The 72,089-nt window shown below is 44.9% G+C and overlaps 1 protein-coding gene across 1 annotated transcript; it reads left to right on the forward strand.

The window, feature by feature from the left end:
* Positions 1-22,326: 22,326 nt before the first annotated feature.
* On the forward strand, positions 22,327-57,961 carry LOC132394858 (E3 ubiquitin-protein ligase TRIM39-like). The gene is made up of 11 exons (XM_059971265.1): positions 22,327-22,786; positions 22,865-22,960; positions 25,142-25,375; positions 27,050-27,072; positions 27,161-27,279; positions 36,104-36,632; positions 49,087-49,564; positions 49,704-49,799; positions 50,979-51,001; positions 51,098-51,216; positions 57,363-57,961. Exons 1-11 carry the CDS (start codon positions 22,376-22,378, stop codon positions 57,893-57,895), a joined length of 2,661 nt encoding a protein of 886 aa, XP_059827248.1. The 5' UTR covers positions 22,327-22,375; the 3' UTR covers positions 57,896-57,961.
* The last annotated feature ends 14,128 nt before the right edge of the window (positions 57,962-72,089 follow it).

The raw sequence follows: 72,089 nt of genomic DNA on the forward strand, positions 1-72,089 counted from the left end.
GGCAGATGATCGAGCAAAATTTCAGTCAATGGGATGAGTTGCAGTGTAATAATGGGGCCAAAATCATAAAGAGTGAATACAGGACTGAAGGTGGTACTGTATATTTAAATGCACTCACTATACAGAATAAAGTAGACAATCTTGTCGTGCAGTTAGGGACTGGCTGGTATTGATGGCATTACAGTATGCAAAGGGGAGGAGTGGGTTATTAAGTAATGCAATTTCATAACGACTTGTTCTAGCCTGTGTCAGATGTTGGGGCTGGTGGGAGGTCAGCAAGTAACCTGCTGCTAGAGAGTGATATTGGAAGCAGCCGTAACTAGGGGGTAATAGCCGGGAGCATCTGCGAGGTGTGGGTGGGGAGTAATCCCTGCTTTACAGGGTCTAACTTGGTGGAATAGTAGGCAGCAGGTCTACGCCTATCCCCATGAATCTGAATTAGTACTACAGTGGCGCAGCCTTCTAAAACATTCACAAAAAGCTGAAACGGGCGGTCAGAAAGCGGGCGACCAAGAGCAGGAGCCCTTGAGAGCGATTTCCTCAATTCCTCAAAGGCCTCTTTCTGTTGCCCAGTCTGTTCTCGGGGCCCTATCCACTGCCGACAAAAGTTTACCAGACCAAGGAAAGCACGCATGGCTTTCGGCGTAATGGGCAGGGGTTCGCAAGAATCGGGGTTACCCTTTCAGGAGTGAGCTGCCTTTTGGTTGCACTGAAAAGAGGTCCCAGAAATGTCACTTGCCGTTGGGCTCTCTGTACCTTTTGGGGAGGGAGTACGCAAATCCCATGGGTGCAAGGCATTCACAGGTGTATTGGTGTCCTGCTCATTTGCTGTTTCTGACGGGCTTGCCAGTAGGAGGTTGTCTACATACTGAATTACGGCGGAGCCCCCGGAAAATTGTAAATCTCTGAGCTACCGATGCAAAATCAGCGAGAAAACGGTAGGAGAGTGCACGAACCCTTTGGTTAACCTAGTCCAAATGTACTGCTGACCTTGAAAGGTAAATGCAAGAAGGTATTGCGACCCAGGGGATGGCAAAACATGCATGCTGCAGATCTACTGTGGTAAATATTCGGGAGTCCGCTGGAATGCTGCTTAAAATCGTAGCGGAATTAGGGACTACCGAATATATCGGCTGCACAATTTCATTAATCCGACAGAGGCCCTGTACTAACCGCCTTCCCGGTTTTGGAACCGGCAAGATCGGAGTATTGCAAAGGGACTGGCACGGGACTAGAATGCGCTGCTTACAGAAGGATTCTGTGAGATGGGTGATGCCGTCAGCCGCCTCCCACCAGAAAATTCCGACTACGACGTGGTTTCCTGGTCCCTGGCTTGGTTATTGCCCTTCCTCTGCCTCAACTGACCGCTCGTGCGGGTGGCCACTGGGCTTGGTGGGGGTGAGTTGGGATTACCCTGGGGCGACCGTTTAGGTGGAGCATACGGGAGTGGCGATGCCGTGGGCTGGGGTCGCCAGGCTTCCTCCTCCTCAGTCTCATTATTATCAAACAGCATGGGCAGTCCAGACAGGTCAACAAGTACCTCAGTTTTCCCTTTTCCGGCTTCACCTTTACATTGTCGCCTATCCTTAACCCGCCTAACTTTCGTTTCCCTATTCTGTTTTCCCTTATTCGTATCATAATCCTCACACAGTCCTTTTAGTGTCTCCCACCATTTCAAATTTCCTTGATTATCACATACACTTCGACGTGCATTATGCTCCCAACCATTTTGCTTAGATTTATTATTTAATTCTTCGGCCGCTTTTCTCCAATTGGACAATAAAACCTTCAATTTTTGTCCGGCACTACGTTTCCAAATTGCTTCTTCTGCCTTTAGACATTTACCTAAGTCCCAGGTCCCACCCAAAGACTAAATTACACTACCCAATTTCTTATTTCGGCACTTCGGTCATCATTTTCTCTTTCAGGGTCATCTCTACGTAGTTTAAATAATGGCGTGTTACTCCCGGACTTCTCTAATGTTTGCCCCATGCTTCCTAACCGAGTGAGTCAGCCGCCTCCTTTTCTCACATCCACTTCAAGATCCTGACCTTCGCGGGGCCCTCTTAACATCTGACCCATGTCAGGTGGAGGATCCTGACCCTCTTAACAACCGGTCTGATGCTGACACTTCAGAGTGCGACTTTACCACTATATAACCTACAACCCCTATTCCCCGTTAATCTTGTGCCGTGTCTCTCTGCATCCACTTCAAGGTCCTGACCTTGTCCCCTCTTAACAACCGTCTAAGGCAGGACGCTGAGACAGGCAAATTATCAAATTACAACATCCGGATAGACTGCAGGAGAGAGCCTCTTCCCCTGTGTTTGTCCAAACTTCCGTTCTGTCCCGTGTTAGTCAATTTACCGCGCTACACACCCAGACCCCCACGTTACTGCCACTAACCCACTGCCCAATTCGCGGCGAAATACCCAAAGAAAATTAATGTAATAGATCACTGTTAATGATCCGCTGCCCAATTCTTCAGCACGCACAGACTTTAATTCTCACAATACCTCACAAACTTAACTACTCACAATATCTCGTCGGGTCCTCTGTTACCCCGAATCTGCTGACCTGTAGTACTCGGGCGATCCTTAACTCAGGTTTCGGAAGGAGTCCGTCAGAGCGTTACCTGCCAGCCGAAGGGATCGTCAAGGTGGACAGTTAATGAGAGAGATCAATAAAACTATAAAACAAGCGATACTTTGTCAAACTTCACTGTTTATTCATAGCATGCTATTGCGAAATTACAGACTGATCAAGGAGATAGTCTGAGCATTTCATCCCGACTTAGAATTCAGCACAATATATAACATCGACCATTGCAGGAAATATTATAATTACAGTTTTAGAATAGTTTGGATCACATACTAAGATACAGTTAGCTGTAAAATCATTATTGGTCAGTTATAATTATTTCTGCCAAGACTAGCATGGATACAACCTCAGTTCCTCATGTTGACACATCCCCCTACTCTCGAACGTTCTACACCCCCCCCCCACGCCATCCTTCCCCTATTTAGTTATGTTGTACCTCAAAATTCTTGGGCCACCAGACAATTCCTTACTTAGACCTATGTCTAATACTCTTCGGGAACAATGTCTGGTACGTCAATTGTTGCTGGGTAAGGTACACTTTTGGCTGTCCAACAACTAACATAAGGTACATATAAGGTAATTGATCATTAGCTGACCATTGTCTTTTAATCTCTTTTAATCTATACCTCTATTTCCTCATCCCTTCACTCCATTAGTACGCCACTTTAGGCATTACTGAATCGTGGATCATCGTTGAAAGCTGAACATCCAAGGATACAGATTGCATCAAAAGGACTGGCAGGTAGGCAAAGCGGGTGCGGTGGCTCTGTTGGTAAAAAATGACATCAAATCTCAGAAAGAGGTGATATTGGATTGGAAGATGTGGAATCATTGAGGGTAGAGTTAAGAAACTGCAAGTGTAAAAAGAAAATATAGGGGTTACATAGTGTCATAATGTCCATTGAAACAACCAGAATCAGGTTTAATATCAATGGTGCACGTTCTGAAATTTGTTGTAGTGTGGCAGCAATAATGAAAAACAATAAATTACTTGAATATATGTGTATGTTTCTGTGCGTGCCATTTTATATATATTAAACATTAAGTTTAAAATTATGCAGTATTAAATGTTATAACAATAAAAATTTAGTTAGGTAGTGATCATGGGTTAATTACCCATTCAGACATATGAAAGCGTAGGAAGAAGCAGTCCCTGAAACTTTGAGTGTGTGTCTTCAATCTCCTGAACTTCCTCCCTGATGGTAGCAATGAGAAGAGGGTGGGTCCTGAGTGATGGAGGACCTACATGATGGATGCTATGTATCGGAGCCATCGCTCCTTGAAGACATCCTGGATGCTGGGTGGCCATGTTTGGGGTGGAGCTCGCGAGTTTACAACTTTCTGTAGCTTATTCCGAAGTTGTGCAGTAGCTCCTTTCACCAGGCGGTGGATGCAGCCAGTTAGAATACTCCCCATGGTACATCTGTAGAAATTTGTGAGTGTCTTTGGTGACATACCAAATCTCCTCAAGCTCCTTATGAAATATAGTCAACACATTGATGTGTTGGGCCCAGGATTGATCCTCAGAGATGTTGACACCCAGGAACTTAAAATTGCTCACTCTCTCCACTTCTGATCCCTCTATAAGGACTGGTGAGTGTCCCCTCATCTTACCATTTCCTGGTTCGGGAGGGTTTAAACTAATTTGCAAGGGGGATGGGACCCGGAGAGATAGAGTAGTGAAAGAAGTGCATGGAGTAAAGCCAGATCTAACATATAGAGAGGCTTTTGAGGGAAGAGAAGCAGAATAAAGGGGGTAAAGGTAGTAAGGTAGAAGGGCTAAAGTGTGTGTACTTCAATGCAAGAAGCATTAGGAACAAAGGTGATGAACTGAGAGCTTGGATACATACATGGAATAATGATGTAGTGGCCATTACGAAGACTTGGCTGGCACCAGGGCAGGAATGGATTCTCAATATTCCTGGATTTCAGTGCTTTAAAAGGGATGGGGGGGGGGAAGGGGAAGGGGTAGCATTACTGGCTAGAGATACTATTACAGCTTCAGAAAGGGTGGGTAATATAGCAGGATCCTCTTTTGAGTCAGTATGGGTAGAAGTCAGGAACAGGAAGGGAGCAGTTACTCTATTCGGGGTATTCTATAGGACCCCTGGTAGCAGCAGAGATACCGAGGAGCAGATTGGGAGGCAGATTTTGGAAAGGTGCAAAAATAACAGGGTTGTTATCATGGGTGGCTTTCACTTCCCTAATATTGATTGGCACCTGATTAGTTCCAAGGGTTTAGATGGGGCAGAGTTTGTTAAGTGTGTCCAGGTCGTACTCCTGTCACAGTATGTTGACGGGCCGACTAGGGGGAATGCCATACTAGATCTAGTATTATGTAACGATCCGGGTCAGGTCACAGATCTCTCAGTGGGTGAGCATCTGGGGGACAGTGATCACCGCTCCCTTGCCTTTATCATGGAAAAGGATAGAATCAGAGAGGACAGGAAAATTTTTAATTGGGGAAGGGCAAATTATGAAGCTATAAGGCTATAACTTGCGGGTGTGAATTGGGATGATGTTTTTGCAGGGGAATGTACTATGGACATGTGGTCGATGTTTAAGGATCTCTTGCAGGATGCTAGGGATAAATTTGTCTCGCTGAGGAAGATAAAGAATGGTAGGGCGAAGGAACCATGGGTGACAAGTGAGGTGGAAAATTGAATCAGGTGGAAGAAGGCAGCATACATGAGGGTTAGGAAGCAAGGGTCAGATGGGTCTATTGAGGAATATAGGGTAGCAGGAAAGGGGCTTAAGAAGAGGCTGAAAGAGCAAGAATGGGGCATGAGAAGGCCTTGGCGAGTAGGGTAAGAGAAAACCCCAAGGCATTCTTCAATCACGTGAACAACAAAACGAAGACAGGAGTGAAGGTAGGACCTATGAGGGATAAAGGTGGGAAGATGTGCCTGGAGGCTGTGGAAGTGAGCAAGGTCCTCAATAAATACTTCTCTTCGGTATTCACCAATGAGATGGAACTTGATGACGGTGAGGACAATATAAGTGAGGTTGATGTCCTGGGGCATGTTGATATTAAAGAAGAGGAGGTGTTGGAGTTGTTAAAATACATTAGGACGGATAACTCCCCGGGGCCTGACGGAATATTCCCCAGGCTGCGCCATGAGGCAAGGGAAGAGATTGCTGAGCCTTTGGCTAGGATCTTTCTGTCCTAGTTGTCCACGGGAATGATACCGAAGGATTGGAGGGAAGTGAACGCTGGCCCCTGGTTCAAAAAAGGTAGTAGGGATAGTCCGGGTAAATATAGACCAGTGAGCCTCACGTCTGTGGTGGGAAAACTGTTGGAAAAGATTCTTAGAGATAGGATCTATGGGCATTTAGAGAATCATGATCTGATCAGGGACAGTTAGCATGGCTTTGTGAAAGGTAGATCGTGTCTAACGAGCCTGATAGATTTCTTTGAGGAGGTGACCAGGCATGTAGATGAGGGTAGTGCAGTGGATGTGATCTACATGGATTTTTGTAAGGCATTTGACAAGGTTCCACACGGTAGGCTTATTCAGAAAGTCAGAATGCATGGGATCCAGGAAAGTTTGGCCAGGTGGTTTCAGAATTGGCTTGCCTGCAGAAGGCAGAGTGTCGTGGTGGAGGGAGTACATTCAGATTGGAGGGTTGTGACTAGTAGTGTCCCACAGGATCTGTTCTGGGACCTCTACTTTTCGTGGTTTTTATTAACGACCTGGATGTGGGGGTAGAAGCGTGGGTTGGCGAGCTTGCAGATGACACAAAGTTTGGTGTTGTAAATAGTGAGGGTTGTCGAAGATTGCACAGAGACATTGATAGGATGAAGAAGTGGGCTGAGGAGTGGCAGATGGAGTTCAACCCGGAGAAGAGTGAGGTGGTACACTTTGGAAGGACAAACTCCAAGGCTGAGTACAAATTAAATGGCAAGATACTTGGTAGTGTGGAGGAGCAGAGGGATCTGGGTGTATATGTCTACAGGTCCCTGAAAGTTGCCTCACAGGTAGATAGGGTAGTTAAGAAAGCTCATGGGGTGTTGGCTTTCATAAGTCGAGGGGTAGAGTTTAAGAGACGCGATGTAATGATGCAGCTCTATAAAACTCTAGTTAGGCCACACTTGGAGTACTGTGACTAGTTCTGGTCGTCTCACTATAGGAAGGATGTGGAAGCATTGGAAAGGGTATAGAGATTTACCAGGATGCTGCCTGGTTTATCAGTATGGATTATGATCAGAGATTAAGGTAGCTAGTGCTTTATTCTTTGGACAGAAAGAGGATGAGAGGAGACATGAATGAGGTGTACAAGATATTAAGAGGACCATAAAGAGTGGTTAGCCAGCGCCTCTTCCCCAGGGCACCAATGCTCAGTACAAGAGGATATGGCTTAAAGGCAAGGGGAGGGAAGTTCAAGGGGGATATTAGAGGAAAGTCTTTTACCCAGAGGGTGGTTGGTGCGTGGAATGCACTGCCTGAGTCAGTGATGGATGTAGATACACTAGTGAAGTTTAACGGTCTACCAGACAGGTATATGGAGGAATTTAAGGTGGGGGGTTATATGGGAGGCAGGGTTTGAAGGTCGGCACAACAGTGTGGGCCGAAGGGCCTGTAATGTGCTGCACTATTCTATGTTCTATATTCTATATGTCCAGAATCAGTTCTTTGGTCTCACTAACACTGAGTGCAAAGTTGTTGCTGTGACACTAATCGATTGGCTGATATAACCTCACTCCTGTATGCCTTCTTGTAATTTCTGAAATTCTGCCAGCATTAGTTGTGTTGTTATGAAATTTTCAGATGGAATTTGAGCTGTTCCTAGCCACACAGTCACGGGCAGAGAGAAGCAGAGCAGAGGACTAAGCACACATCCTTGATGCGTGCCAGTGTTGATTATCTCAGGGAATCACAGGCAGTAAGTTTGTGAACCTGCATGCTTTTTCAATTCTGACAATAAAGGTATTTGTCAGTGATTACAGGTTCTGTCTCTGCCTCTCTGTTTATTATTACAGAGATCTTTATAACATGGTGTAGGGGCAAGTGCAGCACTTCTCCCACTTGCAGGGATCAGTTACGGGTAGGGGATCATTGGAGAGTGGCAAGTGGACAGAGGAGTTGGATAAAGGGTATCCCGTTCTCTTAATCTGTCTCCTTCTATAGCCTCGCTGCTTCCTCAAAGCTACCTGCCTCACCACCTATCTTCGTATCACCTGAAAACCTTTCAACAAAGCCATCAAGTAGCAAAGTAAAATTTATTATCAGAGCACATGCATGTTACCACAGAAACTCCGAGATTCTTTTTCCTGCAGGTATATGTAGTAAATCTACAGAAAAGTAACTAAACATAATCAATAAACAACAACTGTGCAAATGTTAATATAAATACATAAATAGCAATAAATAACAATAGCATGAAATAACAAGATGAAGAGTCCTTAAAGTGAGATCATTGGTAGTGGGAACACCAGAAATAGAATGAGTGTAGTTATCCTCATTTTTCAAAAGCTTGTTCTTGAATCTGCTGTTGTGTGTCTCTAGTTCTGTAATCCAGGTCTTTGACATATAATGTAAAAAGAATTGGTCCCAACACAGACCCCTGTAGAACACCACTCTTCACTGCCAGCCAACCAGCAAAGGTTTCCTTTATTAACACTCTTTGTCTTCTGCCAAGTAGCCACTGCTTCATCTATGTTAGTATTTTTTTCTGTAATACTCTGTAAGGCTCTTAACTAGATAAGCAGCCTCATGTGTGGCACCTGACAAATTCCTTTTGACAATACAAGTGCACAATATCAACCGATTCTCCTTTCTCTATCCTGCTTGTTATTTTTTCAAAGAATTCCCACAGATTTGTCAGGCAATATTTTCCCTCGAGATAACCATGCTGACTCGAGCCTATTTTATCATGTGCTTCAAAGTACCTTAGGACCTCATCATTAATAGTCAACTACAACATCTTCCCAACCACTGAGGTCAGACTAACTGACCTATAGTTTCCTTTCTTCTGCTTCTCTCCCTTCTTGAATAGTGGAGTGACATTTGACAATTTCCAGTCTTCCAGAACCATTCCAGAAACTAATGATTCTTAAAAGATCATTACTAATGTCTCCACAATCTCTTCAACCACCTCTTTCAGAACACTGGGATGGAGACCATCTCTCCAAGTTACTTATCTACCTTCAGATCTTTCAGTTTCCCAAAAACCTTCTCCCTCATAATGGCAACATCACACACTATGACCCCTGACACTCTGGAGTTTCCACCACTACTCTCGTGTCTTTCACAGTGCAGTCTAATGCAAAATACGTATTCAGTTCATCTGCCATTTCCTTGTCTCCCATTACTCCCTCTCCAGCATCGTTTTCAAGTGGTCTTGACTCTTTTACACTGCATATTTATTCCATCTTTTTGGTATTTATATTGGCTTTGACTTCTCTTGTTAGCTTTGGTTGTGTCATCTTGCCTTTAAAATACTTCTTCCTCTTTGGGATTTACAGTATATATCCTGTGTTTTCCAGATTGCTTTCAGAAATTCCAGCCATTGCTACTCTGCCATCATCCCTGCCAGTGTTCTTTTCCAATTAATTTTGGCCAACTCCTCTCCATCTGTAAATTCCTCATTAATACTGACACATCTGACTTGGCAGCAAGCTTCTGCCAGCAGCCTATGCGTCAGTAGGGGTGATGGGCTTTTCCATCAATGTTGATGTTCCAAGGAGGTTTTCAATGAAGGATCTTAAAACTACTGCCGTGGATGTGGGATGTAGGAAAAAAATTGTCAATAATGTGACAATCTCCAAATAGAGTGATTTATTTATACAGATACAGATACAGATATCAGCTTAAGCAAAGCTGATCGAGGGGTTAATACTGGAAAATCCCCAGCCTCTGTTTCAAATGGCAGCAAGAATTTTACTTGTTAACAAAGTAGACATTCCCTGATGAAATAAAGTTGATACTTTATTATGCTCACTTGTGCATCTCATTAATGCAAATATCAAATCAGCCAATCGTGTATCAGCAACTCAATAGAGTTATTGAGTCATAGAAAAACTACAGCACTGAAACAGAACTTTTGGCCCATCCAGACAATACGGAACTATTTAAACTGCACCAGGACTATAGACTGCCCGTCCATACCCTTACCATCCATGTACCAATCCAAATATATCTTAAATTTTGAAATTAAGCTTGCATGCACCACTTGTGCTGGCAGCTCATTCCACACTCTAATGACCCTCTAAGTGCAAAGGTTTTTCCTCATGTTCCCCTTAAACTTTTCATCCTTAACCCATGACCTCTGGTTGAGGTCCCACCCAACCTCAGTGGATAGGCCTGATAATATTTACCCTATCTGTACCGCTCATAATTTTCTATACCTCCATCAAATCTCTGAATCTTCTACATCCAAAAAGATAGTCCTAATCTATACAATCTTTCCTTATAGCTTAGGTTCTCCAGTTCCAGCAACATTCTTGAAGATGGTCTCTGTACTCTTTCAACCTTTTTTACAATTTTCCTGTAGGTAGGTGACCAAAACTGCACAAAGTACTCCAAATTAGGCCTCATCAATGCTTTATAAGACTTCAACATAACATCCTATTTCCTGTACTCAGGATTTTGATTCATGAGGCCAGAAGTTTCATTTGTGACCCTATCAACTGTGACCAATTATGGATCTGTATTCCCACATCTCTTTGCTCTACCACACTCCTCAGTGCCCTACCATTCACTGTGTAAAGACTATCCTGTTTGGTCCTACCAAAATGCAACACCTCGCCCTTGTCTACATGAAATTCCATCTGCCATTTTCAGCCCATAACTCCAGCTGGTAACTTCCTCAAAATAAAACTCTGTAAGATTGGTTGGACTTGACCCACCACACATAAAGCTATGTTGACTATTCTTAATCAGTCCATGTCTACCCAAATACTTATATGTATCTGGTCCCTCAGAATACCTTCCAATAATTTTCCCTCTACTAATGTCAGGGTCATCAGCCTATAATTTCCTGGTTTATTCTCAGAGCCTTTCTTCATGAATGGGACAGCATTAGCTGATCTCCAATTCTCCGGTACCTTTCCTGTTGCTAAGGATTATATAAACATAACTTCTCGGACTCCAGTTATTTCCACACTTTCCCCCACAGGGTCGATGGAACTTTTGGTCATGCCCTGGAGATCTGTCCACCCTGATTTGTCCCAGGACAACAAACACAACCTTCTCTGTAATTTGTATAGGAACCACTTTGTTACACTTCTATAGACTCTGTGTCTGGCTCCAGAGTAAATATAGACGCAAAACAAATTCAAATCTCCCCTGTCTCTTTAGGCTCCCCACATGGACAAATGCAAATAGAAACTTGATCTTCTTTTTGCTCATAGCATATCTGTAGAATATCTTGGGATTCTCCTTCACCTTGTCTGCTTGGGCATACTCGTGCCTTCTTTTAACCCCCCTGATTTCTTTCTTAAGTGTTTCCTTGCATGTCTTACACTCCATAAGCCCTCCTCTTTGTTTCTACTTTGCTTTACATCTCTTTTTGAAAACTTAGTTAGGACCTCAATACTCTTGAAAACCAAAGTTCCCGACATCTATTATCTTTTTCTTTCAGTCTGACAGACACATAGAAGCTTCACATCTCAGAATTTACTTTGAAGCTGATGGCATTGTGGTCACTGAATACAAAGTGGTCCCCAACGTAAAATTCTGTCACCTGCCCAGTCTCACTCTCTAATAGCTGATCAGGTATCACACACCCTCCCGTTGGAACTTATACATACTGATTAAGGAAACTTTCCTGAACACACTTGACAAACTCTACCCCATCTACTCCTTTTACATTATGGGAGTCCTAGTCAATTTGTGGAAACTTAAAATCATCTGCTGTAACAACCTTATGTTTCTTGCAACAGTCTGCAAACTCAACTGTCTGCAAATTTGTTCATCTAAATCCCTCAGACTGTTGGGTGGTTTGTAATATAGCCACGTTAATGTGGTCATAACTTCTTTATTTCTCATTTCCACCCATGACCCCTCACTGGACAAGTTTTTCAGTCTATACTGACTGAGTACTGCTGTGACGTTTCCCTGACTAATAATGCCACCCCTGCTCCTTACAGTCCTGCCACTCCTGAAACCAGGTTCACTAATAATTCCAGGAGTTGTCCTGAGCTCATCTGCCTTTCCTACGATACTTCTTGCAATGAAGTATTTGCAGCTCAGGACACTAGTCACACCATGCTCATCGTTTTGGTTCCTGACATTGTCTGAGGTCTTATTAACATCTGTCTCCAAAACCTCTTCATGAACTGTTCTGGCACACTGGTTCCCATCCTCCAACAACTCTAGTTTAAAATGCAAGCAGACATGGTCAAAGTATGCAGTTGTTCAGATCAAAGATCAGAATGGGGAAGGAATGTGATCCAAGTACCTTTAAATGTGGAATGATTGCTGCTGTCAGATGGGATGGAGTGTCTCAGAAAACGCTGATCTTCTCAAATTTTCGTGCACAACAATCTCTAAAGTTTACAGAGATTGGTGTGAAAAACAAATAAAAATATACAGCGAGCGAGGTTCCGTGAGTGAAACACCTTGTTAATGAGAGAGGGAGAGGAGACTTGCAGACTCGTTCAAGCTGACAGTAACCCAGATAACCACGTTACAACAGCAGTGTGCAGAAGAGCATCTCTGAATGGATAACACGTCACAGTTTGAAGTGGACGGGCTACAGCAGCAGACGACCATGAACTTACACTCTGCGGCCACTTTATTAGTTACAGGAGGGACCCAGTGATACTGTTCTCCAGATGATCAGAAGATAAAGAGAATCGGTTTCCAGAGGATGCAGAAGTGGTATGTTTAAGGGATGGAAATCCAGGGCTTGGGATCTAACCAGGGTCTGAGGGACAGAACACCAACGATCTGATCACCTGGCTCTCCTTCTGCTCCCTGAGCATAGGCAGAGGTCGGAGAGTGCAGTGCCAGCAGTGAAGACCAAGAAGGAATGGAAAATCGAGGTGCAGGAGCCCTTACAGGACTGCTTTGATTTTTTGGAATCAGAACCAGGTTTATTAACACTGGCATGTGACGTGAAATTTGTTCACTTATCAGGAGCAGTTCAATGCAATACATAATCCAGCAGAGAGAGAAGAAAAAAAAGAAATAGTAATAATAAATAAAAATAAAAGATAATAATAAATAAACAATTAAATCGATTGGAGCAGCAGAGGATGAGAGGTGACCTGATAGGGGTGTATAAGATGATGAGAGGTATTGATCGTGTTGATAGCCAGAGGCTTTTTCCCAGAGCTGAGTGTATAATTTTAAGATACTTGGAAGCAACTACCGAGGTCAAAGGTAAGTTTTTCACACAGAGAGTCTTGGATGCGTGGAAGGCACTGTCAGTGAAAGTGACAGAGGCGGATACAATAGGGTATTTTAAGAGACTCTTAGATAGGTACATAGAGCTTAGAAAATAGAGGGCTATGCAGTAGGGAAATTCAAGGCAGTTTCTAGAGTAGATTATATGGATGTCACAACATTGTGGGCCAAATGGCCTGTAAAGTGCTGTAGATTTCTATGTTCTATTATCCAATCACTTAATCAATTAATAGAATACTAACCTCAATATTTCATTATTATTAAGGAATTGATTTAAATCAATGACAGCACACAGAATGTAGCAACTAAAGTCGTTCATTTCGATCTTCTCAAGGACAGTCGGTGGGCAGTAAATGCTGGTCCTGCTGCCGATGCCCACATTCCGTAAACAATAAATTCTTGCCCATTTTTTTTCAGTTTGGCAATAAATTTACCCTACAATTAACCCCTTAAACTGGTGTGGACAAATTCACTCACCTCATTTATTTATTTGCCTTTTGTTTGCCTCTCTCTGACTGGATGCCTGTGAGTAGTGATGTTCCCCAGGGATCAGAACTGAGTCCACTGTTGTTTGTATGGAAAACTGATCTTCAAACTTGGAGATAACTACAAGATTGGGCCGTAGTAGGGAGCAAGGAAGACTATCAAAGCTTAAAGTAAAATCTGGACAAAATGGGGAAAAAAAGCTGAAAATGGCAGATGAAATGGAATCCAAACAAGAGCTGTTTCACTTTTTGCAGGGTAGGATTTACATGGTTAATGTCAGTGAATTGAGGAGAGCCGTAGAACAGAGGAATCTGGGAATACAGATCCAGGATACCTTGAAAGTGGTGTCACAGGTAGAAAGGTTGGAAAGAGATTTTTTGGCACATTTCCCGTTTTTAAATCAAAGCACCTTTTGAGCTGGGATGTTATGGTAAAGTTGTATAAGATGTCAGAGAGGTCTAATTTGGCATATTCTGTGCAGTTCTGGTCACCTACCTACAGGAAAGATATCAGTAAGATTGAAGGAGTATTTAGAGAAAATGTATAAGAATATTGCCAGGACTTGAGGACCTGTGTTATAGTGTAAGGTTGAACAGATGAGGAGTTGTTTCCCAAGAGCTTCGGTGTGTGAGAACCGATTTGAGCAGTACAAGACATATAGGGTAAGTACATGCAGACTTTTCCATAATGCTTGGGTGCGATTCCAACTAGGATGAAATATTGAAGGGGAATCTGGAGGGGAATGTATACACTGAGAGAGTGGTATGAGTGCAGAACAAGCCAGAGGAAGTGTTTTGATGTCAATATTTAAGTTTGGATAAGTACATGCATGGAAAGCATATGGTGGGCTGTTATCCAGGTGTAGGCAGATCAATGGGATTAGGCAGAATAACAATTCAACATGGTCTAGATGTTCCAGCGGATGTTTCTGTGTTGTGGTGCTCCACGACTGGATACCTATTTGCAAAGTTTGTCGTCTTTTGTACATTGATTATTTGTTTGCGTATATTTTCCCGAAATTCTATTGTATTTACTTTGCTGTAAGCACTGACAGGAAAATTAATTTCAAAGCTGTACATTGAAATTTTATATATAAAATATTTTTTTATATTTTATTTACAAATGGGAATCTATATGGATACGGGAAAAGAAAGAATCTCCTATATTAAAACATTTGATTGATTTATGGAATAAAGTAAATGTGGATGATGAAAGAAAGAAATCTTTATTAAGCAAGGAGACCCTTGATTCAAAATAGACTTATTCCTTTTACAATGGATAATCAACTTTTATATAATAGGTACCAAAACGGGATTAGATGTATAGGAGACTGTTATGAAGGAGGTACACTGATGAACAATTAAAGAATAAATATAAAATATCAAATGATACTTTTTGTTATTTTCAATTAAGGGATTATTTAAGAGATAAACTGGGTCAAACAATGTTATTGCCGGAACTTAATGAAACTGAAACTTTAATTCAAAAAGAAAAAAATTCAAAAATTACTACTTTTATGTATAACCTGATTCAAAACCAGACATTTGAACAAGGAATCCATAAGTCAAGATAAAAATGGGAAACGGATTTCAATATTAGTATTGATGAAACAAGCTGGTCAAGACTATGTCTTGACAGTATGGCAAATACAATAAATGTTCGACTCATTATTACAATATAATTTTTTACATCAATTATATATTACACCGCAAAACAAAATAGATTAAACACAAATTTATCTGATCAATGTTTTCGATGTAATCAAGAAATCGGTACTTTCTGACATTCTACTTGGTCTTGTTCCAAAATTCAACCTTTTGGATAAATTTAAGAGCTTTGTTGGAACAAATTATTAGAACACAACTTCCACACAACCCAATATTATTTTTATTAGGCGATATTGAAGGGATAAAACCGAAACTTAAATTGAATAAATATCAGAAAGAATTTATAAAAATTGCATCGTTATTGCAGTTACTTGGAAATCGGATTCGCATTTAAGTATGGATCATTTTAATAATGAAATCCATAGCTGTATTCCACTCGAAAACATTACTTATAATTTAAGGAATAAATATGATTCCTTTTTGGGTATTTGGTGCCCTTATTTACAAAAGATAGGATTGTATATATAGAGGCCCCGATGATAAAGATGTGGGTCCTCTGGGGAAAGACAAATTTTTATATTCAATTTATTTTGAATCCCATGGAGCATGTGGAGACCTCCCGATACGATACCCAGGCAATCTTTATTTCTTTTCTTTCTTTTTTTTTCTTTCTTTCTCTGTTTTTTTTAAAGTCAGGGGTATGTTACGGGGGAGGGTTTAAGGGGCGGGGGAGTGTAGATCTTGTATTCTAAGAAATCATCTGAAAATTCAATTTTAAAATTTTTAAAAGTTGCACATTGATAATAAATTCACTTTGACTTTACTCCAGCTGAGGCATTTTGTTTTTTTTTCCTTCCTGCAGTACCGGTGCTCAGCAGCAGGTGGCGTTCTTGCACCGTGAAACTGCACATAGTTTATTCCGGCTGCTCGCCTTCCCCGTCCTCAGATTGAACGCGGCATTGCCATGAATTGAATTTCCTTACATCTATCAACTGGATTGGCAGAGTCCTGAGTTCAGGGCATTAACAACGATGAACTACAGTTTTACAAAACAGCAGAACATCAGATCGGACAGAAAAGTGGACGTTGGAAAATTCAACAAATTCGCCAGCTTCCACGCCCATGCTCACTTTAATCACAGGTAATTCATCAGCCCTCACCATTCTCTCGTGGTTCCTTCCACACACAGCACTGATCACTTAGGGGACTTTTTATCTCCTCATTTATACTTTTGATCAGAATAACTTTCAGAATAACTTTCCAAAATCTGCTGGGGAAGGCGGATGTACTGTTGTACGGCCAGCAGGTGGGGGAATTGCTCTACTGATTCCCGATCACCCAGTCGGGACAGAATCTGTCAACAGATGCCAAGTGCACACTCGCTGCTCCCGACTGCCCAGAAAGAGTTGTGGGGAATTAATATGGTCCACATGCCCTGTCTCCTTACCCGGGAAGGAGCATCGCAGACTGAGGGGATCACAAAGTTGAGAAGTTTGCTTCAGCGGCTGTCGAGGAAACGGTCAACATCAACTGAAACAAAATACTACAGGGAGTAAATATAAGGTGAGAGGAGAAGTTTTAAAGGAGATTGATGAGGTAAGTTTGTTTTACACAGAATGCCCGGAACTTGCTGTCAGGGGAGGTGGTGGAAGCAACAACAACATTTCAGTGACATTCAGACAGACACATGAACAGAAAGGGAATGGAGGGTTGTGGACCATGTACAGGCAGATGGGATGAGATTGAATTGGCACAATGTTCAGCACAGACTTATGGGCCGAATGGCCTGTTCCTGTGCTGTATTGTTCAATGTTCTATGTTCAGCAGTTGTGGACATAGCATTCAACAACAACAACTGGTATTTAGGTACAGTCGCTGTGTAAATGCAGTAAAGTGTTCCAGGTGCTTACACAGACGTGTTTCTCACTGGATACAAAAACAATGAATACAACAAACTCTGCATCCTGTTACAAACACTGGGGACAGTGGAGTGAATACATTCAACACGGGGTACAGAGGATGCTCTACACAGAGTGCATTGGTTACCGCTCCCCTGTGTAATCCAACAGACTGAAGACCAAAGCATTAAAAGACACAAAGATCGATTTGTGTTTCAAGAAAATGAGAAACAGGAGCAGTTGTGGCCATTCGGCCCCTTACTACTGCTCTGCCCTTCACTCAGATCATGGCTGATCATTGACCTCAGTGCCAATTTCCTGCACCATCCCATCATCACTGTTCCCCTTAAATCCAGAAATCTTTTGTAGAGAATTCTAAATGTAAGGGGTAAGTGTAAGGGACGGGGTTCTTTTTTTGTTGCTGCGTATGTTAATGAAAATGGCTTTTTTGTTTAGTTAAAAGTAGGAATGCTTCTTTGTTATGATAAGTGCTTTCTCTTGCAGCTTGTTTGAGTTAAAATTACTGATAACGAGAATTGTATTCATTTATTAACCAATTGGGATGGATGTTATTCTGCTTGTGGCTCTGTTAAGCGAGTAGTGTTGGTGGGCTTTTGGGGAGTCGGCGCGAGGGGGTGAGACAGAGAGAGAGAGAGAGAGAGGACGCGATGCTGTAAATTGGGTGACTGAACGGACCACGAGCGGGGGTCCGAGGCCAGGGTTGTCGGCGAGGAGAGGAGACGAAGACAGACATGTTGGGGGTGCTTGGTTGATCAATTCGGGTGGTCCTGAGCTGCCAGTCGAGGAGGTCTGAGGGGATCGAATGGTGGCCAGAAGATTTCGTTAATTGAGCTCCAACGGTTGTGCACAAAGTGGTTTGGACTTTGGTAAGTTTTAGCGCCTTTTCTTTATTTTCTTTTCCTTCATATATACTGTATCGTTATTAATCACTTAGTTCTAGTAAGATCTATAAAGTGTAATCATTTAATCGCATATGGTGTACTGTCTGTTTTTGGGTGAGGCGGGGACATCACACAGCATCCACACCAGCTGATTACCCAGTTTGGCGGGGCTGAAGGCTGCTCCCCCTAGATGGGAACGAGCTGAGCGAGCCTGAGGTGTGCCAGGGGGCTACATAAGTATTCACCACACACTGAGAGAGGAATTTTTCCTCATCTCAGTCCTGCTGAGGTGACCACTGATTGTGAGCCTGTGACCCCTGGTTCCACACCCCATCCAGGGGAAACATCATTCCTGCCTCTACCCTGTCAATACCCAGTGAGACTGTGTCTGTGCCAGTGGGAACACCTCTTATTCTTCTAATTATGAGACAGTGTCAGTCAGTGTAATCTCCCCGAGGACACTACGTGGAGGGTAAAGCTTTAAAGTCAGAGGGTCAAAGTTGAACCGGGATGTTCAAGGCATGTTTTTGGACACAATGAGTGGTATCTTCCTGGAATGCACGGCCTGGATGGGGAGTGGTGGAATCAGATACGATCGTGATGTTTAACAGACATTTAAACAGGGAAATGAGCAGACAGGGAATGGAGGGTTTGGATCATTTACAGGCAAATATGATTACATCATGGTCAGCATAGACAGCATGGGCAGAATGGCCTGTTCCTGTGCTGTACTGTTCTGTGTTCAGTGTTCAAAATATCACAGCAAGGGACCCAGCAATTTCTTTGCTGGATTCTCACCATGTCAGAGGATACACTTGCTCAGCTTTATGTGTTTAATCTAGCCAGACTCCTTTGCAATGTTGTTATGTCTCAGAACATTACTATTCTCCCTGAATTCCCCAGCGTCCTTCTCCACAGTAAATACAGATAAGAAACATTTACAATGCTTAAAAAAATATTCATGCCATTTGGAAGTTTTCATGTTTTATTGTTTTACAACATTGAATCATTGGATGGAATTTGGCGTGTTTGACACTGATCAACAGATGGAGACTCAGGTCAAAGTGAAATCAGATCTCTACAAAGTGATCTACATTAATTACAAATATAAAACACAAAATAATTGCACAAGTATTCAGCCCCCTTTAATATGATACACCAAATCATCACTGGCGCGGCCAAATGGTTTTAGAGGTCACGTAATTAGTTAAATTGAGATCTATTTTTCTAGACCTGTGTGCAGACAAGGTGTTTCAATTGATTGGACCTGCTAGATACAGGTGTATTTTTTACTATAATCAGTATCCTGGCAAGACCTTTACCATAAAGGCAATTGTACAAAAAGATTATTGAAAAGCACAAGTCAGGAGATGGGTACAAGAAAATTTAGAATCACTGAATATCCCTTGGAGTACAGTTAAGTCAATCATCAAGAAATGGAAAGAATATGGCACAGTTGTAAATCTGCCTCGACTAAGCCATCTTCTAAAACTGAGTGACCGAGCAATACCATACAACATCGGAGCAGAATTGGGCCATTCAGCCCATCAAGTCTGCTCCACCATTCCACCATGCCTGATCCCAGAACCCATTCAACTCCATACACCTGCCTCATCACTATATCTTTTAATGCCCTGTCTGATCAGGAAGCTATTAACTTCCACCTTAAATATACCCATGAATTTGGCCTCCACTGGAGTCTGTGGCAGAGGAGACTGTTCAGCCCCTCACTCTTACTGTCCCATTGAATAAGATCAAAATCACCTCACTCTGCTACAGATGCAAAGGACGTGACAGAAGTGGGGGCCAGAGAGGAGGGAGGTTGTGATGTTGATCAGGGAGAACATCACCACAGCACTTAGAGAGATCCTTGTGGGGAACGGCCAGTGAGAGTGTATACTGGCAGGAGTTCAATTCACGGCTGAGGTTGTGTTGTATCTGTTCACTATTTGAGTTCTATATTAAATGAAGAGCATTGAATGGGAAGGAAGGTTTGGATACAAGAATGAAGATCTCCTCTGAAGTTATTTGGGGTCCTGGTGAGAGCGTCTTGGAACACTGTACACAGGTCTGGTCTCCCTCCCAGAGTCAGCCTGTGGGATGAAAGGAATGGAGGAAGGTTTCTTTCTGCACCATTCCCCATCCCCTTGTCCCTCTCTCATGTTATCTCCTTGCCTGCCCAGTACCTCCCCCTGGTTCTCCTCACCACCCCTCCCCCTTTTCCCTTCCTTCCATGGCCTTTTTTGTCTCTCAACAATCAAATTTCTAGCTCTTTGCCTCATCCCTCCCCAACCACGTTTCACTGATCGCCTGGTGTTTCTCTTTCTTGTCCACCCCCCCCCCCCCACCTTTCAAATCTACTCAGCTTTGTTCTCCAGTCCTGTCACCCTTACTTTTTTCCGTAGACGCTGCCTGGCCTGCTGAGTTCCTCCAGCATTTGCTCGGATTTCCAGCATCTGCAGGTTTTCTCTTGTTTGTGAGAATGTTTCCCAGATTGGTTTGGGGTGGGGTGGGGAGTGGTGGTAGAATCCTCGGAGAGAATTACGCTGACTGGGACTGTCTCAGAGGTGGTGTGACTGAGACAGACACAGTCACACAGGGTATTGACAGAGCAGAGGCAGGAGTGATGTTTCCGCTGGCTGGGATGTGGAACCAGGAGTCACAGTCTCAGAATCAGAAGTCGCCTCAGCAGGGCAGAACTGGGGAGAAATGTTCTCACCCAGAGTGCAGTGAATATTTGGAATTTTCTCCATGAATTTTGAAAATTCAAAAGGCAAATTTAGGGGGTCAGCAGTGATGGGAACATTGCAGGAAAGTGGCATTGAGGTCAAAGGTCAGCCATGATCTGACTGTCCGATTCTGTGCACCCACCCCTTGCCAGACAGTGATGCAGCCAGTTACAATGTCTCCACGTTACACCTGTAGACATTTGTGAGTGTCTTTGGTGTCATATGAAATTTCCTCAAATACCAATGACATTTAGCCGCTGTCTGTACTACAATCCTCCATAGGCACCTCATTTGTTCCTACCTGCCTATACCTCTTTTTTTTCCTTCATCAGGGCCTCAATATCACTTGAAAACTGAAGTTCCCTGCACCTTTTGGTCTAGCAGTCACATACAAGCCTTGTACTCTCAAAATTTCACTTTTTAAGGTCTCCCACTTCTGAAGTACACGTTTGCCGGAAAACAGCCTGTCCCAATCCTCACTTGCCAGATCCTTTCTGATACCGTCAAAACTGGCCCTTCTCCAATTCAGAATCTCAACCCACAGACCACGTGCACGTTTACTAACAGCATTGTGATCGCTGGATGCAAAGTGTTCCCCACACAAACCTGTGTCACCTGCCCTGTCTCATTCCCCAACAGCAGATCAAGCATCACACACAAAATGCTGGAGGAGCTCAGCAGACCAGGCAGCATCTGTAGAAAAAGAGTACAGTTGTTATTTCAGGCCGAGGCCCTTCTTAAGGAAGCTTTCCTGGACACATTTGACAACCTCGATCCCATCTGGTCATTTACAGTTTAGGAGACCCAGTCAATATGTGGAAAGATAAAAATCACCCACTTAACAACCTTATGTTTCTTGCAACATCTCCAGGAATATCTCTAGGAATCTCTTCCTCTAAATCTATGTAGCCACAATACTGAACACCACTGAACATTCCTAGTAATTGAAAACTGAGTGTGCTTGTCTAGGCCTGAACCTCAGGCTTTACCGGTTTGAGCTGAGGAAAATAAAAATATAATAATAATAAGACTTAGCCAACACTATTGATACAGATGATGTAGTTTGAAGTGCTTTACAATGGGATAAAGTTCAAAAATCAAAGTACATTTATTATCAAAATACAAGACATTATATAACCTTGAGATTCCTCCCCGAACAGGCAGCCAAGAAACAAAGAGAAAACCATTACAAAGAAGACCTTCGAACAGCCAATATTCGGACAGAAAAAAAAACATTTCATGCAAAATAATTAATATAAGCAAACAGCGTTCTGAACTGGTCCGTGAAGAGAGTCATAAAATAAAACAGACAATAAAGGACTAAATATATTGTGTAAAAGCAAGGTTAAATAAATAAGGTTTGAACTGGTGTTTAACAGCATTCAAATGAATCCGAGTCGCAGCAGCTTCTACAGGGTCTCCCAAAGGAGGCTGCTCAGTTCAAACACAAAGCTGAATAAATCCCGGGGCTCTGACCCAGTGTATCCTCTGACATGGTGGGTATACAGGGAAGAAATTGCTGGGTCGCTGGCTGTGATATTTTGTAACACTGAACACAGAACAGTACAGCACAAGAACAGACCCTTCTGTCCACACTGTCAATGCCGATCCTGATGCCAAATTAAATAATTACATTAAACCACAAATGAGATCGCACCCCCACCTTCCCACTGAACAAAAGCAGTAACACAACGTTCATTCCCTGAGGCTGCAGCGCCCCTAGTGGACATTCCCGGTACTGTAGGGTTCAGCAGATCCCGAAAGTGAAAGGACCTGAACCAGGAAGTACCGGGAGTGAACATGGCTTCGAAAGGACAGGTCGACAGTTGGAGCGAGGAGGCAATTTGTCCCATCTGCCTGGATTTCTTCTCCGATCCGGTATCACTGGAGTGTGGTCACAATTTCTGCGGCTCCTGTATCACACAATGTTGGGAAAGTGCGAAAAGAAACTCCTGCCCGGAATGTAGAGAGGTGTTTGCAGACGGTAAACTCAGGCCGAGTCGGGTCCTAGCAAGACTGGCTGAAAAAGCTCGAAAACTAAACCTGAATCCGAAAGAAAAGGAAAGTAAACTTCACTGCGAGGAACATGGGGAAGAACTGAAGCTGTTTTGTGAAACCGACGAGAAACTGATCTGTGTGATTTGTGCAGCTTCCCAGGAACACAGAGAGCACCGCTTCCTGACGATTAAAGAGGGCTTCGAAATTTACAAGGTGAAAATAGCCCACTTTTGATAATCTGTTTATGTTGCGTCATCTTTTTGTCTAATTCTTTCACTGTTTAATTCCCAGGATCAAGTCAAATGGTTCCTAGATTCTCTCACAAAGAAGAAATCAGACTTCGAGAAAATTGAGCAGCAACAGAAAGAAAACATTTCCAGAGTCCGGGTGAGGCTTCCTGAGCAGAATTTCGTATATTGTTGTGTAGTTTTTTCCCCGTTCATGTCGTATAGCAGAGTGTCGCAGTTCCCGTGGCCTGGGTTCGAGCCTGACCTCTAGCGCTCTCTGAGTGGAGTTTGCATGTTTTCCCTGTTACCACGATGGTTTCGCAAATATTGTCAAGGGACGTTGGTTGAATGGTTAATTCACTACTGTAATTTGTTGGTAGAAGTAAACTATTATTTAGATGGGGTGAGAATTAAAAATACAATGGTGCAAGGGGACTTGGGAGTCCTTGTGCAAGATACCCTAAAGGTTAACCTCCAGGTGGAGTCGGTGGTGATGAAAGTGAATGTAATGTTGGAATTCATTTCTAGAGGTAGAGAATACAACAGTAGGGATGTGATGCTGAGGCTCTATAGGCACTTGTGAGATCACACTTGGGGTATTGTGTGCAGTTTTGGGCTCCTTAGTTTAGAAAGGATATACTGACGTTGGAAAGGGTTCAGAGAAGATTCATGAGAATGATTCCAGGAATGAAAGGGTTACTGTATGAGGAACATCTGGCAGCTCTTGGGCTGTATTCCCTGGCGTTCAGGAGAATGATGGAGGATCTCATAGAAACATTCTGAATGTTAAAAGGCCTGAAAGATAGAAGGCATGGGATCCAGGAAATTTTGGCGAGGTGGATTCAGAATTGGCTTGCCTGTAGAGAGGGTCGTGGTGGAGGGAGTACATTTGGATTGGAGGATTGTGGCTAGTGGTGTCCCACAGGGATCGGTTCTGCGAACTCTGCTTTTTATGATTTTTATTAGCGACCTGGATGTGGGGAAAGAAGGGTGGGTTGGCAAGTTTGCAGACAACACAAAGGTTGGTGGTGCTGTGGATAGTGTAGAGGATTGTCAAAGATTGCAGGGAGACATTGATAGGATGCAGAAGTGGGCTGAGAAGTGGCAGATGGAGTTCAACCTGGAGAAGTGTGAGGTGGTACACTTTGGAAGGACAAACTCCAAGGCAGAGTACAAGGTAATGGAAGGATATTTGGTAGTGTGGAGGAGCAGAGGGATCATGGGGTACATGTCCACAGACCCCTGAAAGTTGCCTCACAGGTAGATAGGGTAGTTAAGAAAGCTTATGGGGTGTTAGCTTTCTTAAGTCGAAGGATAGAATTTAAGAGTCACGATGTAATGTTGCAGCTCTATAAAACTCTGGTTAGGCTACACTTGGAGTGCTGAGTCCAGTTCTGGTCGCCTCACTATAGGAAGGATGTGGAAGCATTGGAAAGGGTAGAGAGCAGATTTACCAGGATGATGCCTGGTTCAGAGAGTATGGATTATGATCAGAGATTAAGGGAGCTAGGACTTTACTCTTTGGAGAGAAGGAAGATGAGAGGAAACATGATAGAGGTATACAAGGTATTAAGAGGAATAGATAGTGTGGTAGCCAGCACCTCTAACCCAGGGCACCACTGCTCAATACAAGAGGACACGGCTTTAAGGGGGATATTAGAGGAAGGGTTTTTACTCAGAGAGTGGTTGGTGTGTGGAATGCACTGCCTGAGTCAGTGGTGGAGGCAGATACACTAGTGAAATTTAAGAGACTACTAGACAGGTATATGGAGGAATTTAAGGTGGTGGGTTATATAGGAGGCAGGGTTTAAGGGTCGGCACAACATTGTGGGCAGAAGGGCCTGTACTGTGCTATACTATTCCATGTTCTATGAACAGTAATTGGGTGTATTTAAGGCAGAGATATATAGGTTCTTGATTAGCCAGGGCATCAAAGGGTATGGGGAGAAGGCAGGGGAGTGGGGATGACTGGAAGAATTGGATCAGTCCATGATTGAATGGCAGAGCAGACTTGATGGGCCAAATTGCCTACTACTGCTCCTATATCTTATGCTCATATCTTATATTCTTAACCTTGTGAAAGTGTGTGGTCAGTGAATCATGTTGGAGTGGACAATTGGTTTCAGGTAAAGGTGAGGAAATGGGATTGAAGATCTGCGAAACAGCAAACAATTTAATGGGCTGAATAGTCACCTTCCATGTTACAGGGTAAACTGGGGCAATGAGTTTGATGGGAATGCTCTTTGAAGTGGCATGGACCTCAAGGGACTGAATTTCAGAATATCAGAAGGAAATACAACACACCAATATAGTGAATTAACCTTCAGCTTTCAATTGTCAGGAACAGTCACACAGCCTTCAGTCCCACATCACATCCCAGTTTGCTGAACTGCGCCAGATTCTCACTGAGAAAGAGCAGCGTTTACTCCGAGATCTCAGGAAAGAAGAGGAGAGGATTCTAAATCCAATGGAGATTAATCTTCAGGAGATTCAAGAGAAGTTACTCTCTATCCAGGAGGAAATCTCAAGGTTACAGGAACAGATGGATCAGCAAGACAATGTGATATTTCTCATGGTGAGAGAGTTCAGACTGGTCCTGTAAAAGTGCACAGTCTCAAAATGATGTATTTTAACTCAACGTGGCATTTACAGATACTGTAGTTGTATTTAAACCAGACAGATGTTTTGACTGTTCAGGATTGTTGTCATTCCCCAAACCAGCTTCTCACAACATCACAGGACAGTCTGCATCCTCCTCAGGAATGAGTTACTCTGAACATAGTACCGAGTTGGTTCCCACCTATAATATCCCCGATACTCAGAGTAACACCGAGTTACAGTCACAGGCTGTGAGTGTGTCTGGTGTGGTGGGTGTGAGGGTCACTCTATCGATCAGTGGGAACTGAGGTTGAATTGCAGAATGTGACCCACACATCAGATTTACCATCTTTATCTACTTTGTATTGGGTTCATTGTTCATTAGACCTTTATAACAAGAGGAATTGAGTATAGGAGTAAAGAGGTCCTTCTGCAGCCGTACAGGGCCCTGGTGAGACCCCACCTGGAGTATTGTGTGCAGTTTTGGTCTCCAAATTTGAGGAAGGACATTCTTGCTATTGAGGGAGTGCAGTGTAGGTTCACAAGGTTAATTCACGGAATGGCGGGACTGTCATATGTTGAAAGATTGGAGCGACTGGGCTTGTATACACTGGAATTTAGAAGGATGAGAGGGGATCTGATTGAAACATATAAGATTATGAAGGGATTGGACATGCTGGAGGCAGGAAGCATGTTCCCGCTGATGGGTGAGTCCAGAATTAGAGGCTGCAGTTTAAGAATAAAGGGTAGGCCATTTAGAACAGAGATGCGGAAAAACTTTTTCACCGAGAGAGTGGTGGATATGTGGAATGCTCTGCCCCAGAAGGCAGTGGAGGCCAAGTCTCTGGATGCATTCAAGAGAGAGTTAGATAGAGCTCTTATAGATAGTGGGGTCAAGGGATATGGGGAGAGGGCAGGAACGGGGTACTGATTGTGTATGATCAGCCATGATCACAGTGAATGGCGGTGCTGGCTAGAAGGGCCGAAGGGCCTACTCCTGCACCTATTGTCTATTGTCTATTTGTATTAGGTTCATTTTTTTAGAGAATTCTGCCCTGTTGTCTGTTTCCAGATATATTCGTCATCAGCTTATATCCCATTTTACATCATAGACTGTTTTTTCAGTCCATTCTCTCCTATCAATTTCCCTGCTTCACAAACCTCCTCCCACCTTCTCAACTCACCCAGCAATAGTGTCCTGAATTCCATGGTCCCTTGTGTGTTTATCCAGCTTCCTCATTACATTCAAGCTCTGCTGTTCCACTTCAACTACTCCTGTGGCTGTGAGTTCCACATTCTCTTCACTGATTTTCTTATGCGATCTATTAAAAATCACCTGGCATTTTATCTTTGATTTAAGGTCTTCCCATAAATAGAGATACTTTTCCACCTGCACCCAATCAAATCCATCACTAATCTTAAATTCCTCAATTTTATCATCCTGACACATATCCAGATAAAAACACAGCCTTCCTGTCAGTTTCATCTTCTCCGTTATGGTCTAATTTTCAGAAACATTCCTTGTAATTTACCCTGTGGTTCTGTATTGTGCGGGAGTGGGAGCTTTCAACACCTTGTAATGAATTGGATGAAATTCAGGATGTGGAGATTAAGTCAAAGTCTAATCAGATTTGTGTTTTATTTATTTCAGGAGAAAGTTCTTCAGAAGAGAAGGTAGGACATGCTCTTTACTGACACCCTGTATGGAATTTATAAAATAGTTCCAAATTGCAGCTTATAACCAGAAATTTAATGTTTACAGGATTAAGGATGATGTCCAGGAATTGTCAGTGAATGATGAGGCCTTATCGGTTGCAAAATTTGATCACCCTTATTTGTTGAACAGAGCTCTGAGAAAAATACTTGATGCCATTAATCAAGGTAAAACTTGCAAAAATTAATTTGAGCGACACACACGAAATGCTGGAGGAACGCAGCAGGCCAGGCAGCATCTATAGAAAAGCATACAGTCGACCTTGCAGAGCAAGACCCTACTCTACTCCACATCTCTTTTCCTCTGGTCCTGCTGAAGGGTCTCGGCCCAAAATATTGACTGTACTCTTTTCCATAGGCTGCCTGGCCTGAGTTTCTCCAGCATTTTGTGTGGGTTGCTTGGATTTCCAGCATCTGCAGATTTTCGCTTGTTAAAGATTTATTTGTCCTTGTTTATGAGATACAATTAAGTTATCATTTGAAGCAAAGATTTGCTGCAATAATGGGCTGAAGGGGAACTGAAATTTATAACGCATCAACTGGGAGGCACAGTGTCATGTGGTCAGCTGGAGATGTCGGAGCCCTGAACGCACCAGCTCAGGGGCACAATATAAACGATACACGAGAGAGTCAGATGAACCACTGCATCTTGATCCCATGCACACTGCACTAACGTGCCAAACCATGAGTTTGAATCCTACCACAGTAGCTGGGGAATACGTACTGACTTCATGAAATTGTGGAGAACAAAACCGGGTATCAATATGATAACCGGGATTGTCAGAAAAATACGAAGCCTTCGTGCACCGCTCACTCTGCCTGACTCATCTGTGACTGGAGACTCTGGTTGACTCAGCTCTGCGTTCTGCTGGACTCGCGAGTCTTAACCTCCAGATTAAGCATTGTCAGACTGAACCCGGACACACCAAGCAGCATTGACCTTGGTCAAGATGTTATTTCAGAGAAGCCCACGCAGTAAAATCCGCCTGGGAAAACTCGCTCACACATACACAAGAAGGATTTGCAGATTGTAGTCAGAGTATCAGCAATGCACGTTGTTATTTCCCTCTGTAATCTGGAAACCATTTTCTTCAGACACAAAAATTTATTGATTTTAAGAACTCAAACACATGTCACATATTGTTAGTACACACCAGACATATGAAGATCCATTGTAACATACAAATACTTCAATGTGCACACTCACCTTCAAAGTGAAATTTACCACATTCAGCACACACCACAGTAACACATACCTAAAGTGGGACACAGGGTCAAACTTAGCGTCACAAGTTCCATTTAAGAATGAATTCTGCCGTCCCTATACAGTCTGTCCATTCTGAGGCAGCAAACTGCTGTCGTTTGTGATGTCAAATCAACAGTTCACACACTCCAGAATACGATTCCTCAGAAGGATGATCTGGGAAGGGTTTTAGCAGATGTTCAACCCACAGCCCTCTTCATCCATCTAGAAAACCAAGATGTCTTCTTGAGCAAATCCCATTTGCATGTGTTTGTCCTACATCCCTCTGATCATTTCCTATCTGTGTAGCTGTCTAAATTAATTTAAAATATTTCAATTATACCTGTTTCTACAGCTTCTGCTGGCTGCAAATTCCATTTACCCACCTTGCTCTCTGTGAGAAAAATACCCCAGAGATCCCATATAAATATTTCCCCTCTCACCTTAAATATAGGCCTTCTGGTTTTGTACTCTCATGTTCCGGGAAAAAAGACTCTTTCACCTTACCTTTGCCCTTTAAGATTTTATATAACTCGATAATGGGTCACCCCTCAACACCCTTCACTCCAAGGAAGTAGCCCCAACTTATCCAGTCTCTCGTTTTAACACAAGCCCTCTCATCCTGGTTACATCTTCCTGAAGCTTCGTATCCAGTGTAATGACATTCTGGGAACCAGGAATGCACGCAATGCTCAAAGCATGGTGTACAATTGATGAAAAGGCCTTGCTTAAGTTCATCTGGACAATGTTGAAAAGGGTGATGAAGACAGAACTGAATGCTTTATATTTGAATGTCCCATTGCATAGAATAAGGCAGATGATGTTGCAGCATGGGTAGAGATTGGCAGGTATGAATTCTGTCTGAAAGATGACCACGTTTTCAAGCTTAACACCCTGGTGTTACGACACGCACCCATCCATGCCAGCTTCCAAGGTTTAGATGCTCTAACTCCCCGGAGTATGGATATCTGGCTCCTTTAAAGATTCAGGACAGTCCCACTAATTGCCAGGTTAAAAAGTCCATGATGGGAGTTATGTACTAAATGCGGTTGCAGCCAGGATATGGAAAACAACTTACAACTGGCATGCAAAATATTATAATATTAATGGTGGACTTCAATGTGCAGGTAGATTAGGAAAATTAGATTGCTGCTGCATCCCAAGAGAGGGAGTTCATAGAATTTTTTTTTCAGCAGCTTATCATCAGGAGAAAGGCAATTTGGAATGGGTGTTGTGTAATGTATCAGATTTCATTTGGGAGCTAAAGGTAAAGCAACCCAAAGAGAAGAGTGATCATAATATGGTAAATTCACCTTGTTGGTTGAGAGGGAGGAGATAAAGCCAGATGTATCAGCACTACTGTGGAGAATAAAGGGAATTACAGAGGCACAATAGCCAAAGTAGTATGGAATGAGACACTAGCAGGAATGAGGGCAATAAAGGCTGGAGTTTCTGGGGACAGTTCAGATGGTGCAGGATGGATACATCCCAAAGATGAAGATGTTTTCTAAAGGAATGTTGAGGTAACTGTGGCGACATGGGAAGTCAAAGGCAGCATGAAAGGAAAAGAGAGGGCATACAATCTCGCAAAAAATGGCAGGAAGATGGTTGGGAAGGTTTCAATAATCAATAGAAGGCATCTAAAATGGCAGAAGGAGAGAGAAGGTGAAATATGAAGAGAAGCTAGCCAATAATAATATGGAAGAGGATGCCAAAAGTATCAGAGAGGTGAGAGAAGATATCCAGCCTCTAGAAAATGATGCTGGAGAAATGGTAATGGGAGACAAAGAAATGGTGGAGCAACTTACTCAGTATTTTATGTCAGTCTTCAATGTGGAAGATACTAGCAGAGTCTCAGAAATGCAATATTTTCAGGGGCAGGAGTGAGTTTTGTTGCCATTACTGAAGGTGAAAGCTCTTAAGGTTGATAGATCACCTGGACGCGATGGGCTGCACTCCATTTGGTCCAGGCTCAGAAAGAGGTGGCTGAAATGACCATTGAAGAATCTCTGGACTCTGGAATGGTTCTGGAGAACTGGAAAATTGCAAATGTTACTCCACTCTTTAAAAAGGGAGGGAGGCAGAAGAAGGGAAATTATATGTGAGTTAGTCTGATTTCAGTGAAATAGTTGGCAGGGCTGTGGCATGCTTGGAAATATATTGGAATCCATTACTAAGGAAGTGTTGGGATACATGGAGACATCTGATAAAGTAGGCCAATATTAGCATGGTTTCCTTTAAGGGGAAATCTGTTAGAATCCTTTAATGAAGTAACAGGCAATGTAGACAAAGAATGATTTTGGATGACTGAACTAATGCCTTTGTGGCCAGGTTAGTGGATAATATGAAGATAGGTGAGGGGGCAAGTGTTTAGGAAGCTGGGTGTCTGCAGAGAGACGTAAACAGGTTAGGGGATTGAACAAAGAAGTGGCAGATGGAATATAGTGTCGGGAAGCTGTGCTTGCTTCGGTACAATGAATAATGGCATAGACTATTTTCTAAACGGGGAGAAAATTCAAAAGTCAGAGGTGCAAACTGTTGTTGTGAAGGATTCCCTAAAGGTTGCAGGTTGAGTCAGTGGGAAGGATGACAAATGCAATGTTAGCATTCATTTCAAAAAGGACCAGAATGTAAGAGCAAGGGTGTAATGCTTTGGAATTCTGAGGCATTGGTCAGACCACACTTGAGCAGTTTTGGACACATTATCTTTAAAAAAAAAAGATGTGCAGGCAGTGGAGAGGATCCAGAGGAGGTTCATGAGAATGATTCCATGAATGAACAGGTTAACTTATGATGAGCATTTAACGATTCTGGGTTTATACTCGCCAGAGTTTGGAAAAATGAGGAAGGAGACTTTCTCACTGTAGTTTAGGAGGCTGCCAGATGAAGCTGTAGAGGTGCACATAGTTACAAAGTTTTAATTTCCCTGAGACAATATATATAAAAGCAGAAGAGGGCCATTTGACCTATTGAGTCTGCTCCACCGTTACATCACGACTGATCCATTTTTCCTCTCAGCTGCAATCTCCTGCCTTTTCCCCATACCCCTTCATGCCCTAACCAATCAAGAACATATCAATTTCTGCCTTAAATATATATATATAAATATTTGGCCTCCACAGCTGCCTGTGGCAATAAATTACAGACATTCACTGTTCTCTGCCTAAAGAAATTCCTCCTCATCTTCATTCTAAAAGGACGCCCCTCTATTGTCAGGCTCTGGTCTGAGACTCTCCCACCATAGGAAACATCCTCTCCACATCCACTCTTTCACTATTTGATATTTCAATTAGGTCACCCCTCATTCTTCTAAATGCCAGTGAACACATGTCTAGAGCCAGCTAAACTCTTCATATGACAAGCCGCTTATTCCTAGAATCATTTTCGTGAACCTCCTTTGAACACTGGCCAGTTTCAGTGCTTCCTTTCTTGTGGGCCCACAACTGCTCACAGCACTCCAGGTGAGGCCTCACCAGTGCTTTATAAACTCTCAAACTTACATCTTGCCTTTTATGTTCTAGTCCTTTTGAAATGGCTGCTAACATTGCATTTGCCTTCCTCACCACAGAATCAACCTGGAAAGTAACCTTTAGGGAATCTGCACAAGGACTCCCAAATCCCTTTGCACCTCAGATTTTTATATTTTCCTCTTCATTTAGAGATTATTCAACGATTTCCTTTATTCAACCACAGGGCATGACAATACTCTTACCAACAGTGTATTCTATCTGCCATTTCTTTCCCCTTCTCCTGATCTCTGTCCTTCTGTAATCTCCGATTTCCTCAAAATTACCTGCCCCTCCACCTATATCATCTGAAATCTTTGCAACAAAACCATCAATTCCATCATCCAAATCATTGACATATTCTGCAAAAAGAATCAATCCCAACCCAGACCCCTGTGGAACACCACTTGTCACTGGCAGCTGATCATAAAAGGCTTACTTTATTCCCACTCTTTGCCTCCTGCCAGTCAGCCATGGCTCTGTCTATGCTATAATACCATGTAATACCATGGACTCATAGCTTGCTAAGCAGCCTCATGTGTGGCACCTTATCAACAGCCTTCTGAAAATCCAAGTACACAACATTAACCAATTTTTCTTTGTCCTGTGTGTATTTGTTTAAACAATTCCAACAGATTTGTCAGGCAGTATTTTCCCTTGAGGAAACCATTCTGATGACAGCCTATTTTTATCATGTGCCTCCAAGTACCCTGAAACCATAGAACATAGAATAGTACAGCACAGTACAGGCCCTTCGGCCCACAATGTTATACTGACCCTAAAACCCTGCCTCTAAACCCTGCCCCTAAAACCCCCACCTTAAATTCCTCCATATACCTGTCTAGTAGCCTCTTAAAATTCACTGGTGTATCTTCCTCCACCACTGACTCAGGCAGTGCATGCCACACACTCCCTGAGCAAAAAACCTTCCTCTAATATCCCCCTTGAACTTCCCTCCCCTTACCTTAAAGCCATGTCCTCTTGTATTGAGCAGTGGTGCCCTGGGAAAGAGGCGCTGGCTGTCCACTCTATCAATTCCTCTTAATGTCTTGTATACCTCTATCGTGTCTCCTCATCCTCCTTCTCTCCAAAGAGTAAAGCCCTAGCTCCCTTATTCTCTGATCATAATGCCTACTCTCTAAACCACGCAACATCCTGGTAAATCTCTGCTGTACCCTTTCAAATGCTTTCTCATCCTTCCTATAGTGAGGCAACCAGAACTGGACACAGTACTCCAAGTGTGGCCTAACCAGAGTTTTATAGAGCCGCATCATTACATCGCGTCTCTTAAACTCTGTCCCTTGACTTATGAAAGCTAACACTCCATAAGCTTTCTTAACTACCCTATCTACCTATGAAGCAACTTTCAGGGATCTGTGTACATGTACCCCCAGATCCCTCTGCTCCTCCACACTACCAAGTATCCTGCCATTTACTTTGTACTCTGCCTTGGAGTTTGTCCTTCCGAAGTGTACCACCTCACACTTCCCACCTCACTTCAACCTCATTCTTAACAATCGTCTCCCAACTTTTTCCCAACCATTGAGATCAGACTAACTGGCCTGTAGTTTCCTTTCTTCAGCCTATTCCCTTTTTGAAGAGTGGAGTGACATTTGCAGTTTTCCAGTCTTCCAGAACCATTCCAGAATCTTGAAAGATCATTACTAATCTCCCCAGAAAGTCTTCAGCCACCTCTTTCAGAACTCTGGAGTGTATACCATCTGGTTCAGATACGCTAACTTCACACACTTAATGCTGCCCGATACCTGGAGCTTCCATCATACTGCTAGTGTCTTCCACAGTGAAGACGAAGACTGATGCAAAATACTTCTTCAGTTCATCTGCCATTTCCTTGAACCCCATTACTACCTTTCTGGCATAATTTTCCAGCTGTCTGATAACCACTCTTGCCTCTCCTTTGTGCTTTATGTATCTGAATTAATTTTTGATATCCTCTTTAATACTATTAGCTAGATTACTTTCTTATTCCATCTTTACCTTCTTAATTACTGTTTAGTTGTCTTCTGTTGGTATTTAAAAGCTTCCCAATCCTCCAACTTCCCACTAATTTTTGCTCCACTCTTTGTTCCCACTTTGGCTTTTATGTTGGCTTTGACTTCTTTTGTTAGACATGGTCATGTCATCTTGCCTTTAGAATACTTCGTCCTCTTTGGGAGAAGTACCCACTGCCTTCTGAGTTGCTTCCAGAAATTCCAGCCACTGCTGCTCTGTGTCGTCTCTACCTGTGTTCTTTTCCAATCATTCCTGTCCAACTCCTCTCATGCCACGCCACTGTAATTTCCTTTACTTCACTCCAACACTGATATATCTGACTTTAGCTTCTCTTCCTCAAAATTCACGTGGAATTCGTTCATATTATGATCACTTTCCCCTCAGGGTTTCTTTACCTTATGCTTTCTAATTGCTTCCGGTACATTACACAACACACAATCCTGAATAGCAGATCCACAGTGGGCTCAACCACAAGTTGCTCCAAAAAGCCATATCGTGGACATTCTAGAAATGTCCTCTCTTGGGATCCAGCACCAACCTGATTTTCATAAACCATTTTATTGAAATCGCCCATGACTATTGTAATATTTCCATTTTGGCATGTATGTTCTATCTCTTGTTGTAACTTTTAGATGATATCCTTACTCCCATTTGCTGTCTGTATACAACTCCCATCAAGGTCTTTCTACAATTGCATTTCCTTAGCTCCATCCACAATGATTCAACACCTTCCATCCCTATGTAATGTCTTTATAATGATTTAATTTAATTTTTTACAATCATGGCCAAGCCAGCCAATCTGCCTTCCTGCCTGTCCTTTTGATACAATGTGTACCCTTGGACATTCAGCTCCCCGCTATAATCTTCTTTCCGCCATGATACAGTGATGTTGTAGGCATCACTCTATTTGTATCTCGTGTCTCTGTAACTGTGCCACAAGTTCATCAAAAGTGCGCATTCCATATACTGTGCGCATTCAAATGTAACACCTTTCATCCTGTATTCACCTTTTTTTGATTTTGTCTGCCTTCTGCATTGCAACTCATCCTGTTGACTACAATTTTGCCCTAACATCAGCCTCTCCTTGCTCGGAGTCTCACTGCACGTTGCCTCTGTTTGTAAACCAACTACCACATCCTCAGCACTACCACTCCAGCTCCCATTCCTCTGCCAAATTAGTTTAAACACACACAAGCACCTCTAGTGAACCTGCGCACAAGGATACTCAAACACCTCCAGTTCAGGTGTAACCCATTCCTTTTGTACAGGCCATATCTTCCCCAGAAGAGATCCAAATTATCCATCAATATGAACCCCTCCCCACTGCACCAGTTCCTCAGCCACACATTAACCTGTCAAGTTCTTCTGTTCTTGCCCTCACTGATACGTGGTACAAGCAGCAATCCAGAGATTATTTTGATCATGGCCCTGTTCTTCAGCTTTCTACCTAGTTCCCTAAAATCTCTCTTCAGGACCTCTCACTTTGTCTACCTACGACATTGGTGCCATTCTCACCCTTGAGACTACCATGGACATGATCTGAATCATCCCTGATCCTGGCACCAGGAATGGTTGTCCATCCACTGTAGTTGGTAAAACATACGATCCAGGTATCTCTATCACGCTCACAGAACGATATATTTGTTCCTCCGACTAAGGAATCTCCAATCAACATTTTGGCAGGTACCTGGATAAGAAAGGTGTAAAGGAATAATGGGCAAATGTGACTAGCTCATTAAAACAAGTTAGTCGGCACAAACGAGTTGGGCTAAAGAGCCTCTCTGTCCTCCTCATTAAATCATTCCAGTATTCACTCACCCCTCCCCGTCTGGAAGCAATTGTTGTCCACCCCTTGTGCACACCTGTTGTTACTGGTTATCTACCCTCTTTCTTTCCACATGAAGAAAGCCCTTGATCAGAAACATCGACTATCCATCTCCTTCCACACATGCTGCTTGATCTGCTGAGTTCCTCCAGCATTTTCTGTGCATTAATCAAGAAAGCTCCACTCTCTTTCCTGGAGAAACTACCTTGGGAAGATACTGGTTGTCCACCTGCTGTAGTTGGGTAAAACCTCAGGAACTCCTGTTGGCTAACAGACTGTAACCAATGCTTAGCAGCTCAGCAGCCTCTTCCCTGGTCTCGGGTCTACACTGTCCGAATCTCCCCCCCCCCCACAAACCATTCCACCTTTCCCTGTTGGCTCTCTAATTCTCTGCTTCTCTCCCAGACTCTATCACCCTGAATGTGGAAACAGCGAATCCGGAGCTCGAAGTGACTGATGATCGGAAGAGTGTGAGATTGACCGAGACCCGGAGGGATCTCCCTGACACCGGGGAGCGGTTCAGAGTCTGGGGTTGTGTGCTGGGATCAGAGGGATTCACATCGGGGAGACATTTCTGGGAAGTGGAGGTGGCGAGGAATCGGTTCTGGAGTCTGGGAGTTGTCGCTGAGTCTGTAGACAGATGGGGAGGTGTTGGGTTGAGACCGGAGACCGGATTCTGGATCATCGGCCGGATTGATGACATGATCAGTGTTCCCACCTCCCCTGAAATCCATCTCCCTACCGGTCCCATCCCCGGGAGGGTGGGAGTTTATCTCAGTTACGAGTCCGGGACAGTTTCATTTTACAATGCGAAGACCAAGTCCCATCTCCACACCTTCACTGGGAATAAATTCACAGAAAAACTTTATCCATTTTTCAGGACCTGGGATAAAAACCAATGGCTGAGAATCTGCTCCGGTTCTGCTCCAGGTCTGTAAATGGGTTCGATCCTGGGACTGGAGTCAGGAGTAAATCAATGCTAAATATAATTGAGTGGACAGTGAAATAAACACGATTTGAGAATTATTGGTCCATTAATTTTAACTCATTCACTGCATCCATCAATGGAACAGGAACACTGCAGATTCAGCAGCAGCCGCGGGTGGCGGGTCCTGAGTTCCCCCGGGTCCTAAAGTCCACCAAGACAGGTGAAATGGGACAAGTGGTGGTGGTGCTGACTGGAAGAGGGAAGTCAAGGTGAATCTTGGGGAGACGAGACATGTTGTGGTGGTAACCGGTGAAGTGCTGGGAAACCCAGCATGTCAGGCAGCATCTATAGAGACATCTGTGTGGTATGTTCCCTCCCTGATGCCAGAATCAGGGATGACTCAGATCGGGTCCATGGCATCCTCAAGGGCGATGGTGGACAGCCAGAAGTCTTGGTACATATCGACACCAATGACATAGATAGACAAAGTGAGGAGGTCCTGGAGAGAGATTTTTGGGAGCTAGGTAGAGAGCTGAAGAACAGGACCACCAGCATAGTAATCTCTGGAGGCAAAGAATAGGATGATTTGCAAGGTGACTGTATGGCAGAAGAACTGGTGCAGAGGGCAGGGGATCAGATTTATAGATAATTAGGAGCTCTTCTGGACAAGGTACGAATTGCAGAGAAGGCCCAAGGAGTTCCAGTATTCTTGTGGGCAGGATAACAGAATTGTTCGGGAGGTTTAAACTAATTTGGCAGGGGGATGGGAAATGGAATGAAAGTGCTGAGGATGAGGCTGTTGGTTTACAAACAAAATAATATGTACCAAGAGTCCGAACAAGAAGAGACTGATGATAGGGCAAAATTGCAGTCAACAGAATGAGCAATGTAAAAGGAGGACAAAAACGTAAAAGGTGATTGCACAACTGAAGGTGCTATATTTGAATGTGCACTGTATATGGAACAAGCTAGATGATCTTGTAGCACAGTTACAGATTGGCATGTATGATGTTGAATCATGATTTGAATATTATAGCTCGGGGCTTAATGCTGAAGGTACACATTGTATCCACAGGATAAGCAGGAAGGCAGACAGGGTGGCTTTGTTCTGTTGGTAAAAAATGAAAGCAAATCATTACAAAGGTGACATAGGGTTGGAAGATGTTGAATCATTGTGGATAAAGCTAAGGAACTGGAACCCCTTGATAGGAGTTGTATACAGATCCCAAACAGTAGTAAGAATGTGGTCAACAAATTGCAATGGGCGATAGAAAATGCGTGCCAAAAAGGCAATGTTTCACTAGCCATGGGGATTTCAATGTGCAGGTAGATTGGGAAAATCAGGTTGGTGCTGGACCCCAAGGGAGGGAATATCTAAAATGCCTACAAGATGACTTTTTGGAGCAGCTCGTGGTTGAGCCTAAGGGGATGGGGGGGGGGGGGGGGGGTGTTCAGCTATTCTGGATTGTGTATTGTAAAATAAACTGGAACTGATTATGCTTAAGGTAAAATACCTCTTGGGGGCCCATGATCATAATATTATCAAATTCACGCTAACATTTGAGAAAGAGTAACTAAAGTCAGATGTATCTGACTTTAGAAAGAGTTTGATAGAGCTCTTAAAGATAGCAGAGTCAAGGGATATGGGGAGAAGGCAGGAACGGGGTACTGATTGTAGATGATCAGCCATGATCACAGTGAATGGCAGTGCTGGCTTGAAGGACCGAGTGGCCTACTCCTGCACCTATTGTCTATTGTATCAGCTTTATAGTGGAGTAAATGGAATGACAGGGCCATGAGGGAGGAGTTGGCCAGGATTGATTGGAAAAGGGTAACAGCAGACCAGCAATGATTGGAATTTCTGGAAGCAATTCAGAAGGCACAGGTTATATACATCCCAAGGAGGAAGGAGTATTCTAAAGAGAAGGTGACACAACCACGGTTAACAAGAGATGTCAAAGCCAGCTTAAAAGCCAAAGAGAGAGCATATAATAGAGCAAAATTAATAGCTGGTAGTTCGAGGCCTGGGAAGCTTTTAAAGACCAACAGAAGGCAACTTAAAAAGTCATTAAGAAGGTAAAGATGGAATAGAAAGTAAGCTTATACAATAATATTAAAGAGAATACCAAAAGCTTCTTCTGATACATAAAGTGTAAAGGGAGGTGAGAGTGGATATCGAACCACTGGAAAATGATACCGTTATAAAACTCTGGTTAGGCCACAACTGGAGTATTGTGCCCGGTTCTGGTTGGCCCACTATAGGAAGGAGGTTGAGGCTTTGGAGAAGGTGCAGAAGAGGTTCACCAGCATGCTGATTGATTTAGAGGCAAGTGCTATCACAAGAGTCTGGGTTGTTCTCTCTACAGCGTCAGAAGCTGAGTGGAGATCTGGTAGAGGTTTATAAGATTATAAGGGGCATAGATAGAGTAGGTAGGAAGTATCAGTTTCTACTCTACTATCTATGATAATCTATAAGGTTATTTTATAAACCTCTATCTGATCTCCCCTCTGCTTCTGATGCTGCAGAGTATCTGTTTCCCGGGTTTGAAATGTCAAATACCAGAGGGTATACATTGAAGTGGGAGGCGATAGGTTCAAGAGGGATGAGAGGGGTTTGTTTTTACTCAGAGCAGTGGAGGCCTGGAAAGTGCTCCCTTGTATGGTGGTGGAGACAAATACATCAGAGATTGTTAAGGGACATTTGAATACACACATGGAGGCATATTCACATGGTGTAGGTAGGAGGGATTAGTGTTTGATTTGTTTTTTAGCTGGTTTGCACAAAATTGTTGCTGGAATGGCCCATCCTGTCCTGTATATTTATATGTCTATATATCGGGTTAATACATGCAGGCATTTTCACTGTGTTTTGGTGAGACTGAAACTAGAGTTCATAGGTTAAGGGTGAAGGGTCAAATATTTAATGGCAATCTGTAGGGGAATATCTTCACTCAGAGGATGATCCAAGTGCAGAATGAGCTACCATTGGAAGTGGTCCAATTTCAATACTTAAGTGAAGTTTGGACAAGTAAATGCCAGAAGGATATGGAAAACTATGTTCCAGGTGCAGTTTGATGGGATTAGGTAGACTAGCAGTTCAAAAGAACTAACTGGACTGAAATTCCTGTTTCGGTGCTGTAGTCGTGTACGATGACCATTTCAACAAATTGTTGTCTTTTGTACATTGGTTGCTTCTTTATAATTCGTTTTTTTCTGAAATTCCATTCTATTTGTTTAGTTTCCTGCAAACGCTGACAAGAAAATTAATTTCAGGGCAGTATGTTTACTTTGACTTTGCTCCAGCTGAGAGTCCCATCATTTTGTTTCTCCCCTTCCTGCAGTCCCGGTTTCCAGCAGCAGGTGGAGCTGCAAAGATCCCCATCCTCTGGCTGGAAACGGCACTGCAATGAACGAACTTCCAAACATGATCAGCTGAAATGGCGGAGTCCTGAATTCAGGGCAGTAACAACGATAAACAACGGGTTTACGAAGCAAGAGAATATCAGATTCATGATAGGACGGTAAAGTAGATGCCGATAAGTTCAACAAAATCGACAGCTTCCTTATCCGTCTTCACTTTAAACACATGCAGTACTCAGACCTCACTAATTTCCAGTGGCCGGCTATATATATATATATATATATCTATAAACTACACACACACACACTCACACACACTCACAATCCTTAAGGGGACCTTTCATTCCCCAGTTATACTTTTGCTCTGAATAGAATTCAAAAATTGTTTATGACTCACCTTTACGTTACAGATCAATGAGACAAATTTGTTTCACACAGAAGCAGGTGCCTTAAGCGTGTTGTCAGGGGAGGTGGTGGCAGCAGATGCAACAACATTTCAGTGACATTCAGACAGAGACATGAACAGACAGGGAATGGAGGGTTGTGGACCATGTACAGGCAGATGGGATGAGATCGAATTAGCACAATGTTCAGCACCGACGTGTGGGCCGAATGGCCTGTTCCTGTGCTGTATTGTCCAATGTTCTATATTCAGCAGTTGTGGATGCAGCAGTCAACAACAACAACTGGTATTTAGGTACAGTCGCTGTGTAAATGCAGTAAAGTGTCCCGTGTTTCTCACTGGATACAAAAACAATGAACACAACAAACTCAGCATCCTGTTACAAACACTGGGGACAGTGGAGTGAACACAGTAAACACGGGGTACAGAGGATGCTCTGCACAGAGTGCATTGGTTACCGTTCCCCTGTATAATCCAACAGACTGAAGACCAAAAAATTAAAAGACCCAAGGATCGATTTGTGTTTCAAGAAAATGAGAAACAAGAGCAGTAGTGGCCATTCGGCCCCTTGCTCCTGATCTACCCTTCACCCAGAACATGGCTGATCACTGACCTCAGTGCCAATTTCCTGCACCATCCATCATCACTGTTCCCCTTAAATCCAGAAATCTTTTGCAGAGAATTACAACACACACTGGGTAGAAAATAATTCCTCATCTCAGCCCTGCTGAGGAGACCGCTGATTGTGAGCCTCTGATTGTGTGACCCCTGGCTCCACATCCCATCATTCCTGCCTCTACCCTGTCAATACCCAGTGAGACTGTGTCTGTGCCAGTGAGAACACCTCTTATTCTTCTGATTATCAGACAGTGTAATCTCAGTGTAATCTCCCTGAGGACACTATGTGAAGGGTAAAACTTCAAAGTAAGGGGGTCAAAGTTGAACCAGGGTTTTTGGACACAATGAGTGGTATCTTCCTGGAATGGGCGGCCAGGATGGGGAGTGATGGAAGCAGATACGATCGTGATGTTTAAGATGCATTTAAACAGGGACATGAATAGGCATGGACTGGGGGGTTTGGGTCATTTTCAGGCAAATCTGATTACTGAGTCTGTGCCTCCCGGTTCCACACCCCATCCAGCAGAAACATCATTTCTGCCTCTACCCTGTGAGACTGTGTCTGTGCCAGTGAGACCACCTCTTATTATTCTAATTATGAGACAGTCTCAGTCAGTGTTACTGAGTCTGTGCCTCCTGGTTACACACCCCATCCAGGGGAAACATCATTCCTGCCTCTATCCCGTCAATACCCAGTGAGACTGTGTCTGTGTCAGCGAGATCACCTCTTGTTATTCTAATTATGAGACAGTCTCAGTCAGTGTTATTTCCCTGAGAACACTACGTGAAGTGTAAAACATTAAAGTAAGAGGGTCAAAGATAAACTGGGATGTTCAAGACTCGAGTGGCATCTTCCTGGAATGCACAGCTGGGATGTGGAGTGATGGAGGCAGATGCAATTGTAATGTTTAAGAGGCACTTAACCGGGCAGTATAGATCTACATTTAAATCAACAGGGATAGTGGACAAGGAACAGCAGAAGGAAATCAACTCAGACAAGTGTGGGAATTTAATCCAGTGAATGCCAGGGGAGGGTTGAAAAACAGAGATACTGATGGAAGCAAATACATATTTGCCGGGGTGAAGATATAGTTAGGCAAAGTAGTGAAGAAGGCATTTGGTACCCTTGTCTTCATCAGTCAAGGTATTAAGTGCAAGAGTTTTCATGACATGGTGCAATTGTACAAGAGATTGGTGCAAACACACTCGGAGTGTTGGACACAATTCTGGTTACCTGGTGGCAGCAAGGATGACAAGAAGCTGGAAATGGTGCAGAAATATTTCAGTCTGATGTTGTCAGAACTACTCCGTGAGTGATGAGGAGAACCCGGACGAGCCTGGACTGTTTTCCCTGAGGCTGAGGGCTGAGCTTATTGAGGTTTATAAAAGGTCACGGAGTCTAAACCCTGTGGACAGAGGTTTCGGGTGAGGGGGAAGTGTGGCGAGTTGTGGAATGTGCTGCCAGTGGAAATGGTGGAGATCAAATTAAAATATTTGAAAGACAATAAATTACAACATCGATACATGCTTGATAGGGAAGAGGGCAAATGGGACATGTTCATGACAACAGCTTGGTTTGCAGAGACATGTTCTGCCACTCCCCATACTGTCTGTCTCTCTACATCTATTTAGGAAGAGCAGGACCTCACAGCACAACAGGTCTGGAAGTTCCTGCAGCAGTCTTAGTAATCCCAGTGTATCTGACACCTCTCAATGTCATGTTGCATCATATTTCCCAGCTCACTGAGAAAGTTGTTTGCCTGACTGTGGCGACCCATTTCCTGGCACATCCGAACCGGCTCACAATTAGATAGCCTACGGGGGTTTGTGAGCACAGAGCTTTGGAGCCTCTGCGCTACGGGGGGCAGGTTGAGGGAGGCTTAAAAGTGAGGCCGAGGATTTCAAATATAGGTTTTTTTTTTTGCGACTGCAGTTACCGACTCCGTGTCGTAATTTTAGCGCTGCGTGTAGCACACCGCTACAATTGGTGACCCCGATGGTCCAAACGATTTTTGGACCAGAAATGACCGACGCCGCCTCTGTTCATGCGGTTTCGTTGAAACTGCCGGGTTTCTGGACACAGCGCCCGGACCTATGGTTCCAGCAAGCCGAAGCCCAATTCCACGTTCGCCAGATCACCTCAGAAGACACCCGCTACTACTACATGGTGAGCTCCCTCGACCAGGACACAGCGGCCCAGGTCGCGGAGTTCGTACAGTCGCCCCCGGCAGACGGCAAGTACACGGAATTCAAAGCCCGGCTCCTCAGTACTTTCGGACTCTCACGGCACGAGCGGGCTGCCCGTTTACTGCACCTGGATGGCTTGGGCGACAGACCTCCATCGGCTTTAATGAACGAGATGTTGTCTCTGGCCGACGGACACACACCCTGCCTCACGTTTGAGCAGGCATTCCTGGAGCAGCTGCCCGAGGACATACGCCTGCTGCTGTTCGACGCGGATTTCAGTGACCCCCGGAAGGTGGCAGCCCGGGCGGACTTGCTGTGGAACGCCAAGAAGGTGAGTGGGGCGTCCATCGCACAGATCACCCAGCCACGCTCCCAGCAGCAAACCAGTCCAGGCCCGGCCGCAGAGCCCGCCAACCCCAGGGGCAGGGGTGGGGGGCCCAACGAACACTGGTGCTTCTACCACCAGCGGTGGGGCGCAGATGCCCGCCGTTGTCGCCCGCCCTGCAAGTTCCCGGGAAACGCCAGGGCCAGCCGCCGCTGATGGCTACGGCGGCTGGCCATCGAGATAGCCTCCTGTATGTGTGGGACAGAAGGTCGGGACGCCGGTTTTTGGTCGACACTGGTGCCGAGATCAGCGTTTTACCTCCGACGAGTTACGACACCCGCAACAGGGCACCGCCCCCCCCCCCCCCCCCCCGAGGGCCGTGAACGGCAGCACAGTAAGGACCTATTCAGGACTTTGCAGCAAACCTGCACGGCGCACGGATCTTCTCCAAGGTAGACCTCGTCCGAGGGTACCATCAAATCCCGATGCATCCTGACGACGTCCCCAAAACGGCTCTCATCACCCCGTTTGGCCTTTTCGAGTTCCTCCGCATGCCGTTCGGCCTGAAGAATGCCGCACAGACGTTCCAGCCGTTAATGGACGCGGTGGGACCTGGACTTCGCGTTCATCTATTTGGACGACATCCGCATAGCCAGCAGCAGTCGTAAGGAGCATCTGTCCCACCTCCGTCAACTCTACGCCTGACTGAGTGAGTACGGTCAACAATCAACCGCCAAATGCCAGTTCGGACTCGATACCATTGACTTCCTGGGCCACAGGATTACTAAAGACGGGGCAACCCCTCTGCCCGCTAAGGTAGATGCGGTCCGCCATTTTCCCCGACCCACCACGATCAAAGGCCTTCAGGAATTCTTAGGTATGGTCAATTTCTACCACCGCTTCCTCCCTTCAGCTGCCCGGATCATGCGCCCCCTGTTCGCCCTGATGTCGGGTCCGGGCAAGGACATTACCCGGGACGAGGAGTTCGCCGCCGCTTTCGTTCAAACGAAGGAAGCTTTGGCGAACGCCGCAATGCTAGTACATCCCAGAATGGACGTCCCTACCGCCCTCACAGCGGACGCATCTAACACGGCAGTCGGTGGGGTGCTAGAGCAACTCATCGCAGGTCGCTGGCAACCCCTGGCGTTTTTCAGCAAACACCTGCGGCCACCCGAGCTCAAGTACAGTGCTTTCGACCGGGAACTGTTGGCGCTCTACCTGGCAATCCGGCATTTCAGGTACTTCTTAGAAGGTCGGCCCTTCACCGCGTTCACGGACCACAAACCGCTTACCTTTGCGTTTACGAAAGCGTCCGACCCCTGGTCGTCCCGCCAGCAGCGCCATCTGTCCTACATCTCTGAATACACGACGGATGTCCGGCACGTCTCGGGTAAGGACAATGTCGTGGCGGATGCGCTCTCTCGCCCTACCGTTCATGCCCTTTCCCAAGGGGTAGACTTTGAGGCGCTGGCAGAGGCACAGCAGGCGGATGAGGAGATTCCGAGTTACAGGACCGCAGTCTCCGGTCTGCAGCTCCAGGACCTCCCCGTGGGCCCGGCTGAGAGGACCCTACTCTGTGACATCGCCACCGGCCAGCCCCGTCCCGTCGTCCCGGCACCTTGGCGGCGGCGCGTTTTCGACTCCATTCATAACTTGGCGCATCCTTCCATCCGGACAACTGTCCGGCTGGTTTCCAGCAGGTTCGTTTGGCACGGACTCCGCAAACAGGTCAGTGAATGGGCCAAAACGTGCATGCACTTCCAGACGGCCAAGGTGCAGCGGCACACCAAAGCCCCACCGCAGCAGTTCCATCCCGCCCACCGGCGTTTCGACCACATTCATGTGGATATCGTGGGCCCCCTGCCAGTGTCGCACGGAGCGCGGCACCTCCTGACTATCGTGGACCGGTTCACAAGATGGCCAGAGGCGGTCCCGCTCACCGACACCACCTCCGAATCTTGAGTCCGAGCCCTGATCACCACCTGGATATCTCGCTTTGGTTACCGGCCCACATTACCTCTGACAGAGGCGCCCAGTTCACCTCCAGCCTGTGGTCAGCTATGGCCAGACTTTTGGGGACTCAGCTGCACCACACAACTGCCTACCACCCACAGTCGAACGGGCTAGTGGAGCGTTTCCACCGTCACCTGAAGTCGGCCCTCATGGCCCGCCTGCGAGGAGCCAACTGGGCAGACGAGCTTCCCTGGGTCCTACTCGGCATCCGCACAGCACCCAAGGACGACCTGCATGCCTCGTCGGCCGAGTTGGTATACGGCGCGCCCCTGGTCGTCCCCGGGGAGTTCCTACCAGCCCCACGGGGGCAAGAGGAAGAGCCCGCAGCAGTCCTGGGCAGACTACGCGAGAAGCTCGGTAACCTGGCCCCCATACCCACTTCACAGCATGGGCGGCACCCGACCTGCGTACCCAAAGACCTGCAGAACTGTAAGTTTGTGTTTGTACGAAGGGGCGGGCATCGGCCACCGCTGCAGCGGCCATACGAGGGGCCGTTTATGGTGCTCCGGAACAACGGGTCCACGTTCGTGCTGGACGTTGGGGGGAAAGAGGAGGTTTTCACGGTGGACCGCCTCAAACCGGCCCATGTGGACCTGGCGCAACCGGTCGAGTTTCCGGCACCTCGGCGCAGAGGCCGACCTCCCAAGCAGGTTCCGGCCCAGACTGTGGACATTGGGGGGGTGTATCGCCGGTTCTGGGGGGGGGGGTTATGTGGCGACCCATTTCCTGGCACATCCGAACCGGCTCACAATTAGCCAGCGTTCCGGCTAAGGGAGACAGCCTACGGGGGTTTGCGAGCACAGAGCTTTGGAGCCTCTGCGCCACGGGGGGGGTGGGGGGGGGCAGGTTGAGGGAGGCTTAAAAGTGAAGCTGAGGATTTCGAATAAAGGTTTTTTTTTTCGCGACTGCAGTTACCGACACCGTGTCGTAATTTCAGCGCTGCGTGTATTTCACAGTATTTCACCACAGGACGGAACATTATACAGTAGGTGCAGGAACATGCCCTTCGGCACAATATTTCTGTGCTGACCGTATATTTATACTCACCCATCTTTTCACCCTCCTGCTCCACGGAGTAAAGGGCAGATCAGGCGCAATGGCCACGCCTGCTCCTGTTTCTTGTTTTCTAAAACATGTTTACCTTTGCGCCTTGTTCTCCCTTGGCCTATACAGCCTGTCCGATTGCACAGGGGAGCAGTGAGAGCACCAGAGATTCCAGCAGCAGGAGGGGGGTCTAGGAGGCAGCTGCAGATAAGAAGCTCCAATCCACGGCGGAGAAAGGCCGAGCACCCCTCGTAATTGAACCATCTCACGGATTCTCCGCCAGTCTCTTTACATCTGCCATCGGTAAGATTCAAGATCCTGGTCGGTGTTGTAGCATTTGCCCGAGGTGCTACTCCCGATCTGCGCCCTCTTGCCTAACTTTCCTGATGAAGGGTCTCGGCCCGAAACGTTGGCTACTCTTTTCTCACGGATGCTGCCTGACCTGCTGAGTTCTTCCAGCGTTGTGTACGTATTCTTTGATCCACAGCATCTGCAGTTGTATTTTTGTGTCTCGTCTGGACCGCTCGCTCCCAGTTTTTAACTCCGCCCACTGTCACTGGACGGGCGGCTCCGCCAATGAGAGCCCGCTTTCCCAAAAGTGCTCGCTGATTGGTTGTGAGTGTGTCCGAGAATGGCCTGCTGGCGCCTGGCAGGAATCAGTCTGAATCAGTTCTCAGGAACTCCCTGAGGAAGCTCCCTGAAGCTACTTTGTTCCTCGCCTACCGACGGGAACCCTGCGCTAACGCACCTGGTCACAGTTCTTTCAGAACAACAACTACAAGAACATTAGGCATGGACAGCACGGAGAGTCTTGCACTGGATGGACAGAGGCGACAGTCCAGACCATATATGGCTGAATGCCTCATCACCAGATCTCACCAACAGTCACCAAGACCTTGCCTGGCTGGCGGTGAGAGGAGCCCTGCACACCGCACATTGCCCCGAGATTGATGCGGTGGAGATGAGACGTTCGCTCAGCTCTTTGCGGACTGTGGGCTCGCGAAAGAGATGTGGAAGAAGATGCAAAGGCCTGTGCCACAGCAGCTGAGTGACACTGGTCTTCGGGCATTTCCCAGAACGCACAGGAACACGGACATCAAGTGCTGCCGTAAGATGACCAATTCGGAGAATGATGCCCGAAATATGATGGTCTGCCATCACATCGAGATGTCCATAGGGGTTTCCCAACCTGGGGTCCACTACCCCTCAGTTAATGGTATCGGTCCATGCTATAAAAAAGGATGGAAGCCCCTGCTGCAGAGGAGTGTAGCAGTAGCAGACTGGCACCTTCCAGGCTGCAGGAGTACGTGCTGAGCGACTCATTGAAGGGATAGGGTTCCCCTGCCACTGGACAGGGAGAGGCCGGGTTGGTTGGGGAGGTCTCTCAATTGTTGTAGTCTTGAACCATCCCAGGGGCCACATGAGCGGAAACGGTCCTAACGGTTTTAATGAATGTAAAAGTACCGCATTGACCATGAATGTATTGCACGGTTTATTATTGAGAATATTTTACTGTGAATAGTTTATTTTCATGGGGAAAAAAGAATTCAAATTGTGGGCTGTGTCCAGAATGAGGGAGAGTGGACCTTTCATTGGAGCCAGGATGGACATGGGTGAAGTCAGGAAGATTCTTCATTTGAAGAGCTGTGGAGATAAAGCTTCATGGAAAAACTGAATATTTTCTACCCTGTGACGTATAATTCCAGCAGACACTGGTTGGTCATCACCACGGCACCAGTCTCCTCACAGCATAATATTCTCTCCACACTAATTTAGTAGTTGATTTAAATGTTTATTTAACCACCGTTTTACACCCCAGTCTGACTTACTTTAGACCTCGAAAAATTAAAAATGATCTGCTGGAGGAACTGAATAGATCGGGCAGCATCTGTGATGGGAAATGGATAATTTACATTTCGGGTTGAGGCAGGGCAAATGACGGATCTTGACCCGGAAATCCAATTGTGCATTTCTCTCCACAGGTGCTGCCTGACCTGCGCTGTTCCTTTAGTATCTTGTTTCTTACTCGAGATTTCAGCATCTGCAGCTTCTTCTGTCTCTCTTTTCAGAACTTGTCCCTTTCTTTCCAGCCTCAGACTGAACCAGGCTCTTCTCTCCGGCTTCACTAATGTTCCGTTTCTTCTTAAGCCCATCACGCTTACTGTGGTACCGGCTGCCAACAGCCCTCGCAAAAATTCCCTGTTCAGGGCCGAAGGTTGATCCTGTGGCTTGTCTTTACACCACACGACTTCGGTCGTCTTGCAGGTGAAGGTCCTTCCTAACCAAGGTCTTTGGAGATTCAGTTCAAATATCTGTCACATCGGGGTTTTACGGGATGGGATTGCTGGCCCCATGCCCAACCCTCTTCCTTTCGCATCCGGGCTTGGGATCGTCCGTGGCTGAGTTTTTTAGTTATGTTCCCACATGTTTAATGTGTTTCTGACTCACCTTGTTGTAGAAATTGCAACAATTCCTTCCCACTGAGTACACGCGGTACCCTGAGACTGCAGCGCGTCCAGTGGGCAATCGCGGTATTGCAGGGGTTCCGCAGCTCACCGAAAGTTAAGGAACCTGAATCAGGAAGTATCGGGAGTTAAGATGGTTTCGAGAGGCCAGATCGACGGTTTAACGGAGGAGGCAATTTGTCCCATCTGCCTGGATTCCTCCACCGATCCAGTTATCCTGGAGTGTGGACACAATTTCTGCCGCTCCTGTATGATGCAGTTTTGGGAAAGGGAGCAGAGAAACTCCTGCCCAGACCGCACCCTTAAAGTCAATCGGGCCTTAGCAAATCTGTCTGAGAAAGCTCGAAAACTAAACCTGAATCCGACAGGAAAGAAAAATAAACTTCGCTGCGAGAAACCTGAGGACGAACTGAGGCTGTTTTATGAAACCGACGAGAAACTGCTCTGTGTGATCTGTAGAGATGCGCGGGAACACAGAGAGCACCGCTTCCTGCCGATTGAAGAAGCTGTTGCAGTCGATAGGGTAAAAGAAAATCGATTTTGATCACCAGATGCTTTTTCATTGCATATTTATTTTCTAACCCGTGGTGTATACGACAATAAACTATCCTGAATCAGCACTGCATCTTTATTGTCTAATTCCTTCACTCTCCGTTTCCCAGGACCGGGTTAAATCTGCGGTAGAATCTCTCACAGAAAAGAAATCGGACTTGGAGGAAATGGAGCGGCAAAAGAACGAGAAAGTTTCTAGAGTTCGGGTAAGGACTTCCTGAGCAGAATTTCCAATGTCGTTGTGTAGTTTTGTTCCCTTTAATGCAGAACTGCAGAGTGACGCAGCTCCAGTGACCTGCGTTAGATCCTGACCGCTGTCTGCGTGTTCTAGCTGAGACCACGATGGACCAACATTGCCCAGAAATCCTGACTGAATGTTTAATTCGCTACTGTAATTAACCCTGTGGAGTTGGGTGGTCTGTGAATCAGCTGGGAGTTAGTAGGTCAGTGAGGAAAACTCGGTTTCAGGGAAACGTGAGGGAATGGGATTAAAGATCTGAGAAACAGCATAGAATCAATGGGCTGAATGGTCACCCTCCATGTTCTAAGTAAAGACTTTATGGCCATATATTAAACTGGCCTCTCCTCTCGTTTTTCAATAACAGTCACACAACGTTCAGTCCCCCATCATATCCCAGTCTGCTGATTGTCACCAAGAAAGAGCAACGCTTACTCAGAGATTTCAGGGAAGAAAAAGCGAGGATTCTAAATCCAATGGAGAAAAATCTTTGGGAGATTCAAGACAATTTCTGTGAATCCTACTTATAATATCCCCTGATATCCCCTGAGGTCTGTCTGCTGATCAGTCACTGTTTGAGAGAATTTTGCACAGTCTGTTTTTTTTTCCCAGATATATTCTTCATCAGATTATATTCCATTTTACATCATAGACAGGTCTTTCAGTCCATTCTTTCCTATTAATTTCCTTCGTCCCATCTACTCACCACACCTAGCAACAGTGCTCCGAACTCCATGGACCCTCATGTTTATGCAGCTTCCCCATTACATTCAATCTCTTCTGTTCCACTTCAACCACTCCTGTGACAGTGAGTTCCACATTCCCTTCACTACATTTCAAGCAGAGATACGTTCCCCATCCACACCCAATCAAATCCACCAATATTCATAAACTTCTCCATCTGATCCTCCCTGATTAAAACGCACAGCCTGTCGAGTCTTTCCTGTCAGTTCCATCCTCTCAGTTATGGTATAATCTTCATAAACATTCCTTGTACTTTCTCCCTGAGTCCCTTGTTGGTATATGCCTTTCTCCGTGTGTGTCAAGGAAATGGCAATTTTCATCAACTGGTAATAAATTTGCTCAAGTTCCATCTGTAGGGTTACAGTTAGTCAGTCAATTGTGATCTGTATTTTACTTATTTCAGGAGGAAGCTCATCGGAAGAGGAGGTAGGACATGGTCTTTACTGAAACTCTGGATGGATTTGTAAAATAGTTCACATATCACTGATGCTCAGTTTATAACCAGCTGTGTAATATTTACAGTGTTAGTGAAGATGACAAGTCCTTGTCAATGACACATGGCTCGCTACCTGTTGAAAATTTCGATCACCCCTTTTTGTTGAACACAACATTGAGAGAAATGTCTGATACAAGTAAACAAGGTAAACATTTACAGTTTCCATTCTCTTTGTCTGTGAACAATTTTAAATGATACTTACTTACAAAGTTACTAATCATTCCATCTATATTCTCTTCCATTGAACTGATCTCCGTGGTACACCACCGGTCACAGTGCTCCAGTCTGGACAACACCCTCTGTCTCCTACCCGCAGACAACTTTGCATCCAATTAACTAGCTCTCCTGAATACAGTGTGATCAGAACTTCTCTGTGAGCCTTCTGCATGGAATCTTGTCAAAGGCCTGCTGAACTTTATGTAGGCAATATATATTGCACTATTCTCAATAGTCCTTTCTGTCAGCTCATCAAAGAACAACTCAATCAAATTCATGAGACTATTTCCCAGGGATAAAACAATGTTGACTATCCTGAGTCATCCCATGCCTTTCCAAATGCTAGTAAATCTGTCACTCATTATCCAGTAATTGTCCCACCACTGATGCTGGGCTCAGCGGCCTGGAGCTCCCTGGCTTGTTCTTCCGGTCCTTCTTACCTCAAGGCACCACCTGCGCCACCCTCCAGTCTTCCAGCAGCTCACCTGGGGTGAAATGTCCAAGAACATATATCTGCCAGGGCCCCTGCAATTCCTTCTCTAGTCTTAATGTCATGGGTCCAGTTTGCTGTTCCCCCAACACTTCTTTCTCCATGATTATGCCCCAATTTCAGTCATTTGATCTCAATTTGCTGCTAGTTTATCCAAATACCATACACCTGGTTTTCATCAGAGAGTGGGAAATAAATATGATGGCGACACTATCACAGGTTGCCAGTTTGTTGGTCTATTCTCGTGTGATACTCCAATTGGAACCATTAGTTCTAAGTTCCACTCTAGTTTCTAGATAGTCCCTGTAAATCCCGTCTCCTTGTCAAGATTCCTCTGGTTTCCTGTTCTACGTTCAGGTCTACACCAGTCTCCTCAACTCAGTCGAAGTGTCCTGCACTTGGGTTCTCCTAGGTCACCCCTTGCAACACTTAATGTACTCAGAGATACGCAGTCACTGTCTGGGGTTCATCTAACACTTCCAGCATCTTTGCTTTTGTACTGTGATATGTTCCCAGATATTACTGTTCATTTTCCTTAACTCCTTAGCTTCCAAGACCCTTTTCCTGGGAAACACAGATGAGAAATATTCATTTGAAACCTCCCCCATCTCCTTTTATCGATGACCACATTGATCCTTAGGGTGACCTGTTCGGGTCAGGGTGTCATACATTCGGCAATGTCCATGCTGACTGTGCTGCCCAGTGAGCAGGTGCCGCCACGCCTGGTCAACAGCCCTATAAAATACTTCCGTCTATGTACTTATCCACTGTAGATTCTTTTAAACATTGCTTATTTCTAGCAGCTCGTTCCAAACATGCAGCACCCTTCATGTGAAGGCATTCCTCATGCCATAAGGCCATAAGACATAGGAGCAGAATTAGGCCATTCAGCCCATTGAATCTGCCCCACCATCCACTCAACCCCATACACCTGCCTTCTTGCCATAACATTTGATGCCCTGACCAATCAGGAAAATTGGCTTTTAATACTTGGCCTCCATAGCTGCCTGTGGCAGAGCATTCCACTGATTCACTATTCTCTGGTTAAACAATTCCTCCTTACCTCTGTTTTGAAGGGTTACCCCTCAATTTTGAGGCTGTGCACTCTAGTTTTGGACACACCCACCATAGGATGTATCCTCTCCATCTCCACCTTATCTAGTCCTTTCAACATGATAATCCCTTCATTCCTTGTGTTCCTTTAGACAGGAACTGGCCAAAGTTGATTGAAAGGTAACACTATCAGGGATGATTCAAATTTCAAAGTTCAAATTAAATTCATTAAAGTATATATATGTTACCATATACAACCCTGAGATTCACTTCCTTGCAGGCATGCTCAATAAATCCAATAACCATAATAGACTCAATGAACAGGGTGTATGACCAGTGTGGAAAAGACAACAAACTGTACAAATACTAGAAGAAAGAAAAAAAGAAATATTAATAATAATTAATAAGCAATAAATATCAAGAACTTGAGAAGACTCCTGAAAGTGGGTTCATAGATTAAAGTTGGGTAAGGTTATCCCTTCTGGTTTAAGAGCCTGATGCCTGAGGAGAAATAATTGTTCCTGAACCCGGTGGTGTGGGCCCTATGGCTCATATACCTTCTTCTTGATGGCAGCATTAAGCTGAGAGCATGGCCTGGGTGGTGAGAGTGCCCGATGATGGCCACTGCTTTCCTGTAATGGCTAGGTTGTGGGGAGAAATTCAGAATGCATCTCAAATAGGAAGAAGTATTCTAAAGGGAGGATGAGGCAGGGAGTCTGCAGAAGGCCTTAGACAGATTAGGAGAATAGGCAAAGAAGTGGCAGATGGAATATAGTGCAGGGAAGTACATTGGTAGAAGGAATAAAGGTACAGACTATTTTCTAAATGTGGAAGAAAGCAAAAATCAGAGGTGCAAAGGGACTTTGGAGTCCTTGTGCACAATTCTCTGAAGTTTAACTTACAGGTTGACTCTGTGGTGAGAAAGGCAAAGCGTAAATTTCCAGAGGACTAGTATATAAGAGTGAGGATGTGATAGAGAGATGTTATAAGGCATTGGTCAGACTACTTTTGGAGTATTGTGAGCAGATGGATGGTAAAGTGGAACAAAGGAGCAAAGGAGGTATAAGGCTTCCCTCTGCTATCCTGCGGTTCACCCTTGGGCAAGGTGTAGCACCTGCTTAGCTCCCACCTCCTCCCCCCACCAATCAGGGTCAAGTGAAGCATGGGAGTAGGTGGTGGATGGTCATATGAAAAGCTGGTGCATATACAAACCCTAATTATGTGACCACTATCGCCAGGCAATCTCTGAAGAGTATTGATAATTTTTAGGTCACCCATCTTGCACAAACATTGCCCAGAAGAAGGCACTGGTAAACTTCTGTAGAAACTTCTGTGGAAAAATTTGCCAGGACAATCCTGGTCAACAATTGAAGAATCAGATGGGATCTCATTAAAACCTATTTAATATTGAAAAGCTGAGATAGAGTGGATGTGGAGAGGAAGATTCCTATAGTGGAGGTGTCCAAGACCAGAGGACACAGCAACAGAACAGAGGGGATTCCTTTTAGAATAGAGATGAGGAGGAATTTCTTCAGCCAGATGGTGGTGAATCTGTGGAATTCATTGCCACAGATGTTTGTGGAGGCCAAGCTATTGAGTATATTTAAAGTGAGAGTTGTTAGGTTTTGATTAGTCAGGTTGTCAAGGGTTATGGAAAGGCAGGGGAGGGGTGTAGAGAGGGATAATAAATCTGCCAATGTGGAATATCAGAAATGACGCAATGGGTCAAATGGCCTAATTCTGCTATGATGTCTTATGGCATAATGGTCTTCACCCTATTTCTGCCCCTCATGATCAGGTCACTCCTCAATCTCCAATGTTGTAGGGAGTAAAACCCTACTCTACTCAACCACTCCATGTAATTCAGGCCCCTGAGTCCAGGCAACATCATGATAATTTTTTTTCTATACTCTTTCTAGATTAATAACATATTTCCCATAACAGGGTGACCAAAACTATGCACAGTAAGTGATGTTGTGGTAGATCTGAGTCTACTCCTCCCCGATCTGGGGCAACCAGCCTGCTATCCTTCACCCCTCCTCAGTCCACAGTCACCTCAGACTCATGTCTCATCACTTACTCCCCTTCTCCTCTCTACACTGGCAATCTCCACTCCCCACTCTATTATTGGAAATAATTAAGGTGGAGTTTGAGAAAATTTTGAAAGATCGAGGGATAGAAGTTTTCAGGGAACTGGCTTAGAAAAGGTCCTGATGAAGGGTCTCGGCCCGAAACGTTAGCTACTCTTTTCTCACAGATGCTGCCTGGCCTGCTGAGTTCTTCCAGCATTGTGTACATATTCTCTGGCTTAGAAAGGGAATCGATCAGTCTCTGTGACATTGAATGGAGGGCCAGTTCCAGTGCTGTACTGTTCCATGTTCTCTGTTCCCTGTTTAGAAGAATGAAAGCAGATCTTAGGGAAACACAAGATTCTTTCAGACCTCAAAAAGGAGGATATTTCCCCTGCATAACACACACAAAATGCTGGCGGAACTCAACAGATCAGGCAGCATCTATGGAGAGGAATGAACAGCTGACGCACTTCTTCAGTCTGCGGAATCGAGGGTTGGGGGGGGGGTCACTGTCTCAGGATGGGTGAATCCTCAGAGGGTATCTTTGGAATTCTCTGCATTGGAGTCTGTGGAGGCTCAGTCATTCAGTTCACTTAATGTCACAGAGTCATTGTCTAACAGCACAGAAACAGGCCCTTGAACCCATCACCTCTGTGCTGATTTATTTACTATTTATCCATCTGCACATGCCACTGATCATCAAAAGGCAAGTCTCCTTTTGTGCCTTGCCTATTGAAATGCCCGTCCAAATGTCTCTGCGGCATAGTTGACTGGAGGCCTGTGAACTGCAGGTGTTGCTGCTGCATTCGTGGTTGTTTGACATATTAATGATTTGGATGAGAATGTAGGTGACAAAGTCAGTTTCATGGATGACACTAAAATTCATAGCGTAGTGGACAGTGAAGCGGTTTATCTAAGTTTACAATGAGCACTTGATCAACTGGGGCAGCCGGCCAAGGAATGGCAGGTGGAGTTTAATTCAGAGGAATGTGGGGTGTGGCATTTTATGAAGACAAACCAGGTCAGGAATTAAACAGCAATTGATGGGACTGTGGAGAGTGTTGTAGAACAGAGAGAGACAGGGTTCATTGGTCAGAATACTGAGTACAGGAGCTGGGACTTGCTGTTAGGTGTGTATAAGATGTTGGTCTGGCCACATTCAACCGGAGAGGGTGCAATGCTGATTTACGAGGACGTGACTGGGGCTGGAGGACGTGGAATAGAAACAGAGGTGGGACAGGCTTGGACTTTCTCCCCGTAGCTGAGGAGGCTGTCAGCGGAAGCTGTAGGGATCTTGGCTGGTATGTAGATAAGAAAAGTATAAAGGAATAATGGGCAAATGGGACGAGCTCATTAAAGCAAGTTCGCTGGCATGAACATGTTGGGTTAAAGAACCTCCTGTTTAAATCCCTCTAGTATTCACTCACCCCTACTCACCAAATTCAGTTGTTGTTCCGCCCCTTCCCCACACCCGTTTCTACTGGCTATCACCAGTTTTTCTATTCTTGACTATGGAGAAGCCTCCATGGCCAGATCAGCCATGATCTTATTGAATGGCGGAGCAGGTTCGACGGGCTGGATGGCCGACTCCTGCTCTTATTTCTTATGTTCTTCAGAATCAGAATCAGGGTTATTATCACCAGCATGTAAACGTCATGAAATTTGTTAACTTAGCAGCAGATTTATGCAATACATAATATAGAATAAAAATAATAAATAAGTAGGAAATAATATGTATATTGAATGGATTAAAAATTATGCAAAAAACAGAAAAAGTGAGGTCGTGTTCACAGGTTCAATGTCCATTTAGGAATCGGATACCAGAGGGGAAGAAGCTGTTCCTGAATCGCTGAGTGTGTGCCTTCAGGTTTCTGTACCTCCTCCCTGATTGCAACAGTGAGGAAGGGCATTAATAATGGACGCTGCCTTTCTGAGACACCGCTCCTTAAAGATACCCAAGATGGAGCCGACTAAATTTACAACCCTCCGCAGCTTCTTTCAGTCCTGTGCAGTAGGCCCCCCATACCAGACAGTGACGCAGCCTGTCAGAATGCTCTCCACGGTACAACTATAGAAGTTTTTGAGTGTGTTTGTTGACACACCAAATCTTTTCAAACTCCTAATAAGTATAGTCACTGTCTTGCCTTCTTTATAACTGTATCGATATGTTGAGACCAGGATAGATCCTCAGAGAGCTTGACACCCAGGAACTTGAAGCTGCTCACTCTGTCCACTTCTGATCCTTCTATGAGGATTGGTATATGTTCCTTGTTCTTATGACCTGAAATATCAACTGTTTATCTCACTTCACACATAGCACTTGACCCGCTGATTTCCTCCAGCACTTTGTGTGATTTTCAGGAACACTTTACTCTGCATCCTGAGTCTCTCCCACCCCCACCCCCACCCCCATCCCTGGGGACTCTCTAATTCTCTGCTTCTCTTCCCCACCCCCACCAGTCTCTGTCACCCTGGATGTGGAAACAGCGCATCCCGAGCTCGAGGTGTCTGAGGATCGGAAGAGTGTGAGATGGACCGAGACCTGGAGGGATCTCCCTGACACCGGGAAGAGGTTCACAGTCTGGGAATGTGTGCTGGGATCAGAGGGATTCACATCGGGGAGACATTACTGGGAGGTGGAGGTGGCGGGGAATCTGTACTGGTGTCTGGGAGTTGCCGCAGAGTCTGTGGAGAGGGACAGTCATGTTGGACTGAGACCAAAGACTGGATTCTGGATCATCACAGGGGTAAATCACGTGATCAGTGTTCCCCCCTCCTCTGAATCCTGTCTTCCTGCTGGTCCCATCCCCGGGAGGGTGGGAGTTTATCTCAGTTATGAGTCTGGGACAGTCTCATTTTACAATGCAGAGACCAAGTCCCATCTCCACACCTTCACTGGTTATAAATTCACAGAGAAACTTTATCCTTTCTTCTGGACTTGGCATAAAAACCGGTGGCTGAGAATATGCTCTGGTTCTGCTCCAGGTCTGTAAATGGGTCAGGTCCTGGAACTGGCATCAGGAATAAGCCAGTGTAAATATAAATGTGCGGAGAGTGAAATAAACATGATTTGAGAATTATCGATCCATTAGTTTTACATTGTTCACCGCGTCCGTCAACGGAACAGAAACTCTGCGGATTCAGCAGCAGCCGTAGGTGGTGGGCCCTGAGCTCCCCGGGACCTAAAGTGCACTCACACTGAGACAGGTAACATGGTACAAGTGGTGGTGCTGACTGCGAGAGGGAAGTCAAGGTGAATCTTGGACAGGTGGGAAGTGGTGGAGGGCACAGGTGAGGTGCAGGAGAGTCTCAGCGGGTCAGGCAGCAACTAAAGCTGGAATTGAATAATTAACGTTTTGCCTCAATGCCCTTCAACTGGACTGAAAGAGTAGAGATGACCAGAGAAGAGGGTGGGGTAAGGGCTGGCAGGTGATAGACAGATGAGGTGAGAGGTAACAGTGACAAAGATGATAGAATCTGGTCAGAAAGGAAAGTGGAGCCTGGAATAAAGGGAGGGAGGTGGGGAGGGGCGTGTGGGTGAAGGACAGATGGAGAGGGTGGGGGTGGGAGAGAAGAAAGAGATAAGGTGACAGGGCTGGTGGATCAGGAGGAGGATAGAGGATTAAGAAGGAAATGTGACAGAGAATGTAGGGGAATTCAATGTTCATGGCCCAGGGTGGAACATGAGGAACTGTTCTAATTTATGAGACAAATCAAGCCGGGATCCAAGCGGATTCCCAGCTGGTCAAAGAAGAGAAAACCTGCAGATGCTGGAAATCTGAGTACTCATTCTCTCCTGCAATCAGAACGTTAACTGAGGCAGAAGTGTCACATTGCAACACATTTTCTCTGTTTTGCAAAATAATTGGTTTTAACAGTTGTTCTAAATTTATATTTAACTGCCGTTTAAAACCGCACCGCTTCCCCTTTTAAAGCTGTTCCTTTCTGTCGGACTGCATGTTGCCAGGCCCTTCATTCTCATCTCATTGATTTTCAGCCCTGTTTGTTATCCGTCCGTCACTTGAGATTAGTTGGAAGACACCAGGATGTCTTTCACCGAACACATGCAGCAACATAATCACAAACGAGAAAATCTGCAGCTGCTGGAAATCCGAGTAACACACACAAACTGCTGGAGGGACTCAGCCAGCCAGGTAGCATCTTCAGAAAAAAAGTACAGTTGATGTTTCAGGCTGAAACCCTCCGGCAGGACACATGGAATCAGTAATTTGGTTTTAGAACATAGAATATAGAACAGTACAGCACAGTACAGGCCCTTCAGACCACAATGTTGTGCCGACCCTTAAACCCTGCCTCCCACATAACCCCCCACCTTAAATTCCTTCATATACCTGTTTTGGACACATTTTATCTGCAAGAAATGCAGGAAACACGCAGCAGGTCAGTCAGGTTCCATGGAGTGTCTGACGCCAGAGATCTGCAGCTGCTGGAAATACTGACCAACACGTACAAAATGCTGAAGGAACTCAGCCAGTCAGGTAACATCAATGGAGGGGATAGGGTCCCCTGAGGCCACTGGAAACTGGAAAGGAAGGGGAAAGAAGCCTGAATTAGAAAGTGTAAAAGCGGGCAGGTGATAGGTAGGGGAATGGGTGAGGGTGTGGAGGGGTGATTAAGTAAGGAGTTGGCAGGTGATAGGTGGGGGCAGTTGAAGGAGGATGGGGGTAGGGGAAGGGGTGAGGGTGGGGAGGGGTGATTAAGTAAGGAGCTGGCAGCTGATAGGTGGGGGCAGGTGAAGGGGATGGGGGTAGGGGAAGAGGTGAGGGTGGGGAAGGGTGATTAAGTAAGGAGCTGCAAGGTGATAGGTGGAAGAGGTAACATGCTGAAGAAGGATTCAGATGGGAGTGAAGAGAGGACCATGGGAGAAAGGGAAAGAGGGACACTAGGGGAAGTGATGATCAGATGAGAAGAAGTGCTGAGTGGGGAAACAGAATGGGGAACGCACAAAGGGAATAGGGAGTGAGATATTAACCTGTTAGGAAAATTGATCTGCTGGACCTGACATTGGGTGATGAGCCTGCTCAAGTGACTGACTTTCAGTGGGTGACCAGTTAGGGAGCAGTGACTACAATTCCTTAACTTTCAGGATAGCAACAGATAAGGATAGATATGGTTCCTGGGAGAGAATCTTAAATTGGATTTGGGCTGATTATGAGGGTATTAGGCAGGAACTAAGGAGAGTTAATTGGGAACTGTAGCAGTGTGCTACACGCAGCGCTAAAATTACGACACGGAGTCGGTAACTGCAGTCGAAGGAAAAAACTTTATTCGATATCTTCAGCCTCACTTTTAAGCCTCCCTCAACCTGCCCCCCATGGCGCAGAGGCTCCAAAGCTCTGTGCTCGCAAACCCCCGTAGGCTATCTAATTGTGAGTCGGTTCGGATGTGCCAGGAAATGGGTCGCCACAGAACACCTTTCTTTCAGACATGTGGAGTGTGTTTAAAGATCAATTGCACAGAGCACAGGAAAAATATAATCCTGTTGGGAAAAAGGACAGGGATGGAAAGATAAGAGAAACTTTGATGTCTGGAGAGGTGATGAATTTAGTCAAGAAGTGAATGGAAAAGTATGTAAAGCTTCGGAATTAGCGAAGTCAGGAGGGGTCATGAAAAGTCCTTGGGATTTAGATATAGATCATTTGCACATTCAATAAGAGAAATGGCAGATGGGAGTTTAAGCCAGATAAATGTGAGCTGTTTTACCTTGGTAGGGCAAATGCAAGGAGAAAGTATACTGTTAGGAGCAAGAATGTTAAGTGTTGCTGGGCAGAGAGATCTTGGGGTCCAAGTTCACAGCTCCATGACAGCGACTACACATGTTGATAGCATGGTTAAGAAGGCTTATGGAATGCTTGCTTTTATCAGGCTCTGCCCCTGGAAATGCTGGGAGCTGTTGGGAATCGCCCCTGTCCAGTTAGAGGAATACATTTTTCCGGCCCCGTGGAAAATCTTGGAGACTTTTCCTATTTTAGATGATAAGTTGGAGCTGAGTGGACTCCCATGTGGCAGGGATGTGGGGATGTTTCAATATGAGAGGGGTGCTCTGTGTGGCTGTCTGTTGTGACTTGGTGACTAGTGGTGTTCCGCAGGGGTCGGTGTTGGGACCCCAGCTCTTTACAATCTATATTAATGATTTGGAGAAAGGGACTAAGTGCAACGTATCAAAGTTTGCTGATGACACAAAGATGGGAGGGAGTGTAATGAGTGCGGAGGATATTGAAACCCTGCAGGGGGGCATAAATAGGCTGAGTGATTGGGCAGACATTTGGTAGATGAAATATAATACTGACAAGTGTGAGGTCTTGCGCTTTGGCAGGAAAAATAATAGAACAAGTTATTACCTAAATGGAGAGAAACTGGAAAGTGCTTCTGTGCAAAGGGATCTGGGTGTCCTGGTGCAGGAAACACAAAAAGTTAGCATGCAAGTGCAGCAGGTGGTCAAGAAGGCCAATGGAATGCTGGCTTTTATTGCTAGGGGGATAGAGTATAAGAACAGGGAGGTCTTACTGCAGTTGTACTGGGTATTGGTGAGACCACACCTGGAGTACTGCGTGCAGTTCTGGTGTCCATATTTAAGAAAGGACATACTGGCTCTCGAGGCAGTGCAGAGAAGGTTCACCAGGTTAATTCCGGGGATGGGTGGGTTGATGAATGATGAGAGGTTGAGTAGATTGGGACTCTACTCATTGAAGTTCTGAAGAATGACAGGCGATCTTATTGAAACATATAAGATTGTGAAGGGGCTTGATTGGGTGGATGCGGGGAGAATGTTCCCAATGATGGGTGAAACTAGGACTAGGGGGCATAATCTTAAAATAAGGAGATGCCGATCCAGGACTGAGATGAGGAGAAATTTCTTCACTGAGAGGGTAGTGGGGCTGTGGAATTTAATGCCCCAGAGAGCTGTGGAAGCTACTACACTCAATAAATTCAAAATGGAGATAGACATTTTCCTGGATAAAAATGGCATTAGGGGATACGGTGAGCGAGCAGGTAAGTGGACATGAGGCTAGGTTTAGATCAGCCATGTGATTTTCTGGACCAGTTTTCGATAGCCTGGATGGGTCGGAGAGGAATTTTCCAGATTTTTTCTCCACAATTGGCAAATCGTTTTTTTTCCCCCGGGTGATCACATGGGTTTGGGCGGGATGAATAATAAAATAAAATGGGCGGCATGATGCCCTGTTGGTTGGCACTGTTGCCTTGTGGGAATCGGTGATAACTAGAGTTAAGATTGGATCAGCCATGATCTTGTTGAATGGCGGAGCAGGCTTGCCTACTCCTGCTCCTATCTCTTATGTTCTTATTTGAGCCGTTCAGAGAAATCAGAGAAACCAGCCCCCATGCCCTGTGCTATTTGGAAGGAAGAGGCAGGGAAACGGACAGGATTCCTTGAATGAGTGGCCTTTCTGTGGATGTAAACTGCTTTCTGGTCAGCGATTAACGAGTGGTCATTGACATTGATGCCAACTACTGACTGTGGATCTACAGCAGTGATGTGCGTCTCTCTGCAGTCCAAGCTTTCTCTTCACCCTGTCTCACACAGTTGCCATTTCTCCCTAACATTTAGCAGAAAAACACAGCAGATATGAGACAGAGCTCAAAAAGCAACAAAACAACATCAGCAAAACAAGCCCTGTTCCTCAAGTCACAGCAAAGACCGTCTCTGACCTCCAGCCTGCAGTGGAAGCAGAAATGCTCAAACATTAAGCCCTGCAACTCTGTGAAAGTTTTCTTGCAGGGTGATCTTCTGACCAATAAGTCCATAAGACGATGAGACATAGGAGCTGAATTAGGCCATTCAGCCCATTGAGTCTTTGCCATTCTATCCTGGCTGATCCCAGATCCCACTCAACTCCATACAATACTTCTGCCTTTACCCCATATGCTTTGATGCCCTGACCAATTATCCAACTTCCTACTCACTATTGCTACCTTTTATGCCCTTTCCTTGGCTTTTATGTAGTCCTTAACTACCCTCGTCAGCCACGGTTACCCACTCCTGTCACTTGACTACTTCCTCTGTGGGACATATCTATTCTGTGCCTTGTGAACTATTCCCGGAAACTTCAGCCATCTCTGCTCTGCCATCATCCCCACCAATATCCCTCTCCAATCCACCTGACCAAGGCTCCTCTCTCATTCCTCTGCAATTCCCTTTATTCCATTGCAATCCTGATACATGTGAATTATGTTTCTCCCTCTCACACTGCAGTATGAATTCAACCGTATTATGATCACTGCCTCCTCAGGGATCCTTTACATTAAGCTCGCTAACAAGATCTGGTTATTACACAACACCCAAGCTCAGATGGTCTTTCTCCGAGTAGGCTCAAGCACAAGCTCCTCTAAAAAAGCCATCTCAAAGGCATTCAGCAAATTCCCTCTCTTGCGATCTGACACCAATGTGATTTTCCCAATCCCCTTGCATATTGTGTTTTTATCATGCCTTTTCCAGCAGTCAACCACACATTCAGTTTACTTTTTGGAGGCCTATATATGATTCCTGTTACAGTCTTTTTCTAACATTGCAATTTCTTAACTTAATAAAGATTGAACATCTCTGACCCTATGTCACCTCTTTCTAAAGATGTAATCCCATCTCTTACCAACAGAGCCACACCATTGTCTTTGCCTGTCCTTTTGATACACACTATATCCTTTGATATTAAGCTCCCAATTATAGCCTTCAATGCCCACAATGTCATACTGACCACTCTCTAGTTGTGCAACATTCCCATTATTCCGAATGTTACGCCCACTTAAATACAAACCTTCAGTCCTGCATTCTTCACCCTTTTGAATTTTGCCACTGTGGTACAATCTAATTCTTTGCCTCTGTCTGCATTTATACCCAATCAGTGGCTTGTCACATACATGTCACACCCATCATCTGCTTGTAAACCTGCTGGTTCTCATCCCCCCGCCATAGTAGTTTAAACCTGTGACCTCCTCTCTGGCAAGTCAATGAGCGAACAATATATATACAACTATATGTTTATATTGTACATTATTTTAACTGATTCTATTTTTAGGAGTAAGTCTATTTTATCGCCATAATACACATCACTCTGCATAGAGACAAAATACCTATTGAAACAACTACAACAGGTTGAAACCACTGGTACTGTGAAATTTGTGGTTTTGCAAGAATAAAAAAACTATAAATTACAGTAAGAGATATACATATAAGTATACAGTATATATGTACATATATAATCAAATTTTAAAAATATGCAGTACTGGATGTTATAAAAATAAAAAGAAGTGAGCTAGTGTTCATGGGTTCATTGCCCATTTAGAAATCCAATGATGGAGAACAGAATCTGTTCCTCTGTCTTCAGGCTCCTGTACGTCCTACTTGAAGACACCCAGGGCATGTCCTGGGTGGTGGCGATTCTGAATATGGGCTGCTGCCTTTTTGCGCCATCACCCTCTGAAGGTGTCCTGTTGAAATATCGCCGTTGTGGTACTGCCTTTGTAGTTGCATCATATGTTGGGCCCAGGGTGAATCTTCAGAGACGTTGACACTGAGAAACCTGAAACTGCTAACCCCTCGATGAGGACTGGTGTGCAGTCCCTCAATTTCCTCTTCCTGAAGTCCACAATGAATTCCTTGGTCTTGAGTACGATGTTGTTGGGACACCACTCAACCAGCTCCTCTCACTCAGTGCTGTACGGCCCCTTGTCAGCATTTGAAATTCTTTTCAACATAGTTGCTAACTATACAAAATCACCTCATAGTAGCCGCACCTTCATTGTACTGTACCAAATGGGATCTAAAGCATGGGACTGTAAAGAAAAGCCAATCACCAAACGTGCAGAGGGGGAGGAGAGTGGTTCTGCCATTCGTTAAAAAGAGTGTGTTTACATACGTGAGCTTTTGGAATTTGTTAGAGGAGCGCCCCCCCTGTGGCAGTGTCATAATTTACGTGTTTATTTCCCAGCATGCAGCTCTGGGAACATTGAGTGATCTGTAATGGATCCGTTATTATTTCTTGCTTGGTGACAGTCATTGGCCTGGTCTGATCTCATTACTTCCAAATTCAGATTCCCTGAAGCATCCTTCCAGAGGTCTAGAGGAGGAGGTGGTGGGGGGGGGGGAGTTTTGGCCAAACTGAACTCTTTCTTCTTCTGCACTCAACCCATACAAGGATTCCACCTCTGTGGCAGAGAAAGACTTCCACAAATTAATTTACTTACTTCATTCTCGTTATGTCGCAGGCATTTAGGGGAGCAATAAATGTCTGCCATCTCCGATGGCACCAGAAGCTTCCTCACAGTTTTCACTGTTGCTAGCCGTACAAGTCCCGGGAAGATACTCAGGAATACCCGGGCTGCCAGATGTCGGATTCTGCATTGCTGTTTCTGCACAGTTTTCTTTGACCAGTCAGGTTTGTTAGCCTTGAGCTGAGCCCCCGAACTTGGAGGATAGTTAGAACATTCTTAATGTTGCCTCTACCCTTTCACCTGTTTGTCATGGGTGACATGACCAAGAGCCAAAGCATAAAGCCCAGCCTCCAGCCAGCATGGCTCTCCAGGTCTTTGAGGCACAGGACCCTCCAAACCGTGACAAGGTTGTCTGGTCATCTTGGGGGTCCTGTGTTAATACTTCGCTTTATTTGTCAAGTGTACCTCAAAACAAAGCACTGAAATCGGCCTGAGGGCAGCCCTCAACTGTCATGGCATTTTCATTGCTAATGTGGCATTCCCTTACCTTACAAACCTAACCTGTACTTTTTTGGAATGTGGGAGGAAATCAGATCAGCCGGTGGAAGCCTATGTTGAGCTGGAGAGGACATACAGACTCCTTACTGTCCAAGCTGCATGCCATCTTGGACAATGACTCCCATCTACTCCATAATGTACTGGTTAGGCACAGGAGTACATTCAGCCAGAGACTCATTCCACCGAGATGTAACACTGAGCGTCATAGGAAGTCATTCCTGCCTGTGGCCATCAAACTTTACAACTTCTCCCTTGGAGTGTCAGACACTCTGAGCCAATAGGCTGGTCCTGGACTTATTTCCACTTGGCATAATTTACTTATTATTATTTAATTATTTATGGTTTTATATTGCTATATTTCTTCACTATTCTTGTTTGGTGCGGCTGTAACGAAATCCAATTATTTCCCCCGGGATCAATAAAGTATGTCTGTCTGTCTGTCTTACAGCCAGTGGTGGGAATCAAACCCTGGTCGGTGATCACTGCCGCAGTTAAGCAATTGCCCGAAGTGCTAGGCTACTGTGCTGCCTACATTGCCCCTGACAGGCTGGATATTCCACCCTGAGGACACAGCATCTCGGTGACCATCCTGTTCATCCCTCCCAGTGGAATCACCCTTGTTCCTCAACACTGCGGCGAGTCTGGCCTGAGCCTTTTGTTCCTCCGGGGACCAAGGGAACAAAGCTCGACAGTACTCCAGATAAACGTGGGGGGGAGGGTTGTGGAATGAGGTGTGTGTTGGGGGGGTGGTTAACAGACGAAATTTGAATAAATAAAAGAGAGATTTTATTTAATTCAGAGATCTTCTTTCGCCGCTCTTATATTTAAACGGTCTCTCTCAAAAGATAATTCCTGAACTGTGGAATTCAGTACCTGAAACTATGAGGCGCACTGTAAAGTACTTTGAACTACATCATCTGTGTGAGAAGTCCTCTGTAAGTACAGTTATTATTATTTATTTATTTTCCCTGCAGAAAACGTAGTCTTGATACCTGGATGGGATCCTTCATGATGTCATTGCATCCTTCCTGCGCCCTTCTGAATATGCAGGCAAAGGGAATTAGCAGATCGAGGTATCTTGGTCAGTATGGACTAGTTGGGCCGAAGGGTGTGTTTCCCTACTTTTGCTCAAAAAAATTTCGATTCTTGAACTTCCAAGGATCCTTGCCAAATCCACCTTAATTTTTTGTACGTACTCCGCCACCTCCCGCTGACAGGAACCAGAACCCTTGATTACACGATCCATCGCCGGGAGGGAGGGGGTGATGGAGGGGTGAAGAGGGAGCATTCCACTGCCGGAGTTGGGCAGGTGGGCGGTGGGGGAGCACTGCCTCAGCCTGTAATGTGCAGGTGAGCGCTCCACAGCAATTAGTCACGGGTACACCTCGCCCTCCGCCCCTGTCAGTTTGAAGAGTGCAGGGAACGGCCAGCTGCCGATCCAGCATCACTTAGCCCCACTGGACTCACCACATGCCTCCCCCTAGGGGTCGGAGGGGAGGAGGAGGGGAAAGAGGGAGGGGGGGAAGGGAGAGGGGGATGGGAGTGGAGGGGGAAGGGGAGAGGAGGGTGGGGAGAAGGGGTGGAGGAGAGAATGGGGAGGAAAAGGGAGAAGAAGGAGAGAGTGAGGAGGGGGAAGGGAGAGGGGAGAGAAAGGAGGGAAGGGGAGAGGGAGGGAGGGAGGGGAGTGGAAGAGGGAAGGGAGGGGAGATGGGAAGAGGAAGGGGAGGGCAGAGGGAAAGGGAGGGAGGGGAGATGGGGGAAGGGGGAGGATCACCACACTCACATTATTGTGTCACCACACTTAAGAAGGATGTGATATCAGTCGAAAGACTGCAGAAGAGATTCCCCAGGATGTAGAGGGTTGTCATTGGAAGGAGAGATTATGTAGGCTGGATTTATTCTCACCGGACCAGAGGAGGCTAAGGACTCAGTGAGGAGTAATCTTATAATTAGATTTATAAGGTTAAGCACAGATAAAATCTCGTCAGAACTAGAGTTATAAATCAAAGTATTGAGTACAGGAGCTGGGATGTTATGTTGTAGAAGAGATTGGTGAGGCCTAATTTGGAGTATTGTGTGCAGTTCTGGTCATCTGCAGGGAAAATATCAACAAGATTGAAAGAATGCAGAGAAAATTTACAGAGACTTTGCTGGACTTGAGGACCTAAGTTAAAGGGAAAGATTGAATAGGTTAGGACTTCATTACCTGAGCAGGGCAGTGTAGAACTAGATCATGCAGGCTTAAAGAGAAGTTTAAAAAGAGTTGAGGTGTACATTTTTCACATAGAGGGTTGTGGTTATCAGGAACAAGCAGCCAGACAAGGTGGTGAGGTTAGGTACTATTGCAACCTTTGGACAGGAACTTGGGGAGCAAAGGAATAGAGGGATGCAGGGCTAATGAGGAGGAATTTCTTTAGCCAGAGTGTGGTGAATCTGTGGAATTCCTGCATCAGACAGCTGTAGAATCCAACATTTAAAACAGATGCTTTTTGCTTCTTGAGCAGTTAGGGCATCAAAAGTTTCAGGGGAGAAAGCAGAAGAGTGGGGTTGAGCTGGATAATAGATCAGCCAAGAGAGACAGGATTCCACGACACAAATCCATACTAGCTATCCCTGATCAGCTCCTACATTTCCAGTTATACACAAACTGTGTCTCTAAGGATTTCCTGCAGCAATATCACTACCTCTGGTGCAAAGCTCACCAGCCTGTGGGGACCTGACCTGTACGGCAAACAAAGAAACAAGCCATTCAGCCCAACTGGCCCATGATGTACAAAGTTTCCATCCGAGCAACTCTCATGAACTTTTAAATCTTTCCTATCCATGACCCTGTTTGATTGTCTATGCTTGCAGGAAGGAACAACGATTTCCTCCAGTATTCCAGCAGCTCAGCTGGTAAAGATACAAAATTTTCTTGTCAGGCCCCAGCTATCTCCTCCCTTCCTTCTGAGAGCAGCCAAATTCAAAGCAAAATTTATTAACAAAATATGTATATGTTAGCATCTACTAAGAGATTTAATTTCATGCTGGCATTTACATGAAGAATAAGAAATATAATAGAATTTCTGAAAAATATGCAAAATCAATGGCTAACAAAGAGCAAATGTGCAAAAGATGACAAACTGCAAACACAAAAAATAAATAACACTGAGAATATGATTCGTGAAGAGTCTTTGAAAAGTGAGCCCATAAGACAGAGGGGCAGAATTAAGTCATTTGACCCATCAAGTCTGTTCTGTTGTTCCATCATGGCTGATTTATTATCCTTTACACCCCCATTCTCCTCCCTTCTTCCTGTAACTTTTATGCTCTGATTAATCAAGAACTTATCAATCTCCATTTTAAACATACTCAATTACTTGGCGTCCACAGTGATCTGTGGCAATGAATTCCACAGAATCACCAACCCTTGGCTAAAGAAATTCCTCCTCATCACTGTTCTAAAGGACACCCTTTTATTTTGAGTCTGTGCCCTCTGATCCTTTACTCCCCCACTGTAGGAAACATCCTTTCTATGCCACCTTATCTAGGCCTTTCAAGATTCAATTGGTTTCAATGAGATCACCCCCCCCCCCCCCACCAAAACTTCTAAACTCTGGCAAGTACAGGCCCAGAGCGATCAAATACATTAACCCTTTCGTTCCTGAAATCACTCTCTTGAGCCTCATCTGGGCCCTCTCCAATGCCAGCAGATCTTTTAGATAAGGGGCCAAGGGCAAAATACTGCTTACAATACTCCAGGTGCAGTCTGACCAATACCTCACTATTACATCTTTGCTTTTGTATTCCAGTCCTCTTGATATGTATGTGGCCATTACATTTGCCTCCCTTACCAATCACTCAACCGGCAAGTCAGACTTCAGGAAATCCTGCTCAAGGAGTTCCAAGTCCCTTTGCTCTTCTGATTTTTATATTTTATCGCTATTTAGAGAATAGTCTATGTACTTATTCCTTCCACCAAAGTGTATGACCATACGCTTCTTGGCAGTGTATTTTATTTGCCACTTCTTTTCCCATTCTCCTAATTTGTCTAAGTCCTTCAGTAGCCTGCCTGCTTCCTCATTACGACCCACTCCTCCACCTATCTTTGAATCATCTGCAACTTGGCCACAAAGCAATCAACTTAGACCATATATATGACCACAAAATATAGGAGCAGAAGTTGGGCATTCGGTCCATTGAGTCTGCTCCGCCATTCAATCATGGATTGATCCAATTCTTCCAGTCATCCCCACTCCCCCGTCTTCTTCCCATACCCTTTGATGCCCTGGCTAATCAAGAACCTATCTGTCTCTGCCTTAAATACACCCAATAACTTGGCCTCCACAGCTGTTCATGGCAACAAAGTCCACATATTTACCACCCTCTGACTAAAGTTGTTTCTCCACATCTCTGTTCTAAAAGGACATCCTTCAATCTTGAAATCATGCTCTCTTGCCCTAGACTCCGCTACCATGGGAAATAACTTTCCTATATCTAATCTGTTCTGGTCTTTTAACATTTGGAATGTTTCTATGAGGTCCCCCTCATTCTCCTGAACTCCAGGGATTACAGCCGAAGAGCTGCGAGATGTTCCTCATACGGTAACCGTTTCATTCCTGGAATCATTCTCGTGAATCTTCACTGAACCCTCCCCAATGTCAATGTATCCTTTCTGAAATCAGGAGCCCAAAATGGCACACAATACCCCAAGTGTGGTCTGCCGCTTGTCAAACTGAGAGTTACACACTTAAAAAAGCTTTTAGTATCTTCTTTGATATTAGTTGCCAACTTCCTTTCATAATACATCTTTTGCTTCCTAATGACCTTCTTACTTTACTTCTGCATGTTTTTAAAAGCTTCCCAATCATCAATCTTTGGCTTCCTTGTATGCCCTCTCTTTTTCTTTTACTTTGGCTCTGACTTCACTTGTCAACCACGGTAGTGTCATTCTTCCATTCGAAAACTTCTTCATCCAAGTCACTGATATACAATGTAAAAAGAATCAGTCACAGCACAGACTCCTGTGGAATACTACTAGTCACTGGCAGCCAGTCAGTAAAGTCCTTCAGTGAGAGTTGTAGAATCAGTTCAGAATTGTGCTCAGTGAAGTTATCCACTCTGGTTCAGAAGCCGGATGATTGTAGAGTAGTAACTGTTCCTGAACCTGGTGGTGTGCAACATGAGGCTCCTGCCTGATGGTAGTAGAGAGAAGAGAGCATGGTATGGATGGTTGGGGTCCTTTGTGATGGATGCTGCTTTCTTATGACAGTGTCACTTGTAGATGTGCTGATTGCTGAGGAGAGCCTTGCCTCTGATAGGTTGGGCTGTGTCCACCACTTTCTGTACTCTATTCCATTCCTGGGCTTTTGTGTTTCCATACCAATGGAACTAACTAACACTCCTACCCAACTACCCAATTCTATTTCCTAAGATCACATCAAGTGCTATCCTGTCTCCAGAAGGACTCTCTATATATCGTTATTGGAGCAGGTCTGGAGAAGATTCACGAGAATTATTCCAGAACTGAAAGTGATAATGTATGTGGAGCATTTAATGTCACTCAGCCTGTACTTGCTGGAGTTCAGAAGAGTTGGTGGGGGGGGGGGGGATGTCATTGAAATCTATCTGATATTCAAAGGCTGAGTGGATGTAGAGAGTATGTTTCCTACTGTGGGGTAGTCCAGGGCAAGAGGGCATAGCCACAAAATAGAGAAATGTTCACAGATGAGGGGGACTTTCATTAGCCAGAGGCTAGTGGATCTATGATTCATTGCCACAGACAGATGTGGAGGACAAATCATTGAGTATATTTGAAGTGGAAGTTGATAGGTTCTGGAGTAGACAGGGCATCGAAGGTTATGAGGCAAAGGCAGGAGAATGGGGTGGATAGGCATCATAAATCAGCCATGATGGAATAGTGGAGCAGATGTGATGGGCTGAATTGCTTAATTCTGGTCTCATGTCTTATGGTCTTGTACCACCACAAGAAAACTATTTTATATATAAAACCTGTCCTGATAATCCCTTTAAACAAAGACATTCCTGGTCAATATTGGGATAACAAATTTAATTTGGAATGTTTGAAGGCAATTATTGACACATATACAGTGAAATTCTTCGTTCTTGCATCAATAAATTACAATATTGTATCGAGTTTGGACAAATGAAAACCACCACACTCATACCATTCTGAGTGAAGAAGTTCACCTTAAATATTTCTCCTTTCACTCTTAACCTATGACCTCTGGTTCTAGTCTCATCCAACCTCAATGTTTTGCTGACCATCCCTGTTCCAGGACCACAGCCTCCATACCCTATCCATATCTAAACATCTTAAACTTTGAAATGGAAACTGCATCCATCACTTACACTGGCAGCTCATTCCATACTCTCACCACTCTCCGAAGTTGTTTCTCCTCATGTTCTACTTAAACATTTCGCATTCACACTTAACCC

Source organism: Hypanus sabinus, chromosome 5, assembly GCF_030144855.1.
Source record: "Hypanus sabinus isolate sHypSab1 chromosome 5, sHypSab1.hap1, whole genome shotgun sequence".
NCBI classification, from domain to species: domain Eukaryota; kingdom Metazoa; phylum Chordata; class Chondrichthyes; order Myliobatiformes; family Dasyatidae; genus Hypanus; species Hypanus sabinus.

Bases quoted from the DNA above. Each gene is read 5' to 3' on its own strand.
- LOC132394858 (XM_059971265.1), top strand. From the start codon at position 22,376: ATGGCTTCGAAAGGACAGGTCGACAGTTGGAGCGAGGAGGCAATTTGT. The intron at 27,073-27,160 runs GTAGGACATGCT...TAATGTTTACAG, and splicing joins AAAGTTCTTCAGAAGAGAAG to GATTAAGGATGATGTCCAGG. The intron at 49,800-50,978 runs GTAAGGACTTCC...TACTTATTTCAG, and splicing joins AGAAAGTTTCTAGAGTTCGG to GAGGAAGCTCATCGGAAGAG.